This window comes from Chiloscyllium punctatum, chromosome 36 (genome assembly GCF_047496795.1).
Source record: "Chiloscyllium punctatum isolate Juve2018m chromosome 36, sChiPun1.3, whole genome shotgun sequence".
NCBI classification, from domain to species: domain Eukaryota; kingdom Metazoa; phylum Chordata; class Chondrichthyes; order Orectolobiformes; family Hemiscylliidae; genus Chiloscyllium; species Chiloscyllium punctatum.
The window spans coordinates 9,253,130-9,318,679 of record NC_092774.1 but is presented as its reverse complement, the minus strand read 5'-3'; the positions used below and the strand labels follow the sequence as shown (position 1 = coordinate 9,318,679).

The 65,550-nt window shown below is 50.7% G+C and overlaps 4 protein-coding genes across 6 annotated transcripts in view; 2 read left to right on the top strand and 2 right to left on the bottom strand.

The window, feature by feature from the left end:
* LOC140459980 (uncharacterized) overlaps positions 1-10,938 on the bottom strand; it is a 14,689-nt gene extending 3,751 nt beyond the window's left edge. The window contains exons 1-3 of the mRNA XM_072554395.1: positions 10,907-10,938; positions 9,176-9,280; positions 7,554-8,465 (exon numbers count right to left, since the gene is read on the bottom strand). Of these exons, the coding sequence (XP_072410496.1) occupies positions 7,554-8,465; positions 9,176-9,181 (918 nt within the window). The 5' untranslated portion in view covers positions 9,182-9,280; positions 10,907-10,938. The remainder of the gene's footprint in view (positions 1-7,553; positions 8,466-9,175; positions 9,281-10,906) is intronic.
* Positions 10,939-17,612: 6,674 nt separating this feature from the next.
* LOC140460216 (uncharacterized) lies at positions 17,613-53,805 on the top strand. Of its 3 annotated transcripts, XR_011953917.1 has the most exons (3): positions 42,855-43,170; positions 50,214-51,964; positions 52,018-52,034. XR_011953917.1 is itself a non-coding variant. In XM_072554637.1 (2 exons), exon 2 carries the CDS (start codon positions 50,861-50,863, stop codon positions 51,530-51,532), a length of 672 nt encoding a protein of 223 aa, XP_072410738.1. In that variant the 5' UTR covers positions 17,613-17,717; positions 50,214-50,860; the 3' UTR covers positions 51,533-53,805. The 3 variants fall into 3 exon arrangements, 2 of the variants coding, with proteins under 2 accessions (XP_072410738.1, XP_072410737.1); XM_072554637.1 differs by lacking the exon at positions 42,855-43,170 and adding an exon at positions 17,613-17,717 and having other exon boundaries at positions 50,214-53,805; XM_072554636.1 differs by having other exon boundaries at positions 50,214-53,805.
* On the bottom strand, positions 18,216-25,921 carry LOC140460217 (uncharacterized). Its single transcript, XM_072554638.1, has 3 exons — positions 25,586-25,921; positions 23,853-23,940; positions 18,216-22,667 (listed from the first exon to the last, which is right to left on the bottom strand). Exon 3 carries the CDS (start codon positions 22,527-22,529, stop codon positions 21,915-21,917), a length of 615 nt encoding a protein of 204 aa, XP_072410739.1. The 5' UTR covers positions 22,530-22,667; positions 23,853-23,940; positions 25,586-25,921; the 3' UTR covers positions 18,216-21,914.
* On the top strand, positions 26,196-27,960 carry LOC140460215 (uncharacterized). The gene has a single exon (XM_072554635.1). The coding sequence runs from the start codon at positions 26,640-26,642 to the stop codon at positions 27,849-27,851; it is 1,212 nt and encodes a 403-aa protein (XP_072410736.1). The 5' UTR covers positions 26,196-26,639; the 3' UTR covers positions 27,852-27,960.
* Positions 53,806-65,550: the final 11,745 nt, after the last annotated feature.

The window sequence follows — 65,550 nt, the reverse complement described above, 5'->3', positions numbered from 1 at the left end:
GAAGGGGGGGAGAGGGAGAGAAGGGGGGGAGAGGGAGAGAAGGGGGGGAGAGGGAGAGAAGGGGGGGGAGAGGGAGAGAAGGGGGGAGAGGGAGAGAAGGGGGGGAGAGAGAGAGAAGGGGGGGAGAGAGAGAGAGAAGGGGGGGAGAGAGAGAGAGAGAAGGGGGGGAGAGAGAGAGAAGGGGGGGAGTGAGTGAGAAGGGGGGGGTGTGAGTGAGGGGGGGGAGAGGGAGAAGGGGGGGGAGAGGGAGAAGGGGGGGGGGAGAGAGAGTGAGAGAAGGGGGGGTGAGAGAGAGAAGGGGGGGAGTGAGAGAGAAGGGGGGGAGTGAGAGAGAAGGGGGGGAGAGGGAGAAGGGGGGGGAGAGGGAGAAGGGGGGGGTGAGAGAGAGAAGGGGGAGTGAGAGAGAGGGGGGGGAGAGAGAGAGAAGGGGGGAGAGAGAAGGGGGGGAGTGAGAGAAAGTGGGGGGGGAGAGGGGAGAGAGAATGGGGGTTTGAGCGAGGAGGAGAACGTGGTGGGAGGCTCAAAGAGGTAGGGAGGGGATAAGTGAAGGAGAAGCGATGTGGGGGAGGGGGAGAGAGACAGATGGGTCGGGGGAGAGAGAGAAAGAAGTTGGGAGGTGGTGGGGTGGAGGAGGGGGAGAGAAGGAAGGGGGAGAGGAGGAAGGGGGAGAGGAGGAAGGGGGAGAGGAGGAAGGGGGAGAGGAGGAAGGGGGAGAGGAGGAAGGGGGAGAGGAGGAAGGGGGAGAGGAGGAAGGGGGAGAGGAGGAAGGGGGAGAGGAGGAAGGGGGAGAGGAGGAAGGGGGAGAGGAGGAAGGGGGAGAGGAGGAAGGGGGAGAGGAGGAAGGGGGAGAGGAGGAAAGGGGGAGAGGAGGAAGGGGGAGAGGAGGAAGGGGGAGAGGAGGAAGGGGGAGAGGAGGAAGGGGGAGAGGAGGAAGGGGGAGAGGAGGAAGGGGGAGAGGAGGAAGGGGGAGAGGAGGAAGGGGGAGAGGAGGAAGGGGGAGAGGAGGAAGGGGGAGAGGAGGAAGGGGGAGAGGAGGAAGGGGGAGAGGAGGAAGGGGGAGAGGAGGAAGGGGGAGAGGAGGAAGGGGGAGAGGAGGAAGGGGGAGAGGAGGAAGGGGGAGAGGAGGAAGGGGGAGAGGAGGAAGGGGGAGAGGAGGAAGGGGGAGAGGAGGAAGGGGGAGAGGAGGAAGGGGGAGAGGAGGAAGGGGGAGAGGAGGAAGGGGGAGAGGAGGAAGGGGGAGAGGAGGAAGGGGGAGAGGGAGGGAAGACAGAAGGTGGTGGGGAGGACATAGAAAGAGGGGAGGGGGATGAGTGGGGGGGGGAAAAGATGTGAGGGGATGGGGAGAGAGATGGGGTGAGAGAGAAGGGGGTTGAGGGAGGAGGAGACAGAACACGGTGGGGGGGATGAGGGAGGGGGAGAGAGAAGGAGGATGGAGTGGAAGAGAAAGGAGTGGAAGAGAAAGAAGTGGAGGGGAGTGGGGAGAGAGAAAGAGGGGAGGGGAGGGGAGGGGGAGAGAGAAAGGGAAGGAGAGAAGGAGGAGATAGAATGTGGTGGAAGAGAGGGAGACAAAAGAAGGGGGAGCAGAGAGAGAGGGAGACATCGTGTGAAAAAGAGAGAGGGACAGGGAGAGCAAGTGCAAGAAAGTGTGTGTGTGGGGGGAAGGAAGAGAGAAAAAGAGAGGGTGAGTGAGAGAGAAGGAGAGAGAGATTGAGAGAGAGAATGACAGTGTATGTTGTGGGGAGAGAGTGAGAGCATGAGTGAGAGAGACAGAGATAGAAAGACAGAGGGAGAGAGCACGAGACACAGCGAGAGAGAAACAGGAAGGCAATGCTGAAACATCAATCAAATAAATTATACATTTCTTGAGATTTTCAGCTCCTTTTTCATTCCCACTAGCCCATTAATAAGGTGATGCTATCACAAACTGAGAATGTCATAGACTCCCGACTGTGGCATCAGGCCATTCGATCCATCAAGTCCACACTAACCCTCTGAACAGCATCCCATCCAGACCCATCCTCTCCCTGTATTTTCCAATGCTAACCCATCTAGCCTGCAGATAGTCTCATAGAGTCAGAGATGTACGCATGGAACAGACTCTTCGGTCCAACCCGTCCATGCCGACCCAGATGTCCTAACCTAAGCTAGTCCCATTTGCCAGCACTTGGCCCATATCCCTCTCAACCCTTCCTATTCATGTCCCCATTTAGTTGCGTTTTAAATGTTGTAATTATACCAGCCTCCACCACTTCCTCTGGCAGCTCATTCCATACACACCCCACCCACTGTGTGAAAACATTGCCCCTTAGCTCCCCTTTAAATCTTTCCCCCTCTCACCCTAAACCTATGCCCTCCAGTTCTGGACTCCCCCACCCCAAGGAAAAGACTTTGCCTAATTACCCTATCCATGCCCCTCATGATTTTGTAAACCTCTAAGGTCACCCCTCAGCCTCCGACGCTCCAGAGAAAACAGCCCCAGCCTGTTCAGCCTCTCCCTGTGGCTCAGATCCTCCAACCCTGGCAACATCCTTGTAAATCTTTCCTGAACCCTTTCACAACATCTTTCCGATAGGAAGGAGACCAGAATTGCACGCAATATTCCAACAGTGGCCTAACCAATGTCCTGTACAGCCGCAACATGACCTCCCAACTCCTGTACTAAATACTCTGACCAATAAAGGAGAGCATACCAAACACCTTCTTCACTATCCTGCGACTCCACTTTCAAGGAGCTATGAACCTGCACTCCAAGGTCTCTTTGTTCAGCAGCACTCCCTAGGACCTTACCATTAAGTGTATAAATCCTGCTAAGGTTTGCTTTCCCAAAATGCAGCACCTCGCATTTATCTGAGTTAAACTGCATCTGCCACTTCTCAGCCCATTGGCCCAACACTCCCCAGGACCTTACCATTAGGTGTATATGTCCTGCCCTAATTTGTCTTTCCAAAATGCAGCACTATGCATTTATCTAAATTAAACTTCGTCTGCCATTCCTCAGCCCATTGACTCATCTGATCAAGATCCTGTTGTACTCTGAGGTAACCTTCTTCACTGTCCACTCCACCTCCAATTTTGTGTCATCTACAAACTTACTAACAATAACCCCTATGTTCACATCCAAATCATTTATATAAAATGACAAAAAGCAGTGGATCCAGCACCAATCCTTGTGACACTCCACCACCCTCTGTCTTCCACCTTTGAGCCAGTTCTGTATCCAAATGGCTAGTTCTCCCTGGATTCCATGTGATCCAACCTTGTTGAATGCATTAGTCCATACAGATCACGTCCACTACTCTGCCCTCATCAATCCTCTTTGTTACTTCTTCAAAAAAAACTCAATCAAGTTCGTGAGAACATGATTTCCCAACCACAAAACCATGGTGATGATCCCGAATCAGTCCTTGCTTTTCCAAATCCATGTAAATCCTGTCCCTCAGGATTCCCTCCAACAACCTGCCCACCACCGACGTTAGACTCACTGGTCTATAGTTCCCCGGCTTGTCCTTACCACCCTTCTTAAACTGTGGCACCACGTTCGCCAACTTCCAGTCTTCCGGCACCTCACCTGTGACTATCGATGATACAAATATCTCAGCAAGAGGCCCAGCAATCGCTTCCCTAGCTTCCCACAGAGTTCAAGGGTACATCTGATCAGGTTGCGAGTATTCAGCATGGAAACAGACCCTTCGGTCCAACCAGTCCGTACCAAACATAATCCCAAACTAAACTAGTCCCATCTGCCTGCTCTTGGCCCTCCAAACCTTCCCTATTCGTGTACTTATCCAAATGTCTTATCAACGTTGGAACTGTACCCATATTCACCACATCCTCAGGGTGGCCATTCCACAAACAAACCGGAATCAATTCACTTTTATTCAAGATATCCAGCACATCCTCCTCTGAAATATGGACACCTTTCAAAATGTTGCCATTATTTTCCCCACATTCTATCACGTCCATGTGCTTCTCCGCAGTAAACACTGATACTCGTTTAGTATCTCCCCCATCTCCTGCGGTACCACACAAAGGCCGCCTTGCTGATTTTTAATGGACCCTTTTTCTATCCCTACTTACCGTCTTGATAAAATCCCTTTGGATTCTCCTTAACCCTATTTGCCAAAACTATCTCATGCCCCCTTTTTGCCCTCGTGATCTCCCTCTTAAGCATACTCCTACTGCCCTTATACTCTTCTGAGGATTCACTCCATCTCTGCTGTCTAGACCTGACATAAGCTTCTTTCTTTATCTTAACCAAAATACTATGGGACCAATTAGCATGGCCAATCCATCCTAACCTGCACATCCCTGGGCACTATGGGTAATTTAACACTGCCAATCCATCCTAACCTACACATCCCTGGGCACTATGGGTAATTTAACACAGCCAATCCATCCTAACCTACACATCCCTGGGCACTATGGGTAATTTAACACAGCCAATCCATCCTAACCTACACATCCCTGGCTTCAGAAGAGATTTACCAGGAGGTTGCCCGGAATGGAGGGCTCGAGTTATAAGGAGATGCTGGCTTGTAGGGGTTGAGAGCTGACTTGATAGAAGTCTATAAAAATCATGAGAGGTATAGAGTTAATGGTAGCTATCTTTTTCCCTCGGGTGGGGGATTTCAAGACTAGAGGGTATATTTTTCGGATGAGAGGAGAAAAGGCGTAGAGGGCAATTTGTTTTGACAGAGAATGATGCACATGTGGAATGAATTCATAAAGGAAGTGTTACAGCATTTAAAATAAATTGGGATAGGGACATGATCAGAAAAGGTTTGGAAGGATATGGGCCAGGTGCCTGCAGGTGTGACTGGTTTAGTTTGGGGGATTATGGACGGCATGGACTGGTTCGGTCAAAGGATCTGTTTCCGTGCTGGACGACTCAGTGAGCGCGTGAGAGATCTGCGAACCCCCCCACCCCCTTTAAAAGTTTGAAACGTGGTCAGGAAAATGGGATCCTTTCGCATCGCTCTGATAACGACGGCATTAATTTCTGACATCTTACATTGTGAAACAGAATACCTCACGGAGCCTGTGAGAGAGAGTGTGTGAGTGTGAGAGAGAGAGAGAGAGAGAGAGAGAGAGAGAGAGAGAGAGAGTGTATGTGAGAGAGAGAGAGAGAGAGCAAGAGAGACACACAAAGAGAGAGGGGTGAGAGAGAGAGCAAGAGCGAGTGAGCGAACAAGAGAGCGAGAGAGAACATGAGAGAGGGGGGGAGAGAGTGAGCGAAAGAGAGAGACACACAGAGAGAAAAAAAGAAACTGAAATGTGACCTCCTCTCAGCAAAAGGTTGAAGAGCACTGAGACACAAAGCTGATATATTTTGCTGAATATGAGCCCCTGGGCTGCACAGTTTATTAGAATTAATTCACGGGGTGTGGGCATCGCTGTATGGGCCTGCATTTATTGCCCATCCCTAATTGCCCAGAGGGCAGTGAAGTCAACCACATTGCTCTGGGTCTGGAGTGACATGTAGGCCCAGACCAGTTAAAGATGGCGGCTTCCTTCCCTGAAGGGGCATTGGAGAACCAGATGGATTAACAATCCAGTGGTAACACCACGAAGCCAGCGCCTTTCCTAGTGAATTAACCTCAGCAGGGAGAAATAAAAAGCCCCGGGGATTGTGGTTCGGTCCTGGATGTGATTAAGAGGCAGCTACTTGCGAACTCGGGTGACTCCCTTCCCCCACTCGGTTCAGGACAGCGGCCTCCCCCCACCCCCTCACAGCGACCGCGGCTGATCAATCGGAAACAAAAACAGAGCTCGCTGGAATAGGTCTGGCAGCGTCCGTGAAGAGAAATCAGAGCTAACGTTTCGGCTTGAGTATTCAGGTTAACGCTGCATTTTGCAAAGGCAAATCAGGCCAGGACTTATACACTTAATGGTAAGGTCCTAGGGAGTGTTGCTGAACAAAGAGACCTTGGGGTGCAGGTTCATAGCTCCTTGAAAGTGGAGTCACAGGTCGATAGGATAGTGAAGGCGGCATTTGGTATGCTTTCCTTGATTGGTCAGAGTATTGAGTACAGGAGTTGGGAGGTCATGTTGCGGCTGTACAGGACATTGGTTAGGCAGCTATTGGAGTGCTGCGTGCAATTCTGGTCTCCCTGCCACAGGAAGGATGTTGGGATAGGGTTCAGAAAAGATTTACAAGGATGCTGCCAGGGTTGGAGGGTTTGAGCTACAGGGAGAGGCTGAACAGGCTGGGGCTGTTTTCCCTGGAGCGTCAGAGGCTGAGGGGTGACCTTATAGAGCTGAAACTGTGTTGCTGGAAAAGCGCAGCAGGTCAGGCAGCATCCAAGGAGCAGGAGAATTGACAGTTCGGGCATGAGCCCTTCTCCAGGCTCATGCCCGAAACGTCGATTCTCCTGCTCCTTGGATGCTGCCTGACCTGCTGCGCTTTTCCAGCAACACATTTTCAGCTCTGGTCTCTAGCATTTGCAGTCCTCACTTTCTCCTAGGGTGACCTTTATAGAGGCTTATAAAGGTCGAGAGAGGCAAGGATCAGCATGGTCTTTCCTCCCACCCACCCCCCCCCCCCCCGATAGGGGAGTGCAAAAATGGAGAGTGTGGGCTTAAGGTGAGAGGGGAATGATTTAAAAAGAGGCAACCTCTTTCACACCGAGGGTGGCGTGTGCACGGACTGAGCTGCCAGAGGAAGTGGTGGAGGCTGGTACAATTACAACATTTAAAAGGCATCTGGATGGGGACATGAATAGAAAGAGGTTAGAGGAATAGGGGCCAAGTGCTGGTGAACGGGACCGGATTAATTTAGGATATCTGGTTAGCATGGATGTGTTGGGCCGAAGGGCCTGCTTCCCGTGCTGCACCTTTCTATGACTCTATGAGTTGGGCTGAGGGTGGTTTGACCCCCATGCTGTACATCTCTGAGTTAGGCTGAAGAGTCTGTTTCCCCTGCTGTACCCTTCTATGACTGTATGAGTTGGGCTGAAGAGTCTGTTCCCCCGTGCTGTACCTTTCTATGACTGTACGAGTTGGGCTGAAGAGTCTGTTTCCCCCTGCTGTACCCTTCTATGACTGTACGAGTTGGGCTGAAGAGTCTGTTTCCCCTGCTGTACCCTTCTATGACTGTACGAGTTGGGCTGAAGAGTCTGTTCCCCCTGCTGTACCCTTCTATGACTGTACGAGTTGGGCTGATGGGTCTGTTTCCCCCTGCTGTACCCTTCTATGACTGTACGAGTTGGGCTGAAGAGTCTGTTCCCCCTGCTGTACCCTTCTATGACTGTACGAGTTGGGCTGAAGAGTCTGTTTCCCCCTGCTGTACCCTTCTATGACTGTACGAGTTGGGCTGAAGAGTCTGTTTCCCCCTGCTGTATCCTTCTATGACTCTGAATTGGGCTGAAGAGTCTGTTCCCCCTGCTGTACCCTTCTATGACTGTACGAGTTGGGCTGAAGAGTCTGTTCCCCCTGCTGTACCCTTCTATGACTGTACGAGTTGGACTGATGGGTCTGTTTCCCCCTGCTGTACCCTTCTATGACTGTACGAGTTGGGCTGAAGAGTCTGTTCCCCCTGCTGTACCCTTCTATGACTGTACGAGTTGGGCTGAAGAGTCTGTTTCCCCCTGCTGTACCCTTCTATGACTCTGAATTGGGCTGAAGAGTCTGTTTCCCGTGCTGTACCCTTCTATGACTGTATGAGTTGGGCCGAAGGGCCCGTTTCCCGTGACGCCTGACCCTTGCCGAGAACTGAAACGGCACCTGATCGGTTTCTTGTCAGAGTGATGCCGTCGTTGGTGGCATCGGAGCTCCCCGGAGCCCTTGTAGCGCTTCTCGCAGTCTGGGCACTCGAAAGGCCTCTCCTCGCTGTGGACCTGCCGGTGCCTGACCAGGTGAGACGACTGTGCGAAGGCCTTCCCGCACAGGCTGCAGGCGTACGGCCTCTCCCCGGAGTGGACCCGCTGGTGGATCAGCAGGTAGGAGGACTGGGTGAAGCCCCTCCCGCACTCGGGGCAGCGGAACGGCCGCTCCCCGGTGTGGACCCGCCGGTGGGAGATCAGGTTGGACGACTGGGTGAACCGCTTGCCGCACTCCGAGCAGCGGTACGGCTTCTCCCCGGTGTGGACCCGCCGGTGCTTCGCCAGGCTGAACGGCCGGGCGAAGGCCTTCCCGCAGTCCGGGCAGGGGAACGGCCGCTCCCCGGTGTGGATCTGCCGGTGCTTCAGCAGGCTGGACATCTGGGTGAACGCCCGCCCGCACTCGGCGCAGGAGAACGGCCGCTCCCCGGTGTGGCTGCGCTGGTGCACCTCCAGCTGGGAGGGGTAGCCGAAGCCCTTGCCGCAGTCCCCGCACTTCCACGGCCGCTTGCCGGTGGCGCCGGGCTTGCGCCGCGACCGGCCCGGGCCGCTCGGTCCCTCGCTGCGCGGGGCCACGTCCTTCCCTTGCGTGACCGCTTCGACATTCCCGGCCGGCGAATCCCTTCCCGTTCTCAGGGCACTCCGCAGCTGCATTCAAACAGGAAGGAGAGAAAAGGGGAGTTAGGGCAGTGGCGGGGGGGGGGGCTACTGACTCACTGGAAACACAAAGGGCAGTTTGTGAGATCGAGGGGCATGGATAGGATAAATAGACAAGATTTCTTTTCCCTGGGGCAAAGGAGTCCAAAATTAGAGGGCATAGGTTTAGGGTGAGAGGGGAAAAGGGACCAAATGAGCGTGTGTGGAATGAGCTGCCAGAGGAAGGGGTGGAGGCTGGTACAAGGACAGCATTGAAAAGGTGGACGGGGACAGGGATAGGAAGGGGTTAGAGGGATATGGGCCAAGTGCTGGCAAATGGGACTAGATTAGGTTAGGATATCTGAGTCTGTTTCCGTGCTGCGTGGACTCTATGGCATCGAGGAACTGAGAAAGTGACCCCGGCAGACGGTCGGAAAAGCCCAACTGGTTCACCTCACCAGGAGGTTGCCGGGAATGCAGGGTTGGAGTGATAAGGAGAGACTGGATAGGGCTGGATTTTTTTTTTTTTTTGCTGGTGCTAAGAGGTTGCTATGGGAAGGATCTCTTTTAAGATGCAGTGATTTTTGGTGGCAAAACGCAACCAATATCCAGCGCCCAAAAATGGAGTTTCTTGAGTTATGGGGAGATACTGCACAAGCTGGAGCCTACAAGGCTGCATCACAGGTAGACAGAGTGGTTAACAAGGCGTTTAGCACACTTACCTTCATTGCTCAGACCTGTGAGTGGAGGTGTTGGGAACTCACGCTGAGGTTGTAGGAGATGCTGGTGAGGCGTCTTCTGGAGTATTGTGTCCAGTGCTGGTCGCCCTGTTGTAGGGAGATTATTATTAAGGTGGTGAGAGTTCAGAAGATATGTACCAGGATGTTGCTGGGAATAGAGGGGTTTGACTTAGAGGGTGACACTGGTAGGCTGGACTTCTTTTTCACCAGACCATAGGCGGTTGAGGGATGACCTGATAGAGGTTTATAAAATCCTGAGGGGTATAAATAGGGTGAATGGGTGTTGTCTTTTTCTAAGGGTGAGGGATTTCAAGAATAGAGGACATATTCTTCAGTTGAGTGGGGAAAGACTTTTTAAAAAGACATAGAGTTCGTGTGTGGAATGAATTTCTTGAGGAAGTGGCGGATGTGGGTTCAGTTGCATGATTAGATTAGATTCCCTACAGTGTGGAAACAGGCCCTTCAGCCCAACCAGTCTACACTGACCCGCCGAAGAGTAACCCACCCAGACCCATTTCCCTCTGACGGAAGCTCCCAACACTATGGGCAATTTAACATGACCAATTCACCTGGCCTGCACATGTTTGGACTGTGGGAGGAAACCGGAGCACCCAGAGGAATCCTACACAGACACGGGGAGAATGTGCAAACTCTACATAGACAGTTGCCCAAGGCTGGAATCGAACCTGGGACCCTGACACTGTGAGGCAGCAAAGCTAACCACTGTGACACTGTGCCGACCCTTGCTCCAGGCATTTAAAAGACATTTGAATGGATACATAGAGTCATAGAGATGTACAGCATGGAAACAGACCCTTTGGTCCAACCCATCCAGGCCGACCAGATATCCCAACCCAATCTAATCCCACCTGCCAGCACCCAGCCCATATCCCTCCAAACCCTTCCTATTCATATACCCATCCAAATGCCTCTTAAATGTTGCAATTGTACCAGCCTCCACCACTTCCTCTGGCAGCTCATTCCATACACGTACCACCCTCTGCATGAAAAAGTTGCCCCTTAGGTCTCTTTTATATCTTTCCCCTCTCACACTTTAGATTGGATTCCCTAGCGTGGAAATAGGCCCTTCGGCCCAGCCAGTCCACACCGACCCTCCAAAGAGTAACCCACCCAGACCCATTTCCCTCTGACTAACGTACCAAACACTATGGGCAACTTAACATGAAGAGGAAAGGTTTGGAGGAATAACGGCCAGGAGCAGGCAGGTGGGGACTAGGTAAAAAAAACAATGACCGCAGATGCTGGGAACGAGACTCTGGATTAGTGGTGCTGGAAGAGCACAGCAGTTCAGGCAGCATCCGAGGAGCAGTAGTTTAGTTTGGGATGAGTGGACTGGTTGGACCAAAGGGTGTGTTTTGCACTGAAAATACACATTACTGGAGTCTACAGCGGATCTTTGCAGCATGTCTGGAGAGGGGGAGGGAGGGAGAGAGGGAGAGGGGGAGGGAGAGAGGGAGAGCAAGCTGAGGTTTCTGGTCTAGATGACCCTCCATCAGAGCATGGTCTATCTCAACGCTGCAATGACCGCGCATGCGCCCAGCTGCCCATTGCCCCCTACAAAGATGGCGGCCGGTGGCACCCGGAGCTGGGGGGGGTCCGCCCACCGAGGGAGCGGAACCGATTCGGTCGGGGGTGGGGGAGGAAATGGGGCTCGTGTGAGGCCTCCCGTTCCCCCTCATCCGCGTGCGTTACCTTCCCGGGCGGTCGGTGTGGGGCCCTCTCCCTTTGCAGCGGCGAAGCGAGCGGACTGCACCTCGCGGCGGTCGCGGCACGTTTGCGCCAAGGTTGAGGGGGGGAGGGGTCAGGGCGGGGCGGGGCTAGCTCACTGCGCACGCGCCCAGGTGTGAGCGGGCGGGGCGGGGCCGCCCGACGGCTCAAGCGTCATCCTTTGAGAGGAGGAGGAGGCAGCCGCCGCGCATGCGCCAATCGGCTGTTTGTGTCCGCGCCGTTCTGCTAACCCCGCCCGCCCGTCCGCCCCGGCGAAGCTCGCACTGCGCATGTCCCATCTGGAGCGCGCCTGATTCATTCATTCATTCATTCATTAGTTTTGCAATGCACTGGGGGGGGTGGAAGGGGATGAACTGCCTCCCTTCCTCAGCCCGTTGCAATGGGGGAAGGGAGGTCGATCCATCCAGCCTTCACAGGGTTAGGAATAATCCCCAGGCTGAAAAAGTAATTGTCGCAGCCGGACTGGTGCTCTCAACCCTGGAAAGTCTGCACCGAAGCGTTTCAAACCCTTTGCACTCTCTCGTGGGTAATTTATGAATGAAACACGTCTGTTTGCAAAAAAAACTTACAGCAGTCACTTAAAGACACACGCCCATTGGTTAAAATAACAGGAGAGAAGGGATTTGCAATCAGAAATAGCCAAACTGGACACGTTGATTCAAGCATTTACATCCACCTCTCTGTGTCCTCGCCTTGCCTCCGTTGTGCTGAGGTGGTGAAAGGATCAGTTTCCATATTTTTGGTCCGTCTTCCTTTCTTTCTATCAATTTCAGTGAGCCATCCATATGGAATGGTGTTCCTTTCACAGTGTCTGCTCCACTCTGTCTCCCCTGTTGATGGGTCCCCTGTTCACTTGAGAATCCTTTACAGGTCGTTTGGCCCATCGAGTCCACACTGGCCTTCCAAACGGTATCCCGTCCAAACCCACACCCCCTCTACCTACCTCCGTATTTCCCACAGTGAATCCACCCTAACCTGCACATCCCTGGGCACTACAAGACAATTTAGCGTGGCCAATCCACCCTGACCTACACATCCCTGGGCACTATGGGTAATTTAGCACGGCCAATCCACCCTGACCTACACATCCCTGGGCACTACAGGACAATTTAGCACGGCCAATCCACCCTAACCTGCACATCGCTGGGCACTATGGGTAATTTAGCACGGCCAATCCACCCTAACCTACACATCCCTGGGCACTATGGGTAATTTAGCATGGCCAATCCACCCTGACCTACACATCCCTGGGCACTACAGGACAATTTAGCATGGCCAAACCACCCCAGTCTGGACATCCCTGGACACAATGAGACAATTTAGCACAGGAATGAAACACATGGGGAGTGTTGCCCAAACTCTGGAGAAGGGGCTGGTCAGTCATTTAGGCGCATGGAACAGGCCCAACTTGCCCATGCCAACCAGATATCCAGAACCTAATCTAGTCCTGTTTGCCAGCGTTTGGCCCATATCTCTCTAAACCCTTTCCATTCGTGTATCCATCCAGATGCCTTTTAAATACTGTAATCGTACCAGACGCCACCACCGACCGGATTCATTCCTCCCACTGACCAACCAGGTCGTACCCTCCACACGTCTTCACCTGTCCCCACTGCACCACGCTGCCCCCACCATCCCCTTTATCTGCAGCTCCCCCAACACCCACCCCCTGTCCTGAACAAGGGTTACACCAGAAACATCGACTTCTCGTCCTCCTGATGCTGCCTGGCTTGCTGTGTTCTTCCAGCCTCCTGCCTATCTATCTTCCACACTTCCTCTGGCAGCTGGTCCCATTCATGCACCGGCCTCTGCACGAAAAAGTTGCCTCCCCTCTCAGGTCCCTCTCCCCTCTCACCTTAAGCCTATAATCTCTCATTTTGGATTTCCCCTATCCTGGGTAAAAGAGACCGTGACTATTCACCCTATCCACGCCCCTCGTGATTTTATACCCTCCTCAGCCTCTGACGCTCCAGGAGAAAAAAAGAAGCCCCAGCCTATTCAGCCGATCCCCGGCAACATCTTTGTAAATCTTTGCTGCGCCCGTTCAAGTTTCCCACTATCCTTCCTGTAGCAGGGAGGCCAGCACTGAACGCTGAATGCCAAAAGTGGTCTCACCAATGTCCTGTCCAGCCACAACATGACCTCCCAACCCGAGCACTCAATGCACTGCCGAATAAAAGTAGGTATACCAAACACCTTCTTCACCACCCTGTCTACCTGCCCACTTCACTTGAGGAAGGTTTGCTCTGCTTTCCTTGGGAATTTGCTACTGATTTTGGATTCCAGAGAAGAATCTCAAAACACAGAGTTGATGGAGTCTTGTCTCAGAACCTAGATATTGTTTGAATGGGAGGAACCCACGCATCTATTTTCACCTGCTCCAAGTACGGGAAGGGATTCACTCCGCCGTCCAGCCAGCTGGGAGACCAGTGAGTTCACCACCAGAGAGACTGGACCCCGCTGTTGATCACATGGACTGCGTCCGTTCCGGCAGAGGGAGATTGTTTCAGTCGGTGTTCGGAGGCAGCGTAACCAGGCCATGGCGTTTCATGTTCTGGACACAGGTATTCCCCCCGCTATCCAGAAGTAATTTGCTCCAGTTTCCTGCCGCATTCCAAAGAGGTGCAGGTTAGGTGAATTGGCTGTGCTGAACTGCCCTTAGTATCCAGGGATGTGTTAGTTAAGGGTAAAATGTAAAGTTATAGGGTAGGGGAATGGGTTTGGGTGGGATACTCTTCGGAGAGTTGGTGTGGACTTGTTGGGCTGAAGGGCCTGTTCTTACACTGTACTTGACTATCTTCCCTTCGGCCCAACCAGTCCACACCGACCCTCCGAAAAGATTAGATTAGATTATTTACAGTGTGGAAACAGGCCCTTCGGCCCAACAAGTCCACACCGCCCCGTTGAAGCACAACCCACCCATATCTCTACATCTACCCCTTACCTAACACTACGGGCAATTTAGCATGGCCAATTCACCTGACCTGCACATCTTTGGACTGTGGGAGGAAACCGGAGCACCCGGAGGAAACCCACGCAGACACGGGGAGAACGTGCAAACTCCACACAGACAGTCGCCTGAGGCTGGAATTGAACCTGGGATCCTGGTGCAGTGAGGCAGCAGTGCTAACCACTGAGCCACTACGCTGCCCATGGGATTCTATAATGATGCAGAAAATGCAGCAGTCAAATTGTGCACTGCAAGATCCTGCAAATAGAAATGTCGTCAAGACCAGTTAGCAAGAAACATTGAACAGTTCAGCAGGGGAAACAACCCCCTGCCCTTCAGAATAACAGAGTCAGAGAGATGTACAGCATGGAAACAGACCCTTCGGTCCTACCCGTCCATGCCAACCAAACATCCCAACCTAATCTAGTCCCACCTGCCAGCACCCGGCCCATATCCCTCCAAACCCTTCCTATTCATATACCCATCCAGATGCATTTTAAATGTTGCAATTGTATCAGCCTCCACCACTTCCTCTGGCAGCTCATTCCATACACATACCACCCTCTGCGTGAAAAAGTTGTCCCTCAGCTCTCTTATATTTTTCCCCTCTCACCCTAAACCTATGCCCCTCTAGTTCTGGACTCCCCCAGCCCAGGGAGAAGACCTTGTCTATTTATCCTATCCATGCCCCTCATAATTTTGTAACCTCCTATCAGGTCACCCCTCAGCCTCCGACGCTCCAGGGAAAACAGGCCCAGCCTGTTCAGCCTCTCCCTGTAGCTCAAATCCTCCAACCCTGGCAACATCCTTGTCAATCTTTTCTGAACCCTTTCAAGTTTCACAACATCCTTCTGATAGGAAGGAGACCAGAATTGCACGCAATATTCCAACACTGGCCTAACCAATGTCCTGTACAGCCGCAACATGACCTCCTAACTCGTGTACTCAATACTCTGACCAATAAATGAAAGCATATACGTTAGAGCCCAGGTGTCCTTGGAGAAGGAGCATGCGGTGTCCACCAACACCCTGGAGTCGTTCAGGGAGAGGTGGGCGCCGCAGGGAGTGGGGTGCATTATTTCCCCGTCCAACTCTATTTTGATTTAGTCCCTACCCTCCCCTTCACTGTTTTGATCACACAGCATTGCCCTTTGATGTGAAGGGCAGTGCTTGTCACTGGCCACTCGGGTGTTTTCCTATCTTCCTGGTGGTGGAAATTGAATAAAGATTCGTATTCTTTTGTGTCTTTCACTGTGTCTCACACCTGCACACACACACACCATGAGTGATGGGGAAAAAATAAGCACTACCGCAGTTAGGCGGTTAAAAAAATATATAAATGAAAGCATACCAAACATCGCCTTCACTATCCTATCTACCTGCGACTCCACTTTCAAGGAGCTATAAACCTGCACTCCAAGGTCTCTCTGTTCAGCAACACTCCCCAGGACCTTACCGTTAAGTGTATAAGTCCCGCTAAGATTTGCTTTCCCAAAATGCAGCACCTCGCATTTATCTGAATTAAACTCCATCTGCCACTTCTCAGCCCATTGGCCCATCTGGTCAAGATCGTGTTGTAATCTGAGGTAACCCTCTTTGCTGTCATCTGCAAACTTACTAACTGTACCTCTTATGCTCGCATCCAATCACAGGAGCTTTTACACCTGGCAGAGCGGGCAATAGTTGAAGGATTTGTCTTAAAGGCGAGACCTCTGACAGGGCAGTGTTGCATCAGAATACGTTTCTGTATGACAGCCAGACGGCACAGGGACAGACCCTTTGGCCTAACCAGTGTGTGCCGACCGGATATCATAAATTACCGTAGTCCCATTTGCCAGCACTTGGCCTGTATCCCTCTAAACTCTTCCTCTTCATTTACCCATCCAGAGGCCTTTTCAATGTCAGAATTGTGCCAGCCCCCACCACTTCCCCTGGCAGCCCGTGCCACACACACGCACCATCTTCTGCGTGAGAAAGCAACCCCCCCCACCAAAGAGGTCCCTTTTCTATCTTTCCCCTCTCATCTCAAACCTTCGCCCTTTAGGTTTAGACTCGCCCACCCTGGAGGGGTGGGAAAGATCTTGGCTACTCACCCGGGAAGCCCACACCTGACCTTACATTTATCTCAATCAAACTCCATTCGCCACTCCTCGGCCCATCTGGTCAAGATCCCGTTGTACTGAGGTAACCTTCCTCGCTGTCCACTACACCTCCAACTTTGGTGTCACCTGCAAACTTACTAACTATACCTCCTATTGTTCACATCCAATTCATTTATATAAATGACAAAAACGCAGTGGACCCAGCACCAATCTTTGTGCCACTTCTTAATAAAAGTGTTTACAATTACCCGTGATCTCAGCCTACCTTTTGGGTCATCTGTACCCCTGGATTAAACTATCCCGCTTGTCCAAGACAGTAACCAAAGGTCTGAGAACTGAAATAACCCAGAGTGATGATGGAGTGTTACTCATGGCTCAAGGGTTACATTTCTGACCTTGAACATGGGTTCGAACCCACGTCCCCACTGTAGGAAAGATATCGTGAAACTTGAAAGGGTTTAGAAAAGATTTACAAGGATGTTGGAGGGTTTGAGCAACAGGGAGAGGCTGGGGCTGTTTTCCCCGGAGCGTCGGAGGCTGAGGGGTGACCTTACAGAGGTTTATAGAATCACGAGGAGGGTGGACATTCCACCACAGAATACACCAGATGGCCTCCTCCTTTAGAGACCGCAATTTCCCTTCCCACGTGGTTAAAGATGCCCTCCAACGCATCTCGTCTACATCCCGCACCTCCGCCCTCAGACCCCACCCCTCCAACCGTAACAAGGACAGAACGCCCCCTGGTGCTCACCTTCCACCCTACCAACCTTCGCATAAACCAAACCATCCGCCGACATTTCTGCCACCTCCAAACAGACCCCACTACCAGGGATATATTTCCCTCCCCACCCCTTTCCGCCTTCCGCAAAGACCGTTCCCTCCATGACTACCTGGTCAGGTCCACGTCCCCCCTACAACCCACCCTCCCATTCTGGCACTTTCCCCTGCCACCGCAGGAACTGTAAAACCTGCGCCCACACCTCCTCCCTCACCTCTATCCAAGGCCCTAAAGGAGCCTTCTACATCCATCAAAGTTTTACTTGCACATCCACTAATATCATTTATTGTATCCGTTGCTCCCGATGCGGTCTCCTCTACATTGGGGAGACTGGGCGCCTCCTAGCAGAGCGCTTTAGGGAACATCTCCGGGACACCCGCACCAATCAACCACACCGCCCTGTGGCCCAACATTTCAACTCCCCCTCCCACTCTGCCGAGGACATGGAGGTCCTGGGCCTCCTTCACCACCGCTCCCTCACCACCAGACGCCTGGAGGAAGAACGCCTCACTTTCTGCCTCGGAACACTTCAACCCCAGGGCATCAATGTGGACTTCAACAGCTTCCTCATTTCCCCTTCCCCCACCTCACCCTAGTTCTAAACTTCCAGCTCAGTAACTGTCCCCTTGTCTTGTCCGGACTTGTCCGACCTGCCTATCTTCTTTTCCACCTATCCACTCCACCCTCTCCTCCTTGACCTATCACCTTCATCCCCTCCCCCCACTTACCCATTGTACTCTATGCTACTTTCTCCCCACCCCCACCCTCCTCTAGCTTATCTCTCCACGCTTCAGGCTCACTGCCTTTATTCCTGATGAAGGGCTTTTGCCTGAAACGTCGATTTCGAAGCTCCTTGGATGCTGCCTGAACTGCTGTGCTCTTCCAGCACCACTAATCCAGAATCTGGTTTCCAGCCTCTGCAGTCATTGTTTTTACCTCGTCAGGGTAAGTAGCCATAGTCTTTTCCCTGGGGAAGGGGAAAGGGGGCATAGGTTCAAGAGTGAGTGGGGAAAGGGACACGTTTGCAGGCAGGGGGTGGTGCATGTGTGGCATGAGCTGCCCGAGGAAGAGGTGGAGGCTGGTACAATGACATTCATTTAAAAGGCATCTCGGTGGCTCCACGATTAGAAAAGAGTTGAGAGGGATATGGGGCCAAGTGCTGGCAAATGGGGCCTGATTAATTTCGGATATCTGGGTCGGCACAGATGAGTTGGGCCGAATGGGGGTCTATTTCTGTGCTGATCAACTCTGGCAGCATCTGTGGAGTTAAGTCCAGTTAATGTAACAGGGTCGGATGACCCTCCCTCAGACCTTTGCTCGAGTATTCGCAGTTCACTTAGTTTTAACCGGGATAAATATTTTTGCTTCATCAGCCAAACGGACCACGATTTGGTTGTTTGTTCCCAACTCCGGAATAAAGAGACTTACCCTGGGCTCCCTGAAGGAATTCAAAATTATAGCCGTTTATTAGAAACCCAACTGACCTCTCACAATATCGTGGCACACACCCTCATTAACATCAAAACTATAATCGGGAATTTACAAACAAAAATTAAAAAAAAATCCTTTTCACCCCAAGCACAAGGCACACCCTCGCAACACAAAGAGACAAAAAAATATTTGCAGAGGTGATGGCTTTCCAAAGGAAGAAAGCTGAAAGGGCGTTAAAGAAAAAGACCAGCATGGGAGCAAGTAGCTGTCCCATCAGTGGTCCGATTGTCCACTCCACTTTCCCGCCTTTGCCGTCAGAACCCTTTCGGATTCCGGAATCCGTCCACCTCAGTCTCAATTGCCCCAGCCTCAATAGTCCGTGAGAGTAGAAACCTCCCGTCCCCTCCAGCCTCGCGAACACTTGTGCCAACTCCAATTCGATCCCACCGCCCGGGATGCCTTACCCTCCCCAAGGCCCGTTGCCTTCGCTGCACTCCCACAAGGGGGTGGGGGGGGGGGGGGGAAATGAGGACAGGACCACAAATCCCCAGAACCACACGTGGGCCACAATAGGTAAGTCTCCTGTCCTGGGAGAGCTGGGTCTTCCCCGACACTTTGACTCCCAGTTCCCGGTTTCGGTCGAGTTCAAATGGGTATTATGGCTGGACTGTTAATCCAGAGACTGGATTCGTGGCACAACATGGTTGAAGAGCTTCAGAGCAGAGGAAATGACCTGGGAGTTGCAGTGGGAGAGGGACTCCCTGAGATTCTTGGAGAGAATCCTTGTTGATTTTAACCCTACTGCGAATCCTCTTGCAAGGATGCCTGCCTTGAAGAAGTTTTCCTCCTCTCTCTACATTACCTTGTTAATCCAGAGAACCGGATAGTGTCCCGGGGACCCTGCCACGGGCAGAGGGTTTGAATTCAACAATGTTTTAGAAATCTGAAATCACGAGTCTAATGGTGACCATTGGCGGTTGTTGTAAAATCCCATCTGATGTCTTTTAGAGAAGGAAACTTCCAACCTTACCTGGTCAGGGCTACAGGTGACCTCAGAGCCACGGCATTGTGGTTGGCTCCCCCACTCGCCTCTGGGCAATTCGGCCTGGGCAAAAAATGGCCAGTGGCGCCTACATCCCGCGAATCAATTTTATTTTAAAATAAAAACTTCCGCCATCTGCCACTTCGGGATTGGCGCGCAGCCAGCCCCAGGGTATTAGCCAGCTCTCTCCACTCAGTCCAACGGGAGCACCCATTCGGCCCTCACCTCCCTCCTAGCTTCCACAGTCCTCAGACAGAGCGAACTGAACTGGGTGACCGGCTTCCACCTTCGACGAGACCGAATTCGGCGACGGCCGAAGTTGGGTGAAACTGTACACCTGAAGAAGGGGCTGATGCCCGAAACGTCGATTCCCCCTCTGCACCCCCCCCCCCCCCCCCCCCCCCCCCTTGGGGTAGCTGCTGCGCTTTTTCCAGCAACCCATTTTCAGCTCTGATCTCCAGCATCTGCAGCCCACACTTCCACCTCTGGAACGGTGCACCTCTGGAGTGTGCGTCCTTGGAGGGTCAGGGGCTGGGTGGGACACTCTCACCGGACGGTGTGCGTCCTTGGAGGGACACTCTCACCGGACGGTGTGCGTCCTTGGAGGGTCAGGGGCTGAGTGGGACACTCTCACCGGACGGTGCGCGTCCTTGGAGGGTCAGGGGCTGAGTGGGACACTCTCACCGGACGGTGCGCGTCCTTGGAGGGTCAGGGGCTGGGTGGGACACTCTCACCGGACGGTGTGCGTCCTTGGAGGGTCAGGGGCTGGGTGGGACACTCTCACCGGACGGTGTGCGTCCTTGGAGGGTCAGGGGCTGGGTGGGACGCTCTCACCGGACGGTGTGCGTCCTTGGAGGGTCAGGGGCTGGGTGGGACGCTCTCACCGGACGGTGCGCGTCCTTGGAGGGTCAGGGGCTGGGTGGGACACTCTCACAGGACGGTGTGCACCCCGGTGCCTTTCCCGCCAAGGAGGTACGTCAAGGACTGATCAGCACTTTCAAATCAGAGATTCAGTGGGACCTTGCAAACTGTGAATTCTCCAGGTTTGGAGGGGGGCGGGGAATCATTTGGAGCCAGGTGACACTTTGCAATTCTCTTGGGAAGGGTGTCACAGCTGGAACATGCAACACCGATCGGTTACAGGAAGTTGAAGTAGGAGGGTTGTTTTTTTGTTGTTTTGGAGGGGTCAACGACTGGGGGAGACACGGGTTCAAGGTGCGAGGGGTTGAAAAGTGAGATGCGAGGCATGTTTTTCACACAGAGTGTTTGGAAGGCGCTGCCAGGCCTGGTGGTGGTGGTGGACGCAGACACAGTCGCAGTATTCACCCAGACAAGCTCAGAAACAGGAAGGCAACAGAGGGAAGCGGATTAAGTTTTAGTGTGGAAGGGCAAGATGCAGCGATGCAGGCTGGGAGGGTCAAAGGGGCCTGTTCCTGTGCTGTTTGTTGTTAATAATCGTGAAGAACAAGACACTTAAAGCTTCAGAGGATTAATTCTGGAATCAAACCTCTGCCAGTCGCTTAATGATCCCCGCTGGAGAGGCTGCGGGTTTAGGAGCTGACTGAAGCCCTTTCCCCCCATCACACACACACACACACACACACACACACATACAGACCCAGACAGACACACTCCCTCACACACACACCCAGACAAACACACTCACTCCCTCACACACACACACGCAGACCCAGACAGACACACTCCCTCACACACACACACGCAGACCCAGACAGACAGACAGACACACACACACACACACACAGACCCAGACAAACACACTCACTCCCTCACACACTGACACGCAGACACATACAGACTCACTCACTCCCTCGCACAGAAACACGCAGACCCACACCAAAACATTCCCTCACACACAGATACGCAGACCCAGGCAGGCCACACCCCCTCACACACAGACACAGACATACTCCCTCACACGCAGACCCAGACACACTCCCTCACACACAGACCCAGACACACTCCCTCACACACAGACCCAGACAGACAGACACACACACACAGGCCACACTCACTCCCTCACACACACACACGCCGACCCAGACAGACACACTCCCTCCCTCACACACAGACACGCAGACCCAGACAAGCCACACTCACTCATCACACACACACACACACACACACACACACACACACACAGGCCATACTCACTCCCTCGCGCACACACACGCAGAAATGCTACACCCCGTCCCCCTCACACACAGATATGCAAACCCAGACAGACACACTCCCTCAACACAGATATACAGACCCAGACACACTCCCTCACACACAGACCCAGACGGGCCACACTCCCTCACACACTGACCCAGACAGACAGACAGACACACACACACAGGCCACACTCACTCCCTCACACACACACACGCAGACCCAGACAGACACACTCCCTCCCTCACACACAGATACGCAGACCCAGACAGACACACTCCCTCAACACAGATACACAGAACCAGACACACTCCCTCACACACAGATACAGAGACCCCAGACAGACGCACCCCCTCCCTCACACACAAACACAGTCTCTCACACACAAGAATGCAAACCCAAACAGACACACTCCCTCACACAGAAACACACAGACACACATACACAAACTGACCCACACACAGAAACACTATCTGCCTGAAACTCTGTCCATGTCAGGTGCAGCCGAGAGGTTTGCCCTGGCCGTGAGCCCGCTGGTGTTTCAGGAGGCTGGACGACTGAGCGAACTCCTCCCCGCACTCGGAGCAAGCGAGCAGCCGGTGCCCGGTGTGAACCTGCCGGTGTGCGCTGAGGTTGGCCGGGCGCCGGAACCTCTTCCCGCAGGCGGCGCAGCCGAACGGCCGCTCCTCGGTGTGCACCCGCTGGTGCGCCACCCGGGTGGACGACTGGGTGAAGCCCTTGCCGCACACGGCGCAGACGAAGGGCCGCTCGCCGGTGTGCACCCGCCGGTGCACCGACAGCTCCGAGGACTGCTTGAAGCGCTTCCCGCAGGACGGGCACTGGAAGGGCCGCTCGCCGGTGTGCACCCGCTGGTGCGTGACCAGGGCCGAGGATTTGGTGAAGCCCTTCCCGCAGACCGGGCAGGCGAAAGGCTTCTCCCCCGTGTGACTGCGGCGGTGGATCTCCAGCTCAGAGGGGTAGTTGAACCCTTTCCCGCAGTCCTCGCATTTCCACGGCTTCTCCCCGGTGTGGGCTCGCCGGTGGATTTCCAGCAGGGAGGGGTAACTGAATCCCTTCCCGCAGTCCACACATTTCCACGGCTTTTCCATGGCGCACTCTCTCTCTCCAAACTCAGCGGTGAGAGGTCTCTTTAGGCTGTTGAACTGATCAAAGCTCTTTCCACAGCCAGTCCATTGCTAACTCTCCAACTTGAGTGTGCACATGTCTTGTTGCCTTCCTCGTCCACGCTGACATTTGAGAGACAAGAACAAATATTTCAGCTTCCGATCTCAAGGATCAATAGCATTTGCGTCATAGGAGTCATGCAGCACGAGTACACACCCTTCGGTCAAACCCGTCGGCACTGACCGCATATCCTCAATTAATCTTGTCCCCTTCGGCCCATCTCCCTCTAAACCCTTCCTGTTCACGTCCCCATCCAGGTGCTTTTTAAATGCTGTCATTGTACCAGCCTCCACCACTTCCTCTGGCAGCCCGTTCCACACATGCACCACCCTCTTGCCCCTCAGCTCCCTTTCCCCTCTCACCTTAAACCTACGCCCCTCTAGTTCTGGATTTCCCCCACCCCTAGGGAAAAGACCGTGTCAATTTAGCCTATCCATGCCCCCTCATGATTTTATAAACCTCCGTGAGGTCACCCCTCAGCCTCCAATGCTCCAGGGAAATCAGCCCCAGCCTGTCCCTCTGAAACCCTTCCTGTTCATGTCCCCATCCAAGTGCTTTTTAAACGCTGTCATTGTACCAGCCTCCACCCCTTCCTCCGGCAGCTCATTCCACACGTGCACCACCCTCTGCGTGGGAAAGTTGTCCCTCGGGTCCCTTTTAAATCTTTCCCCTCTCAGTTTAAACCTCTCTCCTTGGCGAAAATGAAAAGACCTTGGCTAATCACGCTCCTCGTGATTTTATAGAGTTATAGAGATATGCAGCATGGAAACAGACCGTTCGGTCCAACTCGTCCATGCCGACTCGGTTCAGCTGCCAGCACTTGGCCTATATCCCGCTCAACCCTTCCTATTCATATCCCCATCCAGAAGCCTTTTAAATGCTGTAATTGCACCAGCCTCTACCACTTCCTCTCACAGCTCGTTCCATGCACGTGCCACCCTCTGCGTGAAAAGGTTGCCCCTTTTAAACCGTTCTCCTCTGGCCTTAAACCTTTGCCCTCTAAGTTTTGGACTCCCTCTACCCTGGGGGAAAACGACCTCTGCTATTCACTCGATCCATGCCCCTCGTGATTTTATCCCCCCGTCAGCCTCCGACGTTTCAGGGAAAACAGCTCTGGACTATCCAGCCTCTCCTGAGAGCTCCATCCCCAGCTTTGTCAATCTTTTCTGAACCCTCTCAAGCTTCACAACATCCTTCCAGTAGCAGGGATACCAGAATTGAACGCAGTTTTCCAAAAGTAGCCTCACCGATATTCTGGACAGCCGTCCTGATGATCGAAGATCTTGCCGTGATGTTTCGTTTGGGTTTCTGATCCCTCAATACTCCCCTAATCCCCTGTGAAGAGAGTTTGACAAAAGTTAGCCACATAGGCACAGTGTACAAACACAGAACAGACAATTCCAGTTTCCATGGAACATGGGTTTCCTTTTAGTTGATGGCCCAGTGGTTAGCACTGACGCCTCACAGCACCAGTGACCCAGGTTCGATTCCACCCTAGGTCTGTGGGAAGTTTGCACGTTCTCCCCCATGTCTGTCTGGGTTATTCCCCACAGCCCAAAAGTGTGTAGGTGACGATGGATTGGCCAAGCTACTGCCCCATAGTGTCCAGGGATGTGCAGACTACATGGATTAGACATGGGAAATTCAGGGTGATAGGGTGGGATGTTCAGTGCAGACTCGATGGGCCGAACGGCCTGCTTCCACACCATAGGGATTCTGCGATTGCTCCCCCAGAATCCTGGTCCCACACACTTGAATGTTAAAATATTTTACAAGCCAATTTCTCAATGCTGCAACAATGTCTCCCAATTTAAGCCACTTGGAAAATAAAAAGGGATATGGAGGAAATACCCACCTACTGGTGACATTGTACTTTTAGCTCTAATAGATAGAAACAAATCGAAGGGACTATGGGCCCTTCTCTCACAGCTGCCCCTTCTCCTTAATCCCACTCCTGCTTTCTCCCCAAAACCCTTGATTTCTTTAGACGCAAGGGCAATATCCAGCTCCCTCTTGTCTAACAAACTGGTCCCGAAAGTTTTCTGTGGGAGAGAGTTCTCCTGGTTCACATCCCTGAGAGTGAAAATTCTTCCTCACATCAGTCCTGAACAGCTTATCCCTTATTCTTCAACTGGGAAGGCGGCATTTGGTACACTTGTCTTTATTGGTTAGCGCATGGAGCATAGAAATTGGGATGTTGTAGCTGTACAGGACATTGGTTAGGCCTCGTTTGGAATACTGCATGCAATTCTGGGGGTCTCCCTTCTACAGGAAGGATGGTGTGAAACTTGAAAAGGTGCAGGAAAGATTTACAATGACGTTGCCAGGGTTAGAGGGTTTGCGCTGTAGAGACAGGTTGATAGGTTGGGACTCCTTTTCCTGGAGTGTCGTAGGCTGAAGGGTGACCTTATAGAGGCTCATTAAAGTCATGAGTGGCATGGATAGGGTAAATAGCTAAGGACTTTTCCCCAGAGTGGGGGAATCTGAAACGAGAGGGCATAGGTTAAACGCGAGAGAGGGAAGAATTGAAAGGGACCAAAGGGGGCAACATTTTCACCCAGAGGCTGGTGCGTGCATGAACTGAGCTGCCAGAAAAAGTGGTGGAGGCTGGTACAATGACAGCATTTGGACTGGGGACATGAATAGGAAGGGTTTTAGAGGGAGATGGGCCAAATGGAACTAGATTCTGCTGAAGGGTCAGTTGCTACGATGCAATGAACTTCTCTTCTGGAAACTGACAGTGAAGTATTTTTGTGCATTTTGCACCAGCCTCCGGGTGAGAAGCACCTTCCTTCCATCCCCTCCAAACCTCCTGCCCTTAACCTTGAACCCCTGGTCACTGAGACTTCTTCCCAAATGGGAAACTATCTCACTCTCTCTCTCTCTGTGTCCCTCAGAACCTCCACCTCAATCAGATTCCCGTCCCTCAGCCGTCTCTGCTCTCAGCAACCTTCCTGATGTTGGACGCGGGGTCAGGTACCTCGATCCTGGGTGTCCGCTGCTGGACTGAGGGGTTGCATGAGGCCTCTCTGCCCATCAGTTCCCTTCCTCTCCCTCTTCCGCCTGCGCACGGCCACCGTCGCCCGTCACAGGAAACCGCTCCACTCCGATTGGTTGGAGGACCAGCCGCGCGCACCCGACTCCTCCAGGGCCCACCTCCTCCGCTCCGATTGGTTGGAGGTCCCGACTCCGCGGGCTCGGTCCCCCAGCTCCGCCTGAGCCCTTCGCTCCGATTGGCTGGGAGGACCGGCCGCGCGCCCCGGCTCCTCCCAGCCCCGCCCACCTCATTCACTCCGATTAGCTGGAGGTCCAGCCGCGAGCCCTCACGTTTCGCGACCCCCGCCCACCTCCTGCACGGTGATTGGTTGGAGGACCCCCTAACGCCCAAACACACACGCGCGCGCGCGGGCACGTCCAACCCGCCCACCTCCTTCAGCCTGATTGGTTGGAGCACCTGACATCACAGGCGCCGCCCGCCAGCCCTTCACTCCGAATGGCTGGAGGGCCACACTCGGTCCTCCAGCCCCGCCCACCACCAGCTGTCAATCACCCCGGCTTCCCCACCCAAGAAGGGAGGGGGAAAGAGGAAAAGAGCCAGGGTTTGCGTCATCAGTGTGCGCCTGAGACTGGATGTTTGTGCAACTGGATCAGAGAGACATAGAGAAAAGGACCCAGGCTGGGAATAGAGGAAAGCAATGGTGAGATGGGTTTGAATTTCACTCCAGGCAGGAAGGGGGGATTGTGTGGGACCTGGATTTGCAACCTTGGAGGAACAAGTAAGTAAAAAGAAATGGGTCCTCTAGAAAGTGTCAATCTGGGAGTGACACTGGTGACCTTTGTGAACTCCCTGTGCAGTGTGTTAGAAGAGAGGCTTTAAAAGGTGCATGGGTCCAGCCAAACCGTACGCCAGCATCTGGTTGAGGTCAACCGGGATCTGAATGCCCCAGCATCTGAATGTGGAAGGAGAGACGTTTGTCCGACCCGTGGGGAGACCAGAGTGCGTGGGCAACTGATTATCCAGCTGGGAGAGCAAGATGGAGAAACCGTGGAAGTGTGGAGACTGTGGGAAGGGCTTCAGTTACCCCTCTCAACTGGACATTCATCGTCGCAGACACACTGGAGAGAGGCCATTCACTTGCACGCAGTGTGGGAAGAGGTTTGCTTATTCATCCAGCCTGTACTTACACCAGCGGGTGCATGCTCGCAAGAAGCCATTTGCCACCCTTGGTGGTCGGGAACCGTTTGCTTCGTCAAACGTGATGGGCCGGGTTTGTTCTGATCAGAGGCCTTTTAAGTGTTCTGACTGTGAGAAGGGCTTTAAAAGCAAACAGGAGCTGCTGAGACACCAGCGCACTCACACGGGCGTGAGACCTTACACTTGCACCATTTGTGGAAAAGGATTTGGTCAGTCATCCTACCTGCTGACGCACCAGCTTGTTCACACTGATGAGAGACCTTTCCCATGTTTGGACTGTGGCAAGCGTTTTAAGAGTAAAAATGACTTGCAGTTCCATCAACGCATTCACACTGGGGAGAGGCCGTTCTCCTGCTCCCTGTGCGAGAGGAGGTTCCGGCGTTTGTCCCAAATGCAGACGCACCAGCGAGTTCACACTGAGAAAAGACCTTTCAAATGTCCCAACTGTGACAAGAGCTTTAAAAGCAAGCAGGATCTGTTGACACACCAGCGGGTTCACACCGGGGAGAGGCCATTCACCTGTTCTGTGTGCGGAAAGCGGTTCACCCGATCGTCCAATCGCCTGAGACACCAGCGCGTTCACACGGGGGAGAAGCCGTTCACGTGCTGCGTGTGCGGGAAGGGGTTCACTGATTCTCCGCAGCTCCTGATCCACCAGCGCATTCACACCGGGGAGAGACCGTTCACTTGCTCCACGTGTGGGAAGGGATTCACTCAGCCATCCCAGCTCACCGAACATCAGCACGTCCACACTGACCAGCGGCCCTTCAAATGCCCCGACTGCAAGAAGAGCTTTAAGAGCAGGAAGTATCTGCTGATGCACCGGCAGGTTCACACTGGGGCGAGACCGTTCACCTGCCTGGTGTGTGGGAAGAGATTCACTCAGTCGTCCCACCTGCTGAGACACCAGCAGCTTCACACTGGGGAGAGGCCGTTCGCTTGCTCGCGATGCGGGAGGGGATTTGCTCGGTTATCCAACTTGCTGAGGCACCAGAGAGTTCGCAAGTGTGTACTGAGAGTGGATTCGGTTGTCAGTCCTGTCCAGGATTGACAATGTCCATTTGGACAGTTGAGCCTGCCCTAACTGCTGTAAGTCTTCATTGTAACTGGTCTGGTGCTTAACGTGCTGGGTAAAGTTCAAATAAATGTTGGGGAATCTGTTTGACCGGCCTGTGTGTGAATGAAAGGCTTGCAGGGGGCGTTGAACGGCCTACTCCAATTTCCATGCCTTAAGAACCAGAGCAGATCCCCTCAAAATATTTTAAGGTAGTCTAGACCCTAACTTTTTTTTCTTATTTTAAATGTACGTGTGAAGTGCCGTGTCCCAGCTGCAAATTACTCGATATTAAGCTAAACACCATTTATTTAAAGTCCAAATACAACCAAAGGAAGAGGAGTTTTGAATAACTTAACTGTTGAAACACTTAACAGATTAATAGATACAGTACCGATTACGAGTTAACTTCCAATACAAAATGGAGGAGTTTTATCAGGATGTTGCCTGGTCTGGAGGGAAGCTCTTGTGAGGAAAGACTGAGAGACTTGGGTCTGTTCTCATTGGAAGGAAAAAGGCTAAGAGGGGATACGATCGAGACATACAAGGTGATCGGAGGATGAGATAGGGTTGACAGTGAAAGTCTTTGTCCTAGGACGATGACGTCAGCTTGTTTAAGGGGGCGTAACACAAATTGAGAGGTGATAGACAGATGTCAGAGGCAGGTTCTTTACGCAGAGAGTGGTAAGGGAGTGGAATGCCCTCCCTGCTAATGTAGTCAGCTCAGCCACATTAGGGCGATCTAAACAATCCCTGGATAAGCACATGGATTATGGTGGGATGGTGTAGGGGGATGAGCTGAGAATAGTTCACGGGTCGGTGCAACATCGAGGGCCGGAGGGCCTGTTCTGTGCTGTATTGTTCTATGTCCTATACCATCCCATAAACCCACCCGCTTGACAAAAAGGCGAATTCAGGCACAGAATCTCACATACGGTTCTCCAATCCAGAAGGGAAAAATCATCCAGAGAAAACTCCAAGGGAGTAGCAGCCAGGCGACGTTTACTGAAGCGCCCAACTCTGTTGCGACCCCACCAGCTTCTGGTGTTCCTGAGAAACCAAAATCCAGGAATCCTGATCTGGGAGATCAAAACGAAACCCTCAGGCCTCCTGCTCTGCCCTGGCTCCCGTCCGCTCTGCTCCACTCTCTCAGCTGCTCCACTCTGCACCAGGCCGTCAGCCAGCTCCAGGTCTCCAGCCTGCTCCACTCCAGGTCTTCAGACAATCCGCTCCAGCCTGGCCTGCTCCAATCCAGGACTCTAGCCCACTCCACTCTGGGCCTCCAGCCCGCTGCGCTGGGAATGATTTAAAAAAAATAAGTTCCGTACATAACAAAAAGGGACAGCAATGTGGGGGGAGTTTTTACTTACACCGAAACTAGATTGGTAGTTTATTCGGGTCGGTACGCAGTGTCTCGACAAGGAGCTTGTCGACTGCACTGGACGTGGTTTTCTAGAACCACATGTTCTGGAAGCGATTGGAACGAAGGCTGAAGGAGACTTTGTGGTACAGTAGGGTTAATGGATGGTCCCGGAGTAAAGGCAAGGCAGGCAGTAGTGACCAGAAGGCGGGTCAATTTTACCTCCGGTTTGAAAGGTAGAAGCAAAGGCGTCAAGACAATAATTTTAAATTTAAGAAGGAGCTGAAAATGTGTTGCTGGAAAAGCGCAGCAGGTCAGGCAGCATCCAAGGAGCAGGAGAATCGACGTTTCGGGCATCAGCCCTTCTTCAGGAATGAGGAGAGTGTGTCCAGCAGGCTAAGATAAAAGGTAGGGAGGAGGGACTTGGGGGAGGGGCGGTGGAAATGCAATAGGTGGAGGGAGGTTAAGGTGAGGGTGATAGGCCGGAGTGAGGATGGGGGCGGAGAGGGCAGGGAGAAGATTGCAGGTTAGGAAGGTGGTGCTGAGTTCGAGGGATTTGACTGAGACAAGGTGGGGGGAGGGGAAATGAGGAAACTGGAGAAATCTGAGTTCATCCCTTGTGGTTGGAAGGTTCTTAGGCAGAAGATGAGGCACTCTTCCTCCAACTGTCGTGTTGCTATGGTCTGGCGATGGAGGAGTCCAAGGACCTGCATGTCCTTGGTGGAGTGGGAGGGGGAGTTTGAAGTGTTGAGCCACTGGGTGGTTGGGTTGGTTGGTCTGGGTGTCCCCTAAAACGTTCCGCAAGTAGGCGGCCTGTCTCCCCAATATAGAGGAGGCCACATCGGGTGCAGCGGATACAATAAATGATATGTGTGGAGGTGCAGGTGAATTTGTGGCAGATATGGAAGGATCCCTTGGGGCCTTGGAGGGAGGTAAGGGGGGAGGTGTGGGCGCAAGTTTTGCATTTCTTGCGGTTGCAGGGGAAGGTGCCGGGAGTGGAGGTTGGGTTGGGGGGGGGTGTGGACCTGACGAGGGAGTCACGGAGGGAGTGGTCTTTTCGGAACGCTGATAGGGGAGGGGAGGGAAATATATCCCTGGTGGTGGGGTGCGTTTGGAGGTGGTGGAAATGACGACAGATGATACGTTGGACATGGAGGTTGGTGGGGTGGTAGGTGAGGGCAAAGCTGAATGAGTTGAAGTGAGTGGGATATTAGACTGGGAGGTAGATTGGTAAACAAGCCAATGGCAGACACTTAAACAGATATTCACTGTGGTTACACAGAATTCCCGAGGAGAGATCTCACCATCCGTGATTAACTACTGACGTTAAGAAAGGCATTGAACTTGAGAAAACACACAAGGACAGTATTAATATATTTAACAGTCGGGCCCTGGATCGTGCAGAACAGAGGAACCGAGGGGATCAGGGACATAATACTTTGAAGTTTGCATCACAGGTTCGCAGGGTGGTTCAGGCATTTAACACGCTTGCCTTCATTGCACAGACCTTTGAGTATCGGAGTTGGGACATTACATGAAGGTTGTACAGGTTGTTGGTGAGGCTCTGCGGGAGTACTGTCTCCCATTCTGGCCGCTCTGTTATAGGAAGGATATTGTTAAGGGGTGGAGAGGGTTCGGAAGAGAGTTGCCAGGACGTTGCTGGGTGTGGAGGGCTCGAGCTGTAGGGAGAGGCCAGATAGACTGGGACTTTTTTCACTGGAGCGTAGGAGGTTGAGGAGGGACCTTTTTCGAGATGCTTATAAAATTATGAGGAGTATAGGTAAGGTGAACGGCAGGTGTCTTTTCCCTGGGGTGGGCATGGTGGTGCAGCGGTTAGTAACGCTGCCTCACAGCACCAGGGTGCCAGGTTCAGTTCCAGTCTCAGACGACAGTCTCTGTGGAGTTTACACATTCTCCCCCGTGTCTGCGTGGGATTCCTCCGGGTGCTCCGGTTTCCTCCCACAGTCCAAAGATTTCTAAGGGTGGATTGGCCATCCTAAATTACCCATAGTGCCCAGGGATGTGCAGGTTAGGGTGGATTAGCTGTGCTAAATTACCCATAGTGCCCAGGGATGTGCAGGTTAGGGTGGATTGGCCATGCTAAATTACCCATAGTGCCCAGGGATGTGCTGGTTAGGGTGGATTAGTCAGGGGAAATATAAAGTAACAGGGAAGGTGAGTGGGTTGGGTGTGGGTTTCTCTTCAGAAGGTTGGTGTGGACTGCTTGGGCTGAATGGCCTGTTCCCACACCATAGGGATAAAGGCTAGAGGAGAAAGATTTTAAAAAATGTCAAGGGGCAACTTTCTCTTTCCACAGAGACTAGTTCGGCTGTGGAATGAACTTCCCAGAGAGAGTGAAGCATGCAGGTACAGTTACAACATTTAAAAGACATTTTGGATAAGTACGTGAACAAGAAAGGTTTGGAAGGATGTGGGCCAAGCAGGCGGGACACGTTCAGTTTGGGATCATGGTCGCCATGGACTGGTTGGGCTGAAGGGTCTGCTTCGACTCTGAAGAGGTGTGATTTGATTGGTGTTTCTGAGACTTTGATGAGGTGGACGTCATTTCACAACTGTGCTCGAATCCAGAAGTAAGGGTCAAAACGAACTGTCGCGCTGGGACAGAAGGGCAGGGGGTTCAGCCATAATCAAAAAAAAAAGCAGCCAATTCTCCCCGTGTCTGCGTGGGTTTCCTCCGGGTGCTCCAGTTTCCTCCCACAGTCCAAAGATGTGCAGGTCAGCTGGATTGGCCAGGGAAAGTTGCCCATCGTGTTAGGTGCATTAGTCAGAGGGAAATGGGTCTGGGTGGGTTACTCTTCGGGGGGTGGGTGTGGACGAGTTGGGCCGAAGGGCCTGTTTCCACACTGTAGGGAATCTAATCTAATTAATCTAAATGGGGGACATGACAGCTCATGACTAAGCCGCACGGAGCAAAATAAATGGATCAACGGCATAAATAAGAGATTAACGTGTTTGAGCTTGCTGGGAAGGGGATTGGGACTGGGAGGGGGCTGTAAATGACTATTTGAAAGGGCAGGAAGGAAGGAAAGGGCGATTGGGGGGGGGGGGGGGGGGGAGGTTTTGCCACTCTGAGATCGGCCACGCCTCCGATAGCAAGAAACGTCCCAAGAGGGGATAAGGTTAAATCCGAAGGGGAGGAAGTTGGAAACGCTGAAATGACTGTGACTGAACTCCTGCATTGGTGACGGTGTTTCTGTTTGATCTCGTGGTAAGCGAGAGCTGGCACACGCTAACGTCTGAGCAGTCAGAATGAAACACCGGTCGCATCCCTCTTGGGAGGAGCACCATCTCCAAGTCTGACACACGATACACACCAGTGCAACCTGTAAAACCCTCAGCAATTTCTGATGGGATACCTACAGTATAGACGCACGGCCCTTTGGCCCAACAAGTCCATGCCGACCCTCTGACAAGGGTATCCCACCCATTCCCCTACGTTTACCCCTGACTAACGCACCTAACACTATGGGCTATTTAGCATGACCAATTCACCCAACCCTCAGTGGTTAGCAATGCCACCTCACGGCGCCAGGGATCCGGATTCGATTCCCGCCTTAAGCAACTGTCTGTGTGTAGTTTGCATATATCTCCCCGTGTCTGCATGGGTTTCCTCCGGGTGCTCTGGTTTCCCCTGAAGACGTGCAGGTCAGGTGAATCGGCCTTGCTAAATTGCCCGTAGTGATAGGTGCATCGGTCAGGAGTAAATATCGGTTAGGGGAACGGGTCTGGATGGGTTACTTTTCCCCCGAGGGTCGGTCTGGACTTGTTGGGCCGAAGGGCCGGTTCCCGTACTGTAGGGCGTCTAATCTACACATCCCTGGGCTCCATGGGTAACTTAACATGACCAGTCTACCCTAATCTGCACAGCTTTGGATTGTGGGAGGAAACCCTTGCAAAATCGGGGGGTGGGGGGCGGCGAATGTGCAAAGTCCACACAGACTGGAATCGAACCTGGGTCCCTGGTGCTGTGAGGCTGCAGTGCTATCTACTGAGCCATTGTGCTGCCCAAGTTCTCTGAGCTGTGCGAATTGACAGGCACGTGGATGGGGAATGTTGAGAGGCACATGGGCCAGACACTAGTTTAGTTTGGTCAGCACGGATGAGTTGGACTGAAGGGTCTGGTTCCATTCTGTGTGACTCTGCAATTCCTCCTTTGTTCTGTTTTATGTTGCAGAGGGCAGACGGAGACTATGTGAGCTCAGTTATTGCCGAGTTACCATTTCGGGTTGTGCAGCACGGGAACAGACCCTTTGCTCCAATTCATCCGTAACCCCAAACGAAACGAGTCCCATTTGCCTGTGTTTGGCTCATATCCCTCTAAGCCCTTCCTATTCACATACCTGTCCAAATGTCATAGAGTTATAGAGATGTACAGCACGGAAACAGACCCTTCGGTCCAACCCGTCCATGCCGACCAGATATCCCAACCCAATCTAGTCCCACCTGCCAGCACCCGGCCCATATCCCTCCAAACCCTTCCTATTCATATACCCATCCAAATGCCTTTTAAATGTTAGAATTGTACCAGCCTCCACCACATCCTCTGGCAGCTCATTCCATACACGTACCACCCTCTGCATGAAAAAGTTGCCCCTGAGGTCCCTTTTATATCTTTCCCCACTCACCCCAAACCTATGCCCCTCTAGTTCTGGATTCCCCGACCCCTGGGGAAAAGACCTTGTCTATTTACCCTATCCATGTCCCTCATAATTTTGTAAACCTCAGCCTCCGACGCTCCAGGGAAAACAGCCCCAGCCTGTTCAGTCTCTCCCTGTAGCCCAAACCCTCCAACCCTGACAACATCCTTGTAAATCTTTTCTGAACCCTTTCAAGTTTCACAACATCTTTCCGATAGGAAGGAGACCAGAATTGCACGCCATATTCCAACAGTGGCCCTAACCAATGTCCTGTACAGCCGCAACATGACCTCCCAACTCCTGTACTCCATACTCTGACCAATAAAGGAAAGCATACCAAACACCTCCTTCACTATCCTATTTACCTGCAACTCCACTGTTGTAACTGCACCTGCATCCATCACTTCCTCTGGCAGTTTATTCCACACTGCATGAAAACGTTGCCCCTCAGTTCCCTTTTAAATATTTCACACCTTAAAACTATGCCCCTTAGTATTGAGGTCCCTGCACTGTAGGGCAAAGGCTGTCTATACCCCCCCCCCCCCCCCCCCCCCCCCAACGATCATATAAATCTCTATAAAATCACCCCTCGCCACTCCAGTGAAAAAAAAAAGCCCCAGCCTCTCCTTATACCTCAAAACCTCCAGTCCCAATGGCATCCTGGTAAATCTTTTCTGAACCCTCTCCAATTTATTAATATCCTTCCCGTAGCAAGGTGACCAGAACACACTGAACTTACCAATGACAAAAGCTGTCACTGAACCATCTGAATCTGCACAGGTCACGTCAAACACTGAGACAATTGGTCTCTCTCACACCGTCCCCGGGACAGCGAGTTAGCATTCCCGGTGGAAACGTGGTGGTCTTGACGCTCTGGTGTTGTCAAGGATTCAGGACCCCTCTTGTTTTCTCCGTCATCTGGGAGCTGTTGATTTCCACACTCTGTTCCCACAGAGCAAGTCCTCTGATCTCAGCTCTGTTCGGTCCTTTCCCAGTGTTTAGATCGAGAATACCTTCTGCGAATAAAGCAACAAGCCACAATTTCCTCCGTGACATCTGCCAACCATTGCAACCCAGAGAGTAACCGTAAAGTTGCATATCATGGAAACAGACCCTTTGGTTCAACTCGTCCAGACCGACCAGATCTCCCAAATTAGTCCAGTCCCATTTGCCAGCATGTGGCCTACATCCCTCTAAACCCTTCCTATTCATGTGCCCATCCAGATGCCTTTTCAATGTTGTATTTGTACCAGTTTCCACCATCATCTCTGGCAGCTCATTCTATACATTCTCTGTGTGAAAAACGCCCCCCTTCCAAATCTTTCCCCTCTCACTGTAAACCTATGCCCTCGACTTTTGACCTCCCCTCACCCCAGGGACAAAGACCTTTCCTATTCACCCTATCCTTGCCTCTCCAATGATTTTTTTTCAACCTCTGTAAGGTGTCACCCTCCGACGCTCCAGGGAAAACAGCCCCAGCCTCTCCCTATAAGTTCAAATCCTTCAATCCTGGCAACATCCTTGTAAATCTTTCCTGCACCCTTCCAAGTTTCATAATGTAGCAGGGAGACGAGAATTGAATGCACTATTCCAAAAGTGGCCTTGCCAATATCCTGTACAGCCGCAACGTGACCTCCCATCTCCTCTGCTCAATGTTCTGACTAATAAAGGGAAGCGTACCAAATGCTTTCTTCACTATCCTGTCTACCAGTCACTCCACATTCAAGAAAATATGAACCTGCGCTCCAAGGTCTCTTTGTTCAACAACACTATACAGGACCTTATAATTAGGTGTATAAGTCCTGCCCCGATTTGCCTTACCAAAATGCAACACCTCACATTTATCTAAATTAAACTCCATCTGCCACTCCTCAGCCCATCTGATCCAGGTCTCGCAACAGAAATAAGAGAAACAATAAAGTTATTGATACATACACAGCCATAGTATTCGATGTTTATGTATTTGTTCAAAAGCCTGAGAAAATAGATTGCCCCCAGGATTCTTATTTCGTTATTACAGCCTTGGTTCGAACATGGACAAAAAAACGTGAACTCCAGAGGTGAGATGAGGGTGAATCAGGAGACCAACTCTCCCCTGATTAGAGGTATCTTTAACACAAAGGAAGATGGCGGTGATTGTTAGAGGTCAGTCATCTCAGCTCCAGGGCCTCTCTGGCTGGTGTTCCTCAGGGTTGTGTCCAATGCCCAACCATCTTTAGCTGCTTCATCAATTCCCTTCCTTCCATCAGAAGGTCAGAAGTGGGGGATGTTCGCCAATAATTGCACAATGTCCAGCGCCATTCACTACTCCTCAGATACTGAAGCAGTCTGTGTCCAAATGTAACAGGATCTGGATAATATCCAGACTTGGGCTGACCAGTGGCATGTAATATTTGTGCCACGCAAATGCCAAGTGACACCTGTCACCAACAAGATCACTGCTTGATTATCCAATGATGTGATTGTTTATTTTGTCTTTATCCTGGGAGGGAGGGAGGGAGGGGACTGGGGGTTGGGGTGGGTGGTTATCATTCCCCAGAAACTGGACCAGCCACAAAATGCAGTGGCTACACACAGGAGGAGTTCAGAGACTAGGAATCCTGGTATCAAGTCTCCTGACTTCCAAAAGGAGGGAATATGAAGGGCGGGCCGAAGGGCTTAGGTCAATTTGGCCTCATATCTGACACAACTTGATTGTGCTTTTTGAGGAAGAAACCAAGAAGATCGATGAGGGCAGAGTGGTACACATTGTTTACTTGGACTTAAGTAAAGCCTTTGACAAGGTTCTGCATGGCAGACTAATTAGTAAAGTTAGATCACATGGGATTCAGGGAGAGATCACCAATTGGATACAAAATTGGCTTAATGGCAGGAGACAGAGGGCGGGGTGGAGGAAAATTATTTTTCAGACTGGAAGCCTGTGACCAGGAATCAGTACGAGCTGAAAGGTGAAAGATCACGTTTTCAAATAAACCTCTTGGACCATGACCTGCTGTCATGTGATTTTTGACCCTGGTTTCTCTGCAGGGATGCTGCCACACCTCGTGGGTGGCACAGTGGTTAGCACTGCTGCCTCACCGCGCCAGAGGCCTCAGGGTTCAATTCCCGCCTCAGGCGACTGACTGTGTGGAGTTTGCACGTTCTCCCCGTGTCTGCGTGGGTTACCTCCCACAGTCCAAAGATGTGCAGGTCAGGTGAATTGGCCATGCTAAATTGCCCGTAGTGTTAGGTAAGGGGTAGATGTAGGGGTATGGGTGGGTTGCGCTTTGGCGGGGCGGTGTGGACTTGTTGGGCCGAAGGGCCTGTTTCTACACTGTAAGTAATCTAATCTCCCGAGTTTTTCCAGCAATTTCTGCTTTTATAGACAACAGACATTGGGTGCAGGAGGAGGCCATTCTGCCCTTCGAGCCTGCACCACCATTCATTATGATCATGGCTGATCACCCTCAATCAGTATCCTGTTCCTGCCTTATCCCCCATAACCCTTAATTCCACTCTCCTTGAGAGCTCTATCCATTGTTTCAGAATGATGTAAGGTGGGCTGTGATTTTTGGTGTCTGCACCAATTAAGTCAATCGTTTTAAACCTTGTCCCCATGGCAACTCATTTTGAAATTCAATAATATTGCCAGCTCATGGGTGGGTGCAGTGACCCAACATTGCCCAGATCATGGAACACACTATCCATTATGTAGCACACCCCCCCTTCTGCGCAGGCGTCGTCTGCTCAGAAAAAAGGGGTGGGGAAAGAGATCGACTGTTACGGACATGCGCTGTGAGGGGGTTCCAAACGGCGCATGCGCATGATCGGCCCACTGCGGGTCAGGAGACTCGCGCATTTCCGCTCCGCGCCTGGACGGCTGACGGAAGGTAACGGAGAGGCGGGGGAAGGAGGTTGTCGGAGCCCGCAGCGGAGGTTTCAGGCCCCGAGCAAGCGGCTCCCGGGCCCTCTGTCGGCGCAGAGCGAGCGCCAACGGGCGTAACCCTCCTCGACGCCCCCGCTGGGCGCGGCAGCCATCTTTGTAGGGGGCGGCGGGCAGCAGGGCGCATGCGCCGCCCCGCCTTGACTGGAGCATGTTTTGGTGTGGTCTTGAGTATCACCAAAGTTGAGTTGTCTTGAACTGCACTTAAAAGTTTGCTGCTCCCTTGATATGAAGTTCGTCTAGCCTTACAGAGCAATGCCAACTGAATGCTTGAATAAATGGAGAGCTTTTCAGTTATGTCTGTAGCCTTAATCAACATTTACCACTTCAATTACTAATGATCTCAAGTGCAAATACTGTTACTTATGTTTTTCATTGAATTTATGAGCTTTAGTTCACAATGGAAGTCTTCTATTTGGAGCACCTGACCACATCTCCTACGTCAACGTCTCTCATGTATAGCACAAGTTTTGAAGTTCAAAGATTGGGAGAAGATTTGGAGCTTGGGTGCTCGTTGTTGTGGTTCTGTTCGCCGAGCTGAGAATTTGTGTTGCAGACGTTTCGTCCCCTATCTAAGTGACATCCTCAGTGCTTGGGAGCTTCCTAGGCAGCAATCACAAGGGATGAACTCAGGTTTCTCCAGTTTCCTCATTTCCCCTCCCCCCCCACCTTGTCTCAGTCAAATCCCTCAAACTCCTTCCTAACCTGCAATCTTCTTCCTGAACTCTCCGCCCCCACCCCCACTCTGGCCTATCACCCTCACCTTGACCTCCCTCCACCTATCACATTCCCAGCACCCCTCCCCCAAGTCCCTCCTCCCTCCCCTTTATCTTAGCCTGCTGGACACACTTTCCTCATTCCTGAAGAAGGGCTTATGCCCGAAACGTCGATTCTCCTGTTCCTTGGATGCTGCCTGACCTGCTGCGCTTTTCCAGCAACACATTTTCAGCTCTGATCTCCAGCATCTGCAGTCCTCACTTTCTCCTCGAAGAAAATCTACAGCCTTGTATGATTATGTTTCAGTAAATGATGACTGTGTGAAATAAGAGGAAAAATATATGATCCATGAAGCAGGACTTTATTCTGGGAACTGCATAATCCAACCATAATACAAATTGCCACAACAATTTATTGAGGCGGGGGGGAAACAGATAATTCACTAAACATTAAATTTTACTTATCCATCTTTTGAATAGTCAGACCGCACAGAAACAGACACCTCAGTCCAACCAGTCCATGCCGACCGTAATCCCAAACAAAACTCCTCCCATCTGCCTGCTCCTGGCCCATATCCCTTTCCTATTCATGTATATATCCAAATGTCTTTTAAACATTGTAACCATGCCCACACCCGCCACTTCCTCAGGAAGCTCAGTTCATACATGAACCACCCTCTGTTAAAAAAAAGTTACCCCTTATGTATTTCATAAACCCCTCTCCTCTCCTTAAAAATATGCCCCTTTGACTTGAAATTCCCCTACTGTAAGGAAAAGGCAGCTACCGTTAACTCTATCTGAACTCATTATTTTATACACTTTTATAAGGTTACATCTCAGCCTCCTGCGCTCCAGTGAAAAAGTCCCAGCCAAAACAGCCTTTCTTTACAACTCAAACTTTACATACCGGGGTCCAGATGAGGTGGAAGACTCCCCATCCTGAAGGATATTAGTGAACTAGTTGGGTGAAAGAGTTAAGTGCAAGAAGGATTTTATACCCTTGTTTAAGGGGTAGCAGGGATAATCCAGGTAAAACAGACCTGTGATCCTGATGTCAGTGATAGGGAAGCTACTGGAAAAGATACTAAAAGATAGAATATATACCCATTTTGGAAGAAAATGGGCTTATCAGTGATAAGCTACATGGTTTTGTGCAGGAAAGATCATGTCTTACAAACCTAATAGAATTCTTTGAAGGGGTGACAAGGTTGATTGATGAGGGAAGGAATGTAGATGTGATATACATGGACTTCAGTAAGGCATTTGATAAGGTTCCCCATGGTAGGCTGATGAAGAAGCTGAAGTCACATGGGGTCCAGGGTTTACTAACTAGATGGATGGAGAACAGGTTGGGCAACAGGAGACAGAGGGTAAGAGTGGAAGGGAGCTTCTCAAAATGGAGACCTGTGACCAGTGGTGTCCTACAGGGATTCATGCTGGGACCACTGTTGTTTGTGGTATACATAAATGATTTGGAGGAAGGTGTAGGTTGCCTCATTAGCAAGTTTGCAGGTGGCACTAAGATTGGTGGAGTAGCAGATAGTGAAGGGGACTGTCAGAGAATACAATAGACAATAGACAAAACGTGCAGGAGTAGGCCATTCTGCCCTTCGAGCCTGCACCACCATTCAACATGATCATGGCTGATCATCCTTAATCAGTTTCCTGTTCCTGCCTTATCTCCATAACCCTTGATTCCACAATCCTTCAGAGCTCTATCCAACTCTTTCTGAAATGAATCCAGAGACTGGGCCTCCACTGCCCTGTGAGGCAGAGCATTCCACACAGCCACCACTCTCTGGGTGAATAAGTTTCTCCTCATCTCTGTCCTAAATGGTCTACCCCGTATTTTTAAGCTGTGTCCACTGGTTCGGCACTCACCCATCAGCGGAAATATGTTTCCTGCCTCCAGAGTGTCCAATCCTTTAATTATCTTATATGTCTCAATCAGATCCCCTCTCAGTCTTCTAAACTCAAGGGTATACAAGCCCAGTCGCTCCAGTCTTTCAGCTTAGGTTAGTCCTGCCATTCTAGGAATTGACCTTGTGAACCTACGCTGCACTCTCTCAATAGCCAGAATGTCTTTCCTCAAATTTGGAGACCAGAACTGCACACAATACTCCAGGTGTGGTCTCACCAGGGCCCTGTACAGCTGCAGAAGAACATCTTTGCTTCTATACTCAATCCCTCTTGTTATGAAGGCCAGCATGCTATACAGCAGAATATCGATACATTAGAGAGTTGGGCAGAGAAATGGCAGATGGATTTCAATCAGGACAAATCCGACCTGATGCATTTTGGAAAATCCAAGAGTGAATTATACAGTAAATGGAAAGGTCCTGGGGAAAATTGATGTCCAGAGAGATCTGAGTGTTCAGGTCCATTGTTCCCTGAAGGTGGCAACGTAGGTCAGTACAGCATTCAAGAAAGAATACAGTATGCTTTCCTTCATTGGATGGGGTATTGAGTACAAGAGTTGCAGGTCATGTTGCAGGTGTATAAGACATGGTTCGGCCACATTTAGAATACTGTGTATAGCTCTGCTCATCACATTCCCACAAGGATATGGATGATTTGGAGACGGTGCAGAGGAGGTTCACCAGGATGTTGCCTGGTATAGAGGGTGCTAGCTATGAGGAGAGGTTGATTAGAATAGGATTAATTTCATTGGAAAGAAGGAGGTTGGGGGGGGGACCTCACTGAGGCCTAAAAAATCATGAGAGGTGTACACAGAGTGGATAGCAAGAAACTTTTTCTCAGAGTAGAGGACTCAATCATGAGGGGTCACGAGGGGGCAAAAGTTTAGGGAAGATATACTTGGAAAGTTCTTCATGCTGAGGGTGGTGGGTGCCTGGAATGCGTTGCCAGTGGAGGTGGTAGGGGCGGGAACGATAGTGTCATTTAAAATGTATCCCTGGGCAGGGAGCAAAGGGACACAGATCCTTAGATTAGATTAGATTAGATTAGATTATTTACAGTGTGGAAACAGGCCCTTCGGCCCAACAAGTCCACACCGCCCCGCCGAAGCGTAACCCACCCATACCCCTACATCTACATTTACCCCTTACCTAACACTATGGGCAATTTAGCATGGCCAATTCACCTGGCCTGCACATCTTTGAACTGTGGGAGGAAACCGGAGCACCCGGAGGAAACCCACGCAGACACGGGGAGAACGTGCAAACTCCACACAGTCAGTCGCCTGAGGCGGGAATTGAACCCGGGTCTCAGGCGCTGTGAGGCAGCAGTGAGGCACAATCGGTGCAGGCCTGGAGGGCCAAAGGGTCTGTTCCTGCGCTGTAATGTTCTTTGTTCTTTTTCAAAGTCCTGGATCAGTTGTACAATCTAGGAAAAATTCTCCCTTGCAGGATTGAGGTAGGAGATATATGTGAACACCATGTCCAAATTCCCATCCAGGCCATCCATGTTCAGTGCCACAACAGTAGAAACCTCCTGCATTAAAATGCTGGGGAACCTGAAGCCTGTCCCCAGTCCCGCTTTAAACTCCATCCCCATTACCACCAATTCTAACAATGTTTTCATTTTTAAAATGATTTGGAGGAGCCAGTGTTGGACTGGGGGTGTACAAAGTTAAAAATCACACAACACCAGGCTATAGTCCAACAGGTTTAATTGGAAGCACACTAGCTTTCGGAGCGACGCTCCTTCATCAGGTGGTTGTGGAGGACACAATTCTAAGGCAGAGAATTTACAGCAAAAATTTACAGTGTGATGTGACTGAACTTATACATTGAAAAATACCTTGATTGTCTGTTGAGTCTTTCATCTGTTCGAATACCATGATAGTTTAACTTCTTTCATGTGTAAATCACAAAACTTTTTATTTAGAAGTCGTATTCTCAGGTTAGCTGTAACAACTGGTGTTAGTGAGACAATATGTTGAAGGTGTTAGCCCCCTGTGTTCTCTGTCTATGCCATGATGTTTAGATTTGATTCCAATCTAAAGAGTGAGATAACAGAGTTTTACATGAATTTATGCAGTTTAATTTTTCAAAAATACCTAATCCTTGTTTTCAAATTACTCCATGGTCTTCCTCTCTCCCCAGACAAACCTCAACCCTTCCTTCAATTGAAGGTCAACAATCATATTCATTTGACTGGAAGCAAACTGCTGGACTTGGAGGAAATTGACAGGACATTGCCCCAAGCCCCTCAGCTAGCTTTCAACGCAGGCGCAGTGCGGGCCCACTGTCCAGAGAGAGGGCCCGGGGGGAGTGGTGGAACACACTGTCCGGAGCAGGCGCAGTGGCGGGACCCACGCGCCCCTCCGCCGTCCTGAGCAGGCGCAGTGCAACAGACGCCGATTGTCGGGGGGATGCTCTCTCGCCCGATCCCGAGCCGGTTGCCCTGGAAACCATTGCCCCTGGAGGGGGCGGGGCTCCGGGGATCGCGCGCCGAGCCTGCAGCCCGAGGACGTCACCGACGAGCCTCGCGATCCCTATTGGTCGTTTCGGGACGGCTCCGCCCCCCCCCTCATGTTGGACGTCACGATGCGGAAGTGGTCCATTGAGGTGCAGAGTGGAAGTCCCTCCTGTCTGTAATGTGTGGGAGCAAGGCAATGTCCGAGCCTTTCTCATCCTGGGGAGGAGAATGAGGGAATACTGTTCACTTGCAGCAACTGAAGTGAATCTAGATTCAGGTATGTCTGTGAGGTAAAAACAATGACTGCAGAGGCTGGAAACCAGATTCTGGATTAGTGGTGCTGGAAGAGCACAGCAGTTCAGGCAGCATCCAAGGACCTTCGAAATCGACGTCTCGGGCAAAAGCCCTTCATCAGGGATAAAGGCAGTGAGCCTGAAGCGTGGAGAGATAAGCTAGAGGAGGGTAGGGGGTGGGGAGAGAGTAGCATAGAGTACAATGGGTGAGTGGGGGGAGGGGATGAAGGTGATAGGTCAGGGAGGAGGGTGGAGTGGATAGGTGGAAAAGAAGATAGGCAGGTCGGACAAGTCCGGACAAGTCAAGGAGACAGTAACTGAGCTGGAAGTTTGAAACTAGGATGAGGTGGGGGAAGGGGAAATGAGGAAGCTGTTGAAGTCCACATTGATGCCCTGGGGTTGAAGTGTTCCGAGGCGGAAGATGAGGCGTTCTTCCTCCAGGCGTCTGGTGGTGAGGGAGCAGCGGTGAAGGAGGCCCAGGACCTCCATGTCCTCAGCAGAGTGGGAGGGGGAGTTGAAATGTTGGGCCACGGGGCGGTGTGGTTGATTGGTGCGGGTGTCCCGGAGATGTTCCCTAAAGCGCTCTGCTAGGATGCGCCCAGTCTCCCCAGTGTAGAGCAGACTGCATCAGGAGCAACGGATACAATAAATGATATTAGTGGATGTGCAAATAAAACTTTGGATGTGGAAGGCTCCTTTAGGGCCTTGGATAGAGGTGAGGGAGGAGGTGTGGGCGCAGGTTTTACAGTTCCTGCGGTGGCAAGGGAAAGTGCCAGAATGGGAGGATGGGTTGTAGGGGGGCGTGGACCTGACCAGGTAGTCGGGATGGGAAAGGGGTGGGGTGGGAAATATATCCCTGGTGGTGGGGTCTGTTAGAAGGTGGCGGAAATGTTGGCGGATGATTTGGTTGATGCGAAGGTTGGTAGGGTGGAAGGTGAGCACCAGGGGCGTTCTGTCCTTGTTACGGTTGGAGGTGTGGGGTCTGAGTGCGGAGGTGCGGGATGTAGACGAGATGCGTTGGAGGGCACCTTTAACGACGTGGGAAGGGAAATTGCGGTCTCTAAAGAAGGAGGCCACCTGGTGTGTTCTGTGGTGGAACTGGTCCTCCTGGGAGCAGATCCGGCAGAGGCGGAGGAATTGGGAATACGGGATGGCATTTTTGCAAGAGGTAGGGTGGGAAGAGGTGTAATCTAGGTAGCTGTGGGAATCGGTGGGTTTGTAAAAAAAGTCAGTGTCAAGTCGGTCGTTATTAATGGAGATGGAGAGGTCCAGGAAGGGGAGCGAGGTGTCAGAGATGGTCCAGGTAAATTTAAGGTCAGGGTGGAATGTGTTGGTGAAGTTGATGAATTGCTCAACCTCCTCGCGGGAGCACGAGGTGGCGCCAATGCAGTCATCAATGTAGCGGAGGAAGAGGTGGGGAGTGGTGCCGGTGTGTGCCTGGCTGTTAAATACATCCCATGCCCTTTGTTCTCTCAGCTTAACACAATTTTAGGTGGGGGATGGGGTGGTCCTGCAGGAAGTTGAAGAGGACAGTATTAGTGACATAGGACAGAGCTGTGTTGATGTTGTTACATTTTACATTAGTGGTAGTATCCCAAGTACATCTATTATGATGTCTTGTCTTATATCCAAATATCATGTGATGACTTGCAAAGACTGATTAAGAATAATCAACATGGCTTTGTGCATGGGAAATCATGTCTCACTAGCTGGAGTGAGTTTTTTGAAGAAGCAAAGAAGAGGATTGATGAGGGCAGAGCGTTGGACATGATCTATATGGATTTCAGTAAGGTGTTCGACAAGATTCCTCATGGGAGAATGGTTAGCAAGGTTAGATCACATGGAATACAGGGAGAACTAACCATGTGGATACAGAACTGGCTCAAAGGTAGAAGACAGAGGGTGGTGGTGGAGGGTTGTTTTTCAGACTCTGAGGCCTGTGACCAGTTGTGTGCCACAAGGATCGGTGCTGGGTCCACTGCTTTTTGTCATTTATGTAAATGATTTGGATGTGAACATAGGAGGTACAGTTAATACGTTTGCAGATGACACCAAAATTGGAGATTCAATGGACAGCAAAGAAGGTTACCTCCGAGTACAACAGCATCTTGATCAGAAGGGCCAATAGGCCGAGGAGTGCCCAGTGGAGTTTAATTTAGATAAATGTGAGGTGCTGCATTTTGGAAGGGCAAATCAGGGCAGGACTTATACATTTGATGGTAAAGTCCTGGGGACTGTTACTGAACAAAGAGACCTTGGAGTGCAGGTTCATATTTCCGTGAAAGTACACTTACAGGTAGACAGGATAGAGAAGAAGGCATTTGGTCTGCTTTCCTTTATTGGTCAGAGCACTGAGTATAGGAGTTGGGAGGTCATGTTGCAGCTGTGCAGGACATTTGTTCGACCACTTTTAGAATATTGTGTGCAATTCTGGTCTCCCTCCTGTCAGAGCGATGTTGTGAAACTCTAAAGGACTCGGGAAAGATTTACAAGGATGTTGTTCAGGGTTGGAGGGTTTGAGCTATAGAGAGAGGCTGAATAGGCTGGGGCTGTTTTCGCTGGAGTGTCAGAGGCTGAGGGGTGACCTCATAGAGATTTAAAAGATCATGAGGGATTGGGTAAATAGACAAGGTATCTTCCCTGAGGTGGGGGAGTCCAGAACTAGAGGGTTTGGGTTTATGGTGAGAGGGGAGAAATTTAAAAGGAACCGAAGGGGCAACTTTCTCACGCAGATGGTGGGGCGTGTATGGAATGAGCTGCCAGAGGAAGTGGTGGAGGCTGGTACAATTGCAGCATTTAAAAGGCATCTGGATGGGTTTATGGATACGAAGGGTTTAGATAGATGTGGGCCAAGTGCTGGCAAATGGGACGAGATTCATTTGGGATATCGGGGTCGGCACGGGCAAGTTGGACCGAAGGGTCTGCCTCCGTGCTGTACGTCTCTATGACTCTATTCTGTATGTGAAGTTGTTATTGTGAGGAATTCCAGACCTTCTTGTAAGAGTTTTAAAGGAATGTGTTTTGTGGGTACCTGGACCTGTTTGAAGGGGTAGCTGAAAGGATCTTTCAGATATAGAGTCTTTTCCTAAAAAAAATCATTGCCTCTGAATCGCATGATTTAATCTGATTGCTTGGACTCGATTTGAAAAAAAACAGTACTGAATTTACGAGTAACAGAGATTTCATCTGTTTGAACAGCATTCAACAGGCGGTTGGAGATTGTTCTGGGTTAGTTGGGAAAAAGGTGAAAGTGAAGACTGCAGATGCTAGAGATCAGAGCTGAAAATGTGTTGCTGGAAAAGCGCAGCAGGTCAGGCAGCATCCAAGGAGCAGGAGAATCGATGTTTCGGGCATGAGCCCTTCTTCAGGAATTAGTTGGGGAAAAAGCCTGGTGAGGAATGAAAGCCCCAATTTAAAGTCTCTCCATAGCCCTTAATTCTTTTACTGTTTAAAAACGTATCTGTCTTAGAGTCCTAGAGATGTACAGCACGGAAACAGACCCTTTGGTCCAACCCATCCATGCCGACCAGATATCCCAACTCAATCTGCCAGCACCCGGGCCATATCCCTCCAAGCCCTTCCTATTCATATACCCATCCAAATACCTCTTAAATGTTGCAATTGTACCAGCCTCCACCACTTCCTCTGGCAGCTCATTCCATACCCATACCACCCTCTGTGTGAAAACGTTGCCCCTTGGGTCTCTTTTATATCTTTCCTTTCTCACCCTAAACCTATGCCCTCTAGTTCTGGACTCCCCGACCCCAGGGAAAAGACTTTGCCTATTTACCCTACCCATGCCCCTAAAATTTTATAATCCTCTATAAGGTCACCCCTCAGCCTCCGACGTTCCAGGGAAAACAGCCCCAGCCTGTTCAGCCTCTCCATTTCTGAACACCGTTGTTCTGAATCCTAAGTGTACACCTGAAGAGTGTCTGGAAGATTGATTGACGTTGTGTTTCTGGAACCAGCAGAGTCTGCCAGAACTCCAGACACGACTCGACATTTGGTGATCTGGCAACAGATGCCAGCACACTATACCGACACTACCTGAACATGACACCCTCCGTTATCTTTCAAAAGTACCCACTATTAATCAAAAGTGCTTATTTTTAATCCAAAAGATGATTGAAAGAAGATTAGGCTTCTCACTTCGACAGGTATGTGTTTGTCTTTTTTCAAGAGGGAAATATTTACACTTCCCTGTTTCAAACAAGATGAACGGCTTTGACAAAACGAGTCCTTTTTAGCAATACTCAAACTGTGTTGATCAGTTCTGCACCTCCATGAAGTAAGATTTACAGTCAATTTTATGATGATTAAAGAAATCTGGTTGATGGATTTTATATTTTTGTAATCCTTTGGGTTTTGAGCATTACTGGGAAGACCAAAAATCCCAAATGTCCTGAATCAGAGTGAGCTGCCTGGCCATTGCAGAGAGCAGTTAGGAATCAACTACATTATTGTGATTCAGGGATCACACCTTGGCTAGGTCAGAGAAGGATGGTGAATTTCTTTCTCGAAACGTTATTAGGAAACTAGATGGATTTTTGCAAAACCAAATAGACGAGTCACGTCACTGTTACTGAGATTACATTAGACTCCCTACAATATGGATACAGGCCCTTTGGCCCAACAAGTCTGCACCGACCCTCTGAACAGTAACTCACCCAGACCCATTTCCCTCTGACTAATGCACTTAACACTGCGGGCAACTTAGCACGGCCAATTCACCTGACCTGCACATCTTTGGACTGTGGGAGGAAACCGGAGGGAATCCACGCGCACACCATGAGAATGTGCAAACTCCACGCAGACAGTGTAAAGTGAAGCTGTTGTCTCCTGCTTTCTATTTATATGCTTGTCCTGGATGGGGTTCCTGGGGATTGTGGTGATGTCATTTCCTGTTCGTTTTCGGAGGGGGGGGGCGGGTCGCCACTGATGATGTTACCTAGCCAGGTAATGAAACGTCTGGGATATCAAACCTACAGCCCAGCGAGCAAACCTACACCCTAAATCTCAACCTCAGCTGCAAACCTTCACAAACTTTGCATTATAGAGATAATACCTACATTTGGCTATATTCTGAACATTCAGTACCAGAAAAAAAACCCTTCAGTCCGCCCAATCCATACTAGACATGATTCCAAACTAACCTAGTCCCACCTGCCTGCTACTGGCCCATATCCCTCCAAACTTTTACTGTTCATGTACTTATCTAAGTGTCGTTTAAATATTGCAACTCTACCAGCATTCACCACTCCCTTAGGAAGTTCATTTCACACACGAGCCACCCTCTGTAAAAATCTGTCCTTTTAAAATGAGAGGCAAGGGATTTAAAAATACACCCCCTCGACTTGAAATTCCCAGAGAAAATACACCTACTGTCAATCTTATGTACTGTATACACCTTACGATTTTATAAACCTCTAGAAGGTCGCCTCTCAACCTCCCATGCTCCAGTGAAAAACATCCCAGCCTAGCTTCATAACTCAAACCTTCCATACGTGGTAATATCCTGGTAAATCTCTTCCTAACCCCCTCCAGCTTAATTCTTCCTATAACTGAGCAACCAGAACTGCATTCAGTACTACAGAAGAGGCCTCACTAATGTCCTGTACAACGTCAACAATTGAATTTATCCTGTGAACCATGGACAAGTGGGACTTGAAAGAGAGAGAGGCCATTTTCTTTGATTTGTCACGTGTACCTAAGTAGAGTGAAAGGTTTTGCTTTGCATTGCTTTGTATGATCGTACCATACAAAGTGCATCAGAGTAATGGAAACAGAAGGAGGAATACAACATTATAGTGGCTCGGTGGTTAGCACTGCTGCCTCACAGTGCCAGGGACACAGGTTCGATTTCAACCTGTGTGGAGTTTGCACATTCTCCCAGTGTACGCGTGGGTTTCCTCTGGGTGCTCCGGTTTCCTCCCACAATCCCTAGATGTGCAGGTGAGGTGCATTGGCCGTGCCAAATTGCCCATAGTGTTCAGGGATGTGTATGTTAGGTAGGGGTAAATGTAGAGTAATGGGGAATGTGTTTGGGTGGGATACTCTTCGGAAGGTCAGTGTGGGCTGAAGGGCCTGTTTCCCACACTGTAGGGATTCTAAGAATTCTAAGGAACGTGCACCAAGAGCCAGATCGACATTCCAGTTTAAAATTGGAGGGGTCCATTCAGAAATCTTAACAACAGAGTTTGTGTGGAGTTTGCACATTCTCCCCGTGTCCGCGAGGGTTTCCTCCCACAGTCCAAAGGTGTGCCGGTCGGGTGAATTGGCTGTGCTAAATTGCTCGTCGTGTTAGGTGCATTAGTCAGGGGTGAATGTAGGGGAATGGGTCTGGGTGAGTCGCTCCTCGGAGGGTGGTTGTGGACTTGTTGGGCCGAAGGGCCTGTTTCCACACCCGTAGGGAATCTAATCTTTTAAAAAGAAAACAGCGGGGAGGAAGCTGTTCTTGAATCTGTCGGTATGCGTGTTTACGCTTTGAGATCTCCTGCCCGAAGAACGTGGTTGTACGAAATGGTGGGAGCGTTGGCTGTCTTTCCGAGGCAGCGAGAAGGATCGGTGGAGTCAACGGATGGAACGTTGGCTTGAGTGAGGGACCACAGCCTCCGAGCTGATATTTCGCAGCACAATCCAGTCAGGCTCATATCCCTGCCAGTTAATTCCTCTCGAGCGCTGACCCAGTTTCATTTAGGAATCGTTGGCCATCCACAGCCATCACCCTCCTGACCCCTCGACCCCATTATGAGAAACGGCAACACCTTCGGGAATGTGTAACCTTCAAACTAACCTTCCGTGCTCTTTAGTTTCACATGTGAATCTACCCGCACCCTTGCACCAAGACTTTTGAGGTGTCTGTGTCATGGACGGGGATTGGTATGGGATTTCCAGGAGAAAGGAGGGACAGGAGTGCGGGGCGGAGATGTACATGTTTTGGGGGGAAACAACAGAGGAAAGGAATTGTCTTCCGAATTTCTACCCCACACCGACGGTAATTCCTTCTCTTTGCTCCTTTTTGCAGGAGATTGAAGAGTCCATGCACCTAATATCACGTCAAGATCCGAGAGAGAGAGAGTGTCACTCGACTCCCTGGAGCGTGACGATCGTTGGCTTTTGAATTGAGGCGAAATAATTGCCTGAAGGTTTGAAACCCCTGGGTTTGCCTGAGAGAGGCACGGAGGGCCCAGGACACATCCTGTTGACAGTGCTCCAGCTCACTGAGTGAAGAGAGAACTTTGACTGTTCTGTGGGACACTGCACAGTCCTTTCTGCTATTTTGTCAACGCGGAATTGGCTGTGATGCCATGGACGAGTAGGTGAACGCTGCTTGTGAAAAGCGAACTTTTGCCCCTGTGTTTCCCTAGTATGCGATTCCACCCACCCCCCGCTACTTTTTAAGTGTTGTGGTTATTATAAGACCATAAGACATAGGAGTGGAAGTAAGGCCATTCGGCCCATCGAGTCCACTCCGTCATTCAATCATGGCTGATGCGCATTTCAGCTCCACTTATCAGCGTTCTCCCCGTAGCCCTTAATTCCTCTAGACAAAAAGAATCTATCAATCTCGGCCTTGCGCACTTTGCAACCATCGCAGCGTAGCAGAAACGCCTGTCCGGGTCACCCGTGACAGGACGCGTTCTCCAGTCCTCTCCTCGACCACCCCGCCCCATGGAGAAACCGTGGAAGTGCGGCGACTGCGGGAAGGGCTTTCGGTCGCCCTCCAAGCTGGAGGTCCACCGGCGCGGCCACACCGGGGAGCGGCCGTTCGCCTGCCACTGCGGGAAGGACTTCCGCCAGTTGTCCAGCCTGCAGAAGCACCGGCGGGTGCACACCGGGGAGTGGCCCCTCGCCTGCCCGGACTGCGGCAAGGGCTTCAGCGACTCGGCCAGCCTGCTGGCCCACCGGCGCATCCACACCGGCGAGCGGCCCTTCGCCTGCCCCGAGTGCCGGGAGGGCTTCCGCCACTCCGCCAGCCTGCGGAAGCACCGGCGGGTGCACACCGGGGAGTGGCCCCTCGCCTGCCCGGACTGCGGCAAGGGCTGCAGCGACTCGGCCAGCCTGCTGGCCCACCGGCGGGCGCACACTGGCGAGCGGCCCTTCGGCTGCCCCGAGTGCGGCAGGACCTTCACCCAGTCCTCCCACCTCCTGACCCACCAGCGCATCCACACCGGGGAGCGGCCCTTCGCCTGCCCGGACTGCGGGAAGGCCTTCGTGCGCTCCTCCCACTTGCAGGTCCACCGGCGGCTCCACGCCAGGGAGCGGCCGTTCCCCTGCCCCGCGTGCGGGAAGCGATTCGGCGACGCTTCCCACCTGTCAGCTCACCAGCGTGTTCACAACTGATTTAACCGGGGGGGGGGGAAGGGGTATCGAACTCTGCTGTTCCTCCCCAGGACCGAACCAGCACTCTGACAGCAAATGGGCTTCTTTCTGCTGGACTGGTCCCTCTGCACCGCCCCCCCCCCCCCCCCCCCCTTCCCCTGACGTTAAGTCGTCCAACCCGTCCATTCCCAGCACTTGGCCCATATAATCCCTCTAACTCCTTTGGGGCGACACAGTGGGTTAGCGCTGCTGCCTCACAGCACCTGGGTTCGATTCCAGCCTCTGGCGACTGTCTGGGTGGAGTTTGCACATTCTCCCCCCCCCCCCGTGTCTGCGTGGGTTTCCTCCTACAGTCCAAAGATGTGCATGCTGCATTACCCACAGTGCCCAGGGATGTGCAGGTTAGGGTGGATTGGCCGTGCTACATTACCCATAGTGCCCAGGGATGTGCAGGTTAGGGGGGGATTGGCCGTGCTAAATTACCCATAGTGCCCAGGGATGTGCAGGTTAGGGTGGATTGGCCGTGCTACATTACCCATAGTGCCCAGGGATGTGCAGGTTAGGGTGGATTGGCCGTGCTACATTACCCATAGTGCCCAGGGATGTGCAGGTTAGGGTGGATTGGCCGTGCTAAATTATCCATAGTGCCCAGGGATGTGCAGGTTAGGGTGGATTGGCCATGCTAAATTACCCATAGTGTAGACAAGTGCATTACTCAGCGGGAAACGTAGAGGAACAGGGAAATGAGTCTGGATGGGTTACCGTTAGGAGGGTCGCTGTGCACCTGCTGCGCCAAAGGGCCAGTTTCCACACTCTCGGAATTCTAAGATATGTTTCTGACAAAAAGCAGGCCATGAAAGTGGAAAGGAGACCAGGATAAGACCCCGCGCAATAACATTCAATGGGCAAGCGGGTTGATTTCCCGACTCCCGCTCCTTAATACCTGCGTTTCAAGGGGGAAAAGAAAGAACTTGGGGACACTGGAAATCTGAAGCTCAGCGGTGTCCGTGGGGGAGGGAAAGCAGAGAGAACGTTTCAGGTCCAGGGACCCGTCTTTGGAACTGACGTTTCATCAATGCGGTCAGACTGAGACACGGTTCACGTTATCACCTCCTGGATGTAGGTTTGCTCGCTGAGCCAGAAGGTTCGTTTTGAGGAAGTTTTGTCACCATACTAGGTCACCTCTTCAGTGAGCCTCCGGCCAAACGCGTTACCTAATATGGCGACGAAACGTCCGAAAATGAACCTTCCAGCTCAGCGAGCAAACCTACATCCAGAACCTCAGCCTAAGCTACCAGTCCTCTCATTATCCACTCTCTCACAGTGGGGAGAAGAGATGGTTTAAATGTCCAGAATGCAAGAGGTTCTGGGAGCTTTGGAGTGGACTGATGTCCCATTGCCCGGTGCATGCTGATTAAAGACCACGCGGGAATGGGTTCAGGCCGTCATCTTGCCTCACTGGACTTCAGTGAATTTGCACTGGAGGGGGTGCGTGTGGGTTCAGCTGCTGAGAGGGTGGGGAGGGGGATTCGCGCAGTCATCCCACCTGCTGAGACATCAGCCAGCTCACCAGGAACTGGAAATTTCACTGTTGGTAAAATCCACAACTCAAGCGAGTTCACTCAAGTCACTGCAGTGGTCGGATTGCTGTTATTTTAAATTCACTTGTGGAGCGTGAGAGTTATTGCTCAGGCCTGTGTCGTGTTGGCTAAACAAAAAAAATACCGTCAGGGTGGCAAGGTGGTTAGCAGGGCTGCCTGACAGCGCCAGGGACCCGGGTTCAATTCCAGCCTGGAATCTGTCTGACCTTGGAGAGGTCTGTCCACTTGTGCGGTCTACACGGGGGGGCTACCTGGCCTTGTCACCTCACCTACTTTGGAGGGCTTGAAAAGTCCTGAAGTCATTACAAAATGGGATTCAGCACGTAACCTTTTCGCCATCAAGCTGGACTACTGTGGATTCAGAGATTTGAACGCCCCCTTCTGTCAACATCCTCAAAGGACGCAGTAAAAGACTCAGCTGTTTGTGCATACAGAGGATAAGCGATTATCTGAAGGACATGGGCAGAGAGAATTTTGCTCCGTTAATCAAATGCTGGATACAATCGTTAGCCACGCGGCGGGACTTTGCGGATCTTGTTTGAATCACCCGAAATTCGGTTAATTGAATACCGGATAATCGAGGTTCCTCTGGATGTGTATATTACGTATTTTGAGTGAACGGATTTACTCACAAGATTGCCTATGTCTATATATAAAGTAGGATAAGTGAATAAATTTGCTTCCTGTTAAAAATGCTCATACTTTCTTGCATTAATTTTGATCAGGCCTAACAACACAGCCAGCACCTATTACTCATCCTTAGTTGCCCAGAGGACATTAAGAAGCAACCAGGTCTCCTCAAATTTCTATAAGGCTGAGGGGTGACCTTATAGAGGTTTATAAAAAATCGTGAGAGGTATGGGGGTTGAGTTAATAGTCAAGGTCATTTTCCCACTGGGTGGGAGGGGAAGCCCAGAACTGGAGGGTGTTGAGGCGGGGGGGGGGGGGAAAAATTTAAAAAGGGACCTTAAAGGGGCAACTTTTTCAGGGGTTGGTTTGTGTGTGGAATGAGGTGCAACAGGCTGTTACAATTACAACAACTAAAAGGCATCTGGATTAAAATGGCGCTAGAGTAACGTAGGATATCTGGTCGGCCTGGACGCTTAGGACCAAAGGGGCTGTTTCCATGCTGTCTGCCTCTAACCACATTTCTCATGGGTCGATAGATATGAAGCGGGAGGAAAGTCAGCCTTTCAGGGGGAAACTCTTTTTGTCCTGACCCGCTGTGCTCTTCCACCTTCACACCTACCAACTCTGACTGCCAACATCGGCTGTCCTTACTGTCTCCTCGCTACGTTTCGTATGGGTCCGGACAATGATTACAGATTTTGTTCCCCCCCCCCCCCACCGTGGTACGTGTGTGAACCAGATGGGTTTTCTGTACAGCCAACGTTTTCTTAACCAGCATCCTCAGCAGCAAAATTGTGCCCTTGATCAGATACCCCTGATAAATCAAGGAGGTCCACACCATCAAATATAATCTTAAAAACACCCACGTTAAGTAACAGAAACGTAATGCAGGAGAGGGGTGTACACGTCACTGTTATACTTTATTTATGGCATAAAATCACTTAAATGGTAATGCAACTGTGCCTTGAATGAAACTTATCAACAGAGAGCCTCATCACTTGCACGCTCAGCTGACAACTCAGACATGGTGTCATTTGAGGAGAAATTGACATTTCGTGTGGCCATTATTGAACAAGTATATTTACGTTGATGTACATAAAAGGCTATAATAACTGGACAGAATAATACAGTAAACTTTGCAGTATTTGAGGTACATAATTTTTGCCGGTGATCAAAACAAAACCGTTTGTAAGAATTACAATCGACTGTGCTTGTGCGTGACCACCGTGAAGCTAGTAAAATAAAAAGTCAGCAAAAATTCAGAGAATTTAAAACTGCCTCGCCTGCCATGTGCTGGAATCATAGATTGGGTTCTGGATGACACATTACCATAAGGTTACAAGTAGCTTGCGAATCCGCTGCTAAATCACATCCAGGACTGAAACATATTCATAAGAGTCATAGAGATGTACAGCACGGAAACAGACCCTTCGGTCCAACCCGTCCATGCCGACCAGACATCCCAACCCAATCTCGTCCCACCTGCCGGCACCCGGCCCATATCCCTCCAAACCCTTCCTATTCATATACCCAGATGCCTTTTAAATGTAGCAATTGTACCAACCTCCACCACTTCCTCTGGCAGCTCACTCTATATAAGTACCACCCTCTGTGTGAAAAAATCGCCCCTTAAGTCTCTCATATCTTTTCCCCTCTCATCCGAACCCGATGCCCTCTAGTTCTGGACTCACCTAGCCCAGGGAAAGAAAACAGCCGTCTATTTATCCTGTCCATGCCCCTCATGATTTTATAAACCTTTATAAAGTCAACCTTCAGCCTCCAACGCTCCAGGGAAAACAGACCCAGCCTGTTCAGCCTCTCCCTGTAGCTCAAATCCTCCAACCCTGGCAACATTCTTGTAAATCTTTTCTGAACCCTTTCAAGTTTCACAACATCTTTCCTATAGGAAGATCAGAATTGCACGCAATATTCCAACACTGGCCTAACCAATATCCTGTACAGCCCCAACCTGACCTCCCAATTCGTGTACTCAATACTCTGACCAATAAAGGAAAGCATACCAAACGCCTTCTTCACTATCCTATCTACCTGCGACTCCACTTTCAAGGAGCTATGAACCTGCACTCAGAGGTCTCTTTGTTCAGCAACACTCCTCAGGACCTTACCATTAAGTGTATAAGTCCTGCTAAGATTTGCTTTCCCAAAATGCAGCACCTCACATTTATCTAAATTGAACTCCACCTGCCACCTCTCAGCCCATTGGCCCATCTGGTCAACTCTAGCTCAGCTATAGGACTCAATACTCTCAAATGAAGTCAAATTAATCAGTTGGAACAAATTACTGCAGATGCTGGGATCTGTACTGAAAGCAACAAATGCTGGAGATCACAGCAGGTCAGAGTGTAAGCTAGGTGACTCTTCCAAATCAGTTATTTGTTGTTTAACACACATGATGATGAATTTCTTTTTGATATTTGTAACTGCATTGTGTATTCATGGTTCTTCATACTGGATATGCCAACAAATGGAAACATTCTGCCCACATAAAACTGTCTCACCCATTCAGAATTTTAAAAGGACAAACGTGGCTTCTCTTGGTTCGAGTTTGCTGTGTGTATATAGCCCTGCCTGACCTGCTGCAAAAGGGGCTTACAAACTCCATCCCAGTCAGTCCACGATTGAAATCTAATAGAATCCCTGCAGCATGGAAGCAGGCCATTCAACCCATGCCGACCCTCCGATAGAGCAACCCAACCCCCCCAAAGCATTTAGGACCATTTGGCGTGGCCTGTTTGGCACAGCCTATTTTGCCGCAGACCCATTTAGGCGTAGAAGTATTTTGGCACAGATATACGGTAGTCATCAACGAAAATCAACATAATAGTAGAATTATTAAATGGGTGGTTTCCACTCGTTTGTAGTTATTATTAAAATAACTAGTCAAAGAAAAACAAACTGCAGAGGGAACTTTCCAAGTGATTAACGAGTGCCTAGAAAATTTGTCAGGAGCTTGCCAAGGAACGATGCCTAACAACAGAGCGCTGAAGAAAACGGTTTGTAGGACAAGGAAAGAAATTGCTGCTTACCCAGTAAATCCAAGAAACTTAGAAGAAATCGTAATTTCAGATAGCTTTAAAACATATTCTGTTCATGAATATAACGAAGAACAATTTTTTACTCGCCGACAGTGGTAGCACCACCTGCAGAACTCTTATATTCGGAAGAAAAAGGAATGCCGAGTTTTTGAAACAATCAAAAAAGTGATATGTTGATGGAAAACTCAAAATTTCCCCACCACTATTTTCACAAGTTTGTTATTTTAGGGGAAATACATAAAGGTGTGTATCCCACTGTTGTATGCTTTAATTCCAAATAAATTACGAACAATAAATTATTTGAAATGGTTCCGGAAAGACAGCCTGAATGCCGCCCTGACATTATCAACTGTGACTTTGAACTTGTACATCTTGTCGCAATATTTCAATATTCTGTTGAAATTAAAGAAATTCAGGAAATTTGATGGGTTATAACTTCTTTAAAAAAAAGAAAATTTGAGGAACCACGGTTACAAGTGGACTAATCACAGACTAAACGCAGTTGATACACAAATAACTGGAAACTATCCATTAAATAATTCTACTATTATGTTGTTTTTCTTTGAAGAGCCAAAATGGGTCTGCAGCAAAAGTAGGCTGCGCTGAATGGTCCCACTCCAACCCCCAAATCCTGCACTTCCCTTTTGCTAATCCACTTCGCCTGCACATCTATGGACACAAAGGGGCAATTTAGCATTGCCAATGCACAAACAGACACAGTCGCCCGAGGCTGGAATCGAACCCGGGTCCCACGTGAGGCAGCAGGGCTAACCACTGAGACAGTGTCTTCTGCAACTGTCTGTCCTCTTGCTCTCACTGGGCTGAGGACGACCGCGTGCACGCCCTCCACCGTGTTGCTCCGTGCAAAGATGTCAGCCACGCGAATCAAGAGTCTGCTCCCCAATGCAGGTCTTTCACCTTTATCTTTACATGTTGCCTGGTCTCTCTCATGCTCTCACAGTTAGTTGCCCCGCTGAGGTAACTTCTGAGACAAACACACAAGACCGTAAGACACCGGAGCAGAAATCAGGCCATTCAGCCGATTGGGTCTGCTCCAACATTCAATCGTGGCTGATAAACTTCTCAACCCCATTCTCCTCAGAACCCTCGATATTCAAGAACCTATTTAACTCAACCTTAAACATGCTCTGTGACCTGGCCTCCATAGCTTTCAGTGGTAGTGAATTCCTTAGATTCACCACTCTCTGGCTGAAGAAGTTTCTTCTTATCTCCATTTTAAAGGTCTAAGGCTGTGCCCTCAGGTCTTAGACTTTCCTACCACTGAGAACACCTTCCCAGCATCTACTCTGTCCAGTAGATTTAGTACTCTGTATGTTTCAATCCCCCCCCACCCCCCACATATCCTTCTAAACTCCATTGAGGATAAAACCAGAGTCCTCAAATGTTGCTCATTTGTTCGGCTTTTCATTCCTAGGACCATAACAACCACATCCTATGGTTGTGAATTTAAACATTCTGCTTCCTATCTGTTGAAAGAAACACGTGCCGGTTCCCTGTTGGACGTCCCGGGTCTGCGTCACGTTATGTACGGCCTCCGCTGTTGCCAGACACCAATAAGTGGAAGTGTTCCAGCACGTTCAGGGGATATTAAAAAAAGACAACACCAACCCTGGCAACATCCTCGTTAATCTTTTCCGCAGCCTTTAAAAGTTTCACGACACCTTTCCCGTTGCAGGCGAAACCGGAACTAAATGCAGTATTCCAAAATGTGGCCTCGCCGATGTGCTGCGCAGCTGCATCGCGACCTCCCAACTTCAGTACCTGATGTACTGACCAATAAAAACAAGTGTACCAACAGTCACCTTCACTGTCCTGCCAAACGAACTATGAACCTGCACCCCAAGGTCTCTGCTCAGCAACGTTCCCCAAGATCTTACTATTAAGTAGGAGTCCTGCTCTGATTCGCCATTCCAAAACGCAGCCCCTCACATTTATCTAAATTAAACTCCATCTGCCACTCCTTAGCCCTTCTGATGTACTCAGAGCTGACCTTCGTTGTCCACGACACCAATTTAATGACATCTGCAAACTTCTTCACCATTCCTCTTGCGTTCACATCAAAATCATTAATATTAAAAGTGTCAAAAAGCAGGGGACCCAGCACCAATCCCTTGCAGCACAACACTGGTCACAGGCCTCCAAGTCTGAGAAGCAACCCTCTGTCCCCTACCGTCAAGCCAATTTTGTACCCAAGAGCTAGCGTTCCCTGTGATCTCACCTTGCTAACCAGTCTACGATGCGGAACCTGGTCAAATGCCTCGCTCAAGTCCACACAGACAACGTCCACCTCTTTGCCTGCAATCTTCTTCAAAAGACAATCAAATTATTTACCCAGCTTTATGCACATCCAGCACCTCATCCTCTCTGATGTGGACACTTAAGATATCACTATTTATTTCTCCAGCTTCCTTATCCTTCTCCATCGCAAATAATGATGCAAAATACTCATTTAGTTTCTCGCCCATCTCTCTCGCAGTTGTACATAGAGGGCCTTTTGCCTGGGGGGGGGGGGGGGGGGGGCTACCCTCTCCCCCGATTCCTCTTTTGTCATTGATGTATTCGTAGAGTCCCTTTGGATTCGCCTTCAGCCTTTTCACCCTCCTGATTTTCCCCTTCAGCATATTCCTCCTGGCCCTGAGGGATTCGCTCTATCCCAGCTGTCTCAACCTGCCATAATGCTTCCTTTTTCTTGACCAGATCCTCAAATTCTGTCATCCAGCATTCCCTACCAACCTCGGCCCTTCACGTAAACAGGTACATACTGCCTCTCAGTTTTGAAGGCCTCTCACTCTCCAGCCGTCCCTTTACCCCGCGAATATCTGCCCCAGTCAGCTTTTGAAAATTCTTGCCAAATACTGCTAAAATTGGCAAATTTAGAACTTTAAACTTTTTGGTATGTCGATTGGTGTTTCCATAACTAATTTTAAACAGGAACAAAATTACCAGTGGCCCCACTGACCTCAGTCACTCGCCCTATTTCCCAAGAAAAGGTCACATTCTGCTCCTTGTCTGGTGCGTACATCACATACTGAATGGTGACATTTTCCTGTACACACTTAAATTCCTTTCCATCCAAGCCCTTAATACTGTGGCAGCCCTAGTCTATGCTTGGACAATTAAAACCCCATACCATCATGACCCTATCATTCTTACAGATCTCCTTTCAAACTTGCTTCTTAAATTTCCCACTGACTATTGGGGTTGGGGGGGGGGAGCGGGGAGGAGGAGTGGAAGGGAGGGATCCACAATACAATCCCAATTTGGTGATCATCCCTTTCATATCTCAGTTCCATCCAAATAACGTCAGTGGATATACTTCCAAGAATATCCTCCCCTAACCAAAAACACCACTCTGAACGGGGAACAACCCTCCGCCTCCATCCTCGGTCTCCTACCATCAAGCCAACTTTGGCTAGCTCTCCCTGGATCCCACGTTTTTAAGATTAGATTAGATTAGTCTGGAAGCAGGCCCTTCGGCCCAACAAGTCCACACCGACCCTCCGAAGAGCAACCCACCCAGACCCATTCGTCTACGTTTACCCCTTCACCTAACACTACGGGCAATTTAGCATGGCCAATTCACCTAACTGGCACATTTTTGGACCGTGGGAGGAAACCGGTGCACCCGGAGGAAACCCACACAGACACGGGGAGAATGTGCAAACTCCACACAGACAATTGCCTGAGGTGGAAATTGAACCCCAGTCCCTGGCGCTGTGAGGCAGTGGTGCTAACCGCTGTGTCACCGTGCCGCCCAAAAACATTAGCCAACCTTACTCAGCGGTCTACTGACTGCCCTGCCTTCATCCACCGTTTCAGTCACCTCTTCAACATAAACTCAATCAAGTTTGAGACACACAATTTCCCACAGCGTTGAAACATGGGAACGTGTGAAATAACAGACGGTTCAAGTGCTGACTGGATGGAATGACTGGGCAGTCGGAGAACACCAGGTATAACACAGCACTGTCACCCAGCTGTCGAAGCTCCAAATGGTCTCATTCAAATCAGTCAATGGGATTCCCCAGAGGCTCAGAAATACACAAAGACACATCTACACACTCTCGATGAAACACACACATCCAACGTAAACAGGCACATTCACATACACACCGAACTTCCTGTCCAATTGGTCGGCCAACAGCAACCCCACTGTTCACTTGGCTGGTTGGTACCTGGAAGCTCGCAATGCTGGAGAAAGCAGTCTAAGGATCGTGTGAGAGACCGACCGTCCGTCCAAGTTCACTTCCGTTCTCTGGAACTGTTTAATCTACACACAGTGAGCAATGACACATTAACAATGACACCCGGCGACCAACCCCCAGTCAGAGATTGTGCAAGACACAGGACAACATTAGCCTCTACATGTCCTGTCAGAATCACAGACGATACTAAAACCGCACAAATGTGATGATGAAGGGAGATGAGAGAGAAAGACGATGGCGCCGGTGCGATTCGGTGATCAGGCGCTCCGATGAAATCAAACTGATGGAAGTTGCATCGTCGCTTATAATTTACAAACAGAATTGCGATGTCCGTGTTCTGCCTCAATCACATCTTCCGTGAACCTTGCGTTGGAGATTTAAGAGCAAGTGGCCCCACTGCATCTTGCACAAAATCACTTTCGCCACACAGGCACGCCTGCTCTTGAATAGTTTGCACCAGCTCAGAGGGACGTTACAGGGACCACTACTTCCGAATGACGCTGCTCTATCGCCACAGGAAACACGAGCCCATTGTCCAGGCTGACCCTCCACTGAGGGACTACTGCCTTGAGACAGGCAGCATCCTTCACGTAGAACACGTGGCAGCTCTGAAAACACAATCTTCCAATCCCTCTTTGTAGAGGCAAGTCCGTAAAAAGAAAAGCCTTCCCTTAAATCAGCACCTCCCGGTCGGAGAAGAAGGGTTAATCTTTCTGCTGGTTTCTCAAAATGTGCACAGATGCTTCAATTATCTTTTCAAATCGAATCAAAAAGCCATTCTGCGTTTTACAGGATTTGTGTTTTTTTTTTAAATATTCCACCTTGCACTTAAAAAAAGGTCACTTTCCCCCCCCATTTGTTCTTCAGGTAATTTTGCAAATGACTATAATAAAGCTGAAGACACACAGAAGACTAAAGAGAGTTGTTTGGTCGCTCAGAACTTGAGGATTTGAAAAAATAAAAGATTCGCGTTGCTCTAATGAGCACGAGACCACACACACAAAAAAAAAGCTGGAACAAAATGCGCCATTTTTCAAGCAATTGCCGAGAGCAAAATAGTTAGCCTTCGTCATTAAGCTGCAGCTTTGACATTCCTTGACCAAAAACATTTGGGAGATTGCTCCTCTGATGATCTATTGGCACAGAACCACAGTCTGCAAGCAGATAAGAGCATTTTAAATGTGATCCCGTCACACCGAGTAAGGAGGTCCCCGTCGTTTCAATCTGCGTTCTTTCGTAATGTGACAGTTTAGCGTACCCTCAAGTTCTGGGGAAAAAAAAAGGTCATGTCGGAATCGAAAACGTTAACGCTGTTCTTCTCTCGGGATCCGATGAGTTACTTCCAATATTTTCTGTCCCACAAAATAGTAAACTCCAGCCGGTTTATCGAGTTGTTAACAACGGCAGACGCAAACCTAATGACGTTAGACTGTCCATCTCAGATGCAACTAACATCAGCACAGAGAAGCAGTGCAGTCTGGTTACCTATGGATTCGCTGGTGTCTCAGGAGGTGTTGCGATTGAGTGAACTCCATCCCACAGACCGAGCAGCTGAAAGGCTGATCCACACTGTGGACCCGCTGGTGTGTCAGCAGCTGGGATGACCACGGGAACCCTTTCCCGCACACGGAGCAGGTGAACGGCTTCTCCCCCGTGTGAGTGCGCCGGTGCTCCTGGAGGTCGGTCGCCTGCCTGAAGGTCTTCCCGCAGGACGCGCACCTGTACGGACCCTCCTTCGTGTGGAAGTAGTGGTGCGACTGGACGGCGTCGATCTGATCGAACCTCTCCCCGCACACGAAGCAAGCGAACGGCTTCTGCCCCGTGTGAATCCGCTGGTGCTCGGTGAGCAGGGAGGAAGACTTGAACCCGTGCCCGCAGGTCGTGCAGCTGAATGGCTTCTCCTCGGTGTGAACCCGCTGGTGCAGGGAGAGGCCAGACGACTGAGTGAACCTCCTCCCGCACTCGGAGCAGGTGAACGGCCTCTCCCCGGTGTGAATGCGCCTGTGGATATCCAGCCGGGACGAACAAGTGAACCTTTTACCGCAGTCCTCACACTTCCACGGTTTCTCCATGGCACTGGTTGTCTGTGTCTCCCTTGACCGCACGAGTGATTCTTTCACCACTGTGAGTAGTGCGGTACTGTCTCAGGCTATTCAAGCTCTTGGCACAGTGAATGCGCCCGAACACCCTCCCTTGAGAGTGCGTGTGTGTGTGTCTCAGTGCTTTTCCACTCTCACCTGATTGAAATGTTCTCCCCTGTACACAAGAGAGGAACGTTTCTCCTTCCACATTCCAAATCTGACAATCGCCAAGGCCTGATGAAACGAGCAACTCTATTCAATCTTGATGTGATGCTTGGTTTCAGTTTCCCAACTTCAAATCATACCCTTCCAATACCTGGAAAAGGATCATATAAAATTATTAACTGTACACATAGCTAGAGATTCAGAACAACAATTACAGTTACTTCAGAATAGTATTTTTCTCCCCCTCTTGGTCCCTCAAAGTTACAAATCCTCATCCCATGTAGTTTCTTCCCACAGAACCTTTCCTATTCACGTATCTATCCAAAAGTCTTTTCAATGTTATAACTGTTCCCACACCTACCACGTCCTCTGGCAGTTCATTCCAAATGTGAACTACCTTGTGAGAGAAAAAGCTGTCGCCCAGTTCCCTTTCAACTCTATCTTTCTCCTCTCACCTTGAAATGGGTCCCCCTAGTTTCAAACAGTCCCACCCTAGGGAAAAAGACCTGTGCTGTTCACCTTATTTATGGCCCTCAGGATTTCATAAGCTTCCACAGGTTTGCCCCTCAGCCTCCCACACTCCAGTGACAACATCCTAGAGAATCCTTTCTGAACCCTCTCCAATTTAATAATATCCTTCCTATAGCAGGCCCAGCAGAACTGTGCACAGTACTCCAAAAGTGGCCTCGTTGAAATCCTGTACAACATCAATATGATGTCCCAACTCCTATACTCAAAAGGTATGAGCAATGAAGGTGAGTATGCTAGATGGCTTTTTAACCACCCTATCTGCGATGCAACTTTCAAATAACTATGCTCCCGAACACCTAGGAGTCTCTGCTCAAATACAACAGCATTTACAAGGCATCTGGATGGGTACATGAACAGAAAGTGTTTAGAGGGATATGGGCCAAATAGGACTAGATTAGTTTGGAATATATGGTCAGCATGGACAGCTCGGGCAAAGTGTGTTTCCATGCTATTGATCTCTATGACAACACTACCTTGAGCTCTATCATTACCTGTATAACTCATTCTCTTGTTTGTTTTACCAAAATACAACACCTCGCATTTATCCAAATTAAACTCCATCTGCCACTCTTCAGCCCATTGAGCCAAATCGATTAAGAACACTTTGCAGTCAAGATAACCATCCTCACTGTCCAATGGATCACCAATTTTGGTGCCATTTGCAACCTTACCACACTTTCGATATTCACATCCAAATCATTTACATAAATGACCAACAGTAAACCCAGTTATAAGAGTCACGGGGTTGCACAGCACAAAAACAGACGAGTCGCAGCACCAGGGTCCCAGGTTCGATTCCAGCCTCGGGCACATTCTCCCCATGTCTGCGTGGGTTTCCTCCGGGTGCTCCGGTTTCCTCCCACAGTCACAAAGGAGGTGCAGGTCAGGTGAACTGGCCCTGCTAAATTGCCCATGGCGTTAGGTGCTTAGTCAGAGGGAAATGGGTCCATTTCTCCCTTCAGAGAATCGAGAGTGGACTGGTTGGGCCCGTTTCCACACCATAAGGAGTCTAACGTAAAACTCATCCCTGCCGACTAAATGTCCCAAATTAATCTAGCTCCATTTCTCAGCACTTGGCCCATAGCCCTCTAAACCCTTTCTATTCACGTCTCCATCCAGCTGCCTTTTAAATGCTGTCATTGCAGCAGCTTGCCCCTTAGGTCCCTTTTAAGTCTTTGCAATCTCACCCCAAACCCATGCCCTCCAGCTCTGGGCTGAGTTGTTTTATTACCCCCTTAGTGAGGACAGAGCACACCCACCACCAGGCAGGCCCTGACGTGAGCCAGGGTTGCCTCAGAGATTTCCAGAGAAGAGGATGCAGCAACACCAGCATGGAAGTCTGCAAACCAGGGAGCTACCAACCCGGAAACGGGCTCCCAGTCACGTGACCACCACACCAAGGGTCAACTGCATCGCCACGCGCCGCCGGCTGATTGACGGCGGCCCCCGGCCAATGGGGAGAGGGCGGCCCGGTGACAGGCAGGCAGGCTCCGGCCAACCAGAGCGCGGCACGGGGGAGGGGCTTGCGGCCCCAAGTGCCCGGATGTGGCCGTTCCACCCGCAGAGTAATCGACCGTGAAGCCCAGACAAAAGCCCGAGCGGTCGCTGCCCTCAGGAACACCGGACGGGCAGCGTGCGATTCCGAGAGAGCGAGGCCCACGCCGGCTGTTTATAAAATCCTCCTTACTTCACCCGACGGCCGGACCCGTCCTTCCGCGTCCGACGGAACGACTCGATCGCAGCGCGACG

Excerpts from the sequence above, each read along its gene's own strand:
- LOC140460215 (XM_072554635.1), top strand. The coding sequence starts at position 26,640 with ATGGAGAAACCGTGGAAGTGTGGAGACTGTGGGAAGGGCTTCAGTTAC.
- LOC140460216 (XM_072554637.1), top strand. The coding sequence starts at position 50,861 with ATGGAGAAACCGTGGAAGTGCGGCGACTGCGGGAAGGGCTTTCGGTCG.
- LOC140460217 (XM_072554638.1), bottom strand. The coding sequence starts at position 22,529 with ATGGAAAAGCCGTGGAAATGTGTGGACTGCGGGAAGGGATTCAGTTAC.